At 44.2% G+C, this 72,089-nt stretch overlaps 1 protein-coding gene across 1 annotated transcript; it reads right to left on the reverse strand.

The window, feature by feature from the left end:
* Positions 1 to 17,207: 17,207 nt before the first annotated feature.
* Nmur2 (neuromedin U receptor 2) lies at positions 17,208 to 34,180 on the reverse strand. The gene is made up of 4 exons (XM_006984886.3): positions 33,334 to 34,180; positions 26,045 to 26,129; positions 21,691 to 21,816; positions 17,208 to 19,480 (listed from the first exon to the last, which is right to left on the reverse strand). The coding sequence occupies exons 1-4, from the start codon at positions 34,033 to 34,035 to the stop codon at positions 19,206 to 19,208; spliced, it is 1,188 nt and encodes a 395-aa protein (XP_006984948.1). The 5' UTR covers positions 34,036 to 34,180; the 3' UTR covers positions 17,208 to 19,205.
* Between the last annotated feature and the right edge of the window lie 37,909 nt (positions 34,181 to 72,089).

The following is a 72,089-nucleotide window of genomic DNA, read 5'->3' on the forward strand; positions in this document are numbered from 1 at the left end:
GGTCCTCCAGCTTGTGCAGCAAACACTTTTCCCACTGAGCCCTTTCCCCTGCCCATCTCCCCAATCTCCCTCTGTTTGTTTTCTTATTGTGTAACTCCTTCTGTAGAAGGGAAACTTTTTGAAAGTGCAATTTGTGGTCTTCTCTGTCTTATTCATTCCTGTCTTATTCATAGCATTTAGAATAATACCTAGCAGGCTTATAATAGAAAATCAATGAATATTCATTAAATAAATGGTTGAGCGTGGTTTTTTTTTTTTTTTTTAACTCTGCAGCATTTCTCATGCTGCCTATTCTTTTTTCTGACAAAACACCACGCAATGTCTGAAGTCATCTTTCCACAAACCCTTCCCCTTGTAGAAGGTAGTTTCAGTCCAGCTGTGCTCTCATCAAACTTCACCTGGCCATCTTTCATGCTCCTTGGTCTGCCTGCTACCTTTGTAGTTAGGTGTGTGATATGTGTCCCGTTTCCTATCCTGTGCCTCAGAGTAGACTTTAACACCACATAATATGTTTTGTGAGCAGCATCCAGCCTGTGCGGTGAGCACTGACTGGACACTTTTGTTTCAGGGGGTGTTCTGGGAAGTGGGGTTTGCTTTGGACTCGGGGGAGAGAAATCAATAAACACTCAGGTGCATCATTGAGGGGCTCTTGACACTCTCCAGTGAAGGAAAGCAGGAGAGGGCTCTGCAGAGAAAGGGTTTAGTTCTTTGAAAAGAGTCGGTTGGGAGAAGCATCACTGTGTTGTGATGCTTGTATGGGCATCTGCATGGCGTGAAGAGACTAACAGTCTAGGCTTCTCATGCCAGGTGGTCTGTGTGACAAGCACAAAGGCCATGAGGGGGCAGGGGCAACTTGTGGGAAATGGGAGGAAGCAGAGGTGAGGAAGTTGTTGGGACTCCATTTACATGGGGCTAAGCTAAGCAGTGGGTTTGGTTTGGTTTTCTAAGTGTGTTGGTGTAGGATTAGTAGATTTGGGACAGATTAGGGAGTTTTGAAGCACCAAGTCAACCTTGAATGTCTTCTGTGTGTAGAAGAGTTTGGGGGGAGGATACAAAAAAGTAAAAGCAATAAAGCCATTTAAAAAGCTCTTTGATAGGATAGAGCAAGTGTAAGCAAGACAGAGAGAGAGAGAGACAGAAAGACAGAGACAGAGAGAGAGCAGACAGAGACAGATAGAGAGACAGAGAGATACAGAGAGACAGAGGGAGACAGAGAGAGAGAGACAGGGAGACAGAGACAGACAGAGAGACAGAGAGGTGAAAAGAGAGAGAGAGAGGGAGAGAGAGAGAGAGAGAGAGAGAGAGAGAGAGAGAGAGAGAGAGAGAGAGAGAGAGAGAGAGATTGTATTGGAGCAGTCAGAGGTATTTGAGTAGCAGCCAGAAGGTGAGAATGGTATCTAGGGCCCCAATAGAGAAACTGTTTCAGTAGTAGAGGGAGTTAAATAAAGCAATAATGCTAAGAGGTTGAACAAAAAGAGGGTTGACAATTGATCCTGGAGGCTTTGGTTTACTTGAAGCAAAGGAAAGACCAACTTGATTGGTGAGTGTACAAGAAAAGGAGGGTGCAGAGACTATAGAATTAAGTGGATTTTCTTCCTTTTTTATTAAAGTAGGTTTGTGTGTGTCTGTGAGACTGTTTACCTGCATGTATGTGCACAATGTGCATGCCTAGTGCCTGGAGAGGCTAAAAGAGAGTCAGATCCTCTGGTACTGGAGTGACAGATGGTTGTGAGCCCCATTGTGGGTGCCAGGAAGCTATCTCAGGTCCTCTGCCACAGCTGAAGCTTCTGTGCCAACTTTGTCCTACACCTCTAGCCCTGCTGTCATCTTGCCCTTTGGTACTCTGTGAGCCACAGCTAAGACGATTTCTGATCCCCTCTCCCTATTCTGACACCCAGAGTCTGGGTCTGTTTCCAAATCCATCTGTCCAACATGTACACTCATTTCCCTCATGTCTCTAAGGAGCTGTTCTGGCCATTTTACTTCCTCGTTCACAGAGAGGCTGGAGAGAGCTGCTCTCCTCCAAACCATCATCTTGACCCTTTTTATAACATGTGTTTTTGATATCTGCTTTTCTGCTACAGTGGCAGTATTGAATAGTCATGATAGTGTATGGTTTTAAAAAGTCTGAAACATCTGCTCCTTGGCTCTTACAGAGCATGTTTCCTGACTTTAAATGTACACTGATGTTTTCCACAGTGGAGCCATGAGACTCAGAGGTGGAAAACTTCTCAATAAATGACATTCATCATGGTCTGTTCACTGTGAGGCTTGCCGAGACTGGAGGCTTTAATACACCAGTGTGAGTCTCTGAAAGGGTGGTTTGGTGTGCTTTCTAGATTTCAGGATGAGATCATATGAGTATAACATGGTAATTAGGTATCAGATTCCTACAGCATGCCTAGAAATGGCATTAAAATTTGCTAGCACCCCGTGAACAATCACACTGAAATCCAGTTTATAACCTAAGACTCAAAAGAGGCTCCTATGCTGCTCCAGACCAATCTTGGGACTATCTTATACTAGCTATGGATAAAGGAAGTTACAGGGGGCATTTGGAGGTCAGTATGTCACGTTAGTAGAACAGGCCTAGTCTAGTCTAGCTTGTGTTTCTAGAGGAGATAGAAAGAGGAGGGAACGGTCACAACCACATTTGCACAGAAGCAGTAGCTCTAAGTGGGCATGAGCAAGAGGGTTGGAGCTGTGTTTATGTTGTAAATGTATTATTATTGTTGTTGCTGTTATGGGGCACATGTGGCATGCATATAGAGGTCAGAGAAGAACTTTTTGGAGATATTTATACCTAGCCATTTTTATGTGTGTGTGCTGGGGATTGAATTCAGGCTTGTACTGTAAGCACCTTGACCTGCTAGGCCATAGTTTGCTTCTAGTGGACAATGATTACATGAAGTCATGATAGTCCATTTAAGACTCAAGAACTCTGAACCACCCATCTGATACTCAACTCTTCTTTCTTCACTGGTTACAGGTAGGGTTAAAAAGTAAGGATACATGTGCCCTAGCTTGGCAGCAGGGTGGCCTGTGGTGATATATTGTGTCCCCCAATATATTGTGCATCCTAATAAACTTATCTGGGGTCAGAGGACAGAACGGCCGCTAGGTAGACATAGAGGCCAGAAAATGGTGGCACACACACCTTTAATCCTAGCATTCCAGAGACAGAGATCTGTCTGGATCTCTGTGAGTTCAAAGCCATGCTGGAAACAGCCAGGTATGGTGACACACAACTTTAATCCCAAAAAGTGATGTCAGGGAGCAAAAAGGTATATAAGGTGTGAGGACTAAGAACTAGAGCTGGTTAAACTTTTAGGCTTTTGAACAGCAGTTCAGCTGAGATCCATTTGGATGAGAACTCAGAAGCTTCCAATCTGAGGAAACAGGATCAGCTGAAGAAGTGACAAGGTGAGGTGGCTGTGGCTTGTTCTGCTTCTCTGATCTTCCAGCATTTACCCCTATACCCAGCTCCAGGTTTGTTCTTATTTTATTTATTTATTTATTTATTTATTTATTTATTTATTTATTTATTAATGGTTTTTCGAGACAGGGTTTCTCTGTGTAGCTTTGCACCTTTCCTGGATCTTGCTCTGTAGACCAGGCTGGCCTCGAACTCACAAAGATCCACTTTCTTCTGCCTCCCGAGTGCTGGGATTAAAGGTGTGTGCCACCACTGCCCCAGGTTTGTTTTTATTAATAAGACCTTTTAAGATTCATGCTACAATGGCTCAGCAGATTCTTGCCCTCTGATGATTCCTGACTTATCCAACTTCAACATCTTTTTTTTTTTCCCCTCACAACTTGGCAAAATTTCGGCCTAAGCCATAGTTTCCAGTTTTCAGTGTGCATAAAGCTTGCCTGGGAACTCCCAACACTAATTCATGCTCCTGTACTCACTCAACAGATTCCATTCCAGTGCGTTCAGAGCCTGTTCTGTTGAAATTACTCTCAGCCACTCACAAAGCAGGTCCTCAGCCCCATGATCATGAACTGAGAAACAGTGATCTTGACACTGCTTGCATTTGTCAGCTTTTCCCACAGTGGCAAGACCCAGAACCAACCAGCTGAAGAGGAAAGATCTTTATTGCTCCTGATTTTGGAGGTTTTGGTCCATGCTTGATTGGCTCCACTGCTTTGGGATTGTGATGGGGCAGAGCATCCTGATGGGGAGGATGGGGCGTGTCCCAGATGTTCACGTGATAGTTGCCAGAATGCTCAAAGCAAGAGGAGGAGGTGAGGAGACCCAGTTCTTCCTTTAAGGCCATGCATCCAATAGCCCACTCCTTCAAATCTGCATCATCTTGTAAAGTTTCTACCACATCCCAACAGCACTATTAGCTGAGGACAAGAGCAAATTTGAGGCCAACTTTGGCTATATAGTAAGACTCTGCCTCCAAAATCACTAACTAAATGAATGAATAAATAAATTATTGGTGCAGAGGACATATGGGATCTCACCTCATTTGTCGACAGTGTTGAATGACAAGCCAAGACGTACCAGGACAACCTAGATGCAACTATTTGAAGAGCAGCTGACTCACTGGACTGCAGAGTGTGCTGTGGAGCGGACAGCATGGTGCTGCTTCTAAGGGCCAGAATGTAAAGCTCCCAAGTCTTTAGGCCCCTCCAGCTCTGAGATCCCCAGTCTGATACATTAGCATTGCATTCTATTCCATCTGTTTTGTTTGGATGACATTGCCACTTTTACATTTCGTGTCTGTAAAAATATAACTCGTGTGTCCACTTGGGGGTAGTAAAGCATTTTTTCAGTGTCTCTAGGGAGTCTTTAGTTTCTCTGTGAGTACATTAGAGAAAAGTAAAGCAGAACCCACTGGATGTGCAGGGTTTTTTTTTTTTTCACTGTGCAAATGACGACTCTTCTAGAGTATAAACAAACACAATAAGAACCATTCGGATTTCATTTTCTAGTTTTCTTCTGAGTGCAGGGTTCAGAGAGTGAAAATACTGGGAAGTATCTTCATCAGCAGAAAATATGGCCACACTGGTCCGGGATGAACAATATTTGAGTTCAATCAATAATGATGGTCCAGTTATAATAAACTGTATTCAATAAGAGGGCCTCGAGATGCTGCGAAAGTTTCTAGGCAATAAAGGTATGCTAATGACTGAATTATACTAGTGCTTGAATTATTCTCCTCAAACTGCTTCAAGATTAAGACATCTTTATACTAACAATAGTAAGTTAATTAATTACGCTGATGTAGAGAGGCTGTAAACACTTCAGGCTGAGGACATTGCTCAGGGGGTCACAGTGCTTACCCTGAAAGCTTGGAGGACCTGAGTCTGAGTCCCCAGCACCCATGGAGAAATATAGGTGACCTTGCACATGCCAGTAACCTTAGCACTGTGGAAATGGGGCTGAGACAGGAGGATCACTGGCATTTGTCCATCACTAGCCTAGCTCCAGATTCAGTAAGAAACCTGTGTCAAAGGAATAGTGTGGGGAATTTCAGCGCAGGACATCTGATGTTCTCCACTGACCTCTTTGGGTATGTGTGTGGCTGCAAGCCATCCCATGCTCACATGTGTGCATGCACTAAATACACACATCCCAGAATAACAGCAGCACTTCATTATTATTTCACCGTTTCTGTAGACCAAGGATTGCACATGATGTAGTAGGACACCTGGTCTGTCTCAGGGTCTCTTGTATGTGCACTGAAGATGTCCAAAGATTGAAGTCTCTGTAGGACATGGCTGGAGCAAGGATGGCAGGGATGGCAGGGATCTACTGACAAGTTCCCTGTAGCTGATTTGACAAGAACAAAATGTCTGGGAGAGGAAGAAGAAGACATAGGGCTATGTCTCTCTCTATCACACTCCTACCCTCAAAATTAGGGTCTATGCAGATTGTAAGAGTCAGGAGTGATGGACAACTCCAATCATGTGAACTCACAGAGACTGTGACAGCATGCACAAGGCCTGTGCAGGTTCAAGCCAAACAAAATCCCAACACAGAGAAGAAGTAGGCACAAAGTCCCACCCCAATCAAGAAATTATTTGCAATTGATAGATGTTGGGAGTAGGAAAATCAGTTTTGTTTTGTGCCCCCTTTCTACCCCATGCAGTGGAGTGACAGTTCATATATCAACAGCATTCCAGGACTGGCCCTGTGCTCAGGAGTAGGTGGCCAACACAAACCTGACTCTATGGTTGGGTGTATGTGTGTGTGTGTGGGTGCAAGTATGCATGGGGGTTGGTGGGCTTGTTTGTTACTTGTTTGTTTTTGTTTTTTGAGAGAAAGAAAGAGTTAGAAGTTAGGTGGGAGTGGGAAGATCTGGGGGGAGTTGGGGAAGAGGAAAGAATATAATCAAAATCTATTGTATGAAATTCTGAAAAGTAAAAGAGAGGGAGGGAGAGAGAGAGGAAAGGGAGGGAGGGATAGAGGGAGGGAGATAGAAATGGGAGGGAGGGAAGGAGAGAGGGAGGGAGGAAGGAAGGGAGGGATATGAAAGGAGGAGAGGGATGGGCAACATGCTCAGGAAAGGAGAGAACCAGTCTTTTTTAAATTCAACCATGAAGTGATCCCCCATTATTTCTGCTATATTCTGCTTGTTAGTAGCAAGCTGGTGTGTAAGCCACACTCACTGGAAAGACACCATGTGGCACTTGATTGCCAACAAGTGGAATCACTGCACCGTGTTAAATATTTCCACTAGGTAACACAGGCATACAATTTACAGAGACATGACTCTAAATGATTCCTATTTGAAAACATTGCTAAGGCAATGTTCACCAGCTCATCAGATTTCTATTTTATGGTTAAGTAACTGGCACCTTCCATTGGTCATCAGAAGTCATGCATCCCACTCTCAGAGCCTTGTATTGGTCATCAGATGTCATACATCCCACCCTCAGCACCCTGCCTTGGTCATCAGAAGTCATGCATCCCACTCTCAGCACCTTGCATTGGTCGTCAGAAGTCATGCATCCCACTCTCAGCACCTCAAATTGGTCATCAGAAGTCATGCATCCCACTCTCAGCACCTTGCATTGGCCATCAGAAGTCATGCATCCCACTCTGAGCTCTTTGTCAACCAGCTGCAGTGCCTCAGGAGTACTGTGGGGGCCCTGAGTCTTGATCTTTGTGTCAACAACACTGTAGGTCGGGTGGGTATATACTCCTTATGATCTTTTCTATCTCTATCCTTTTCTTCAAACAATAAAATTCTACTCTCATAGGTCCATCTCTCTTTACTTAAGTTGTTTGGGGTGGGATAACTCTTCACTGTTGGGAGGGGGCAATATACCTAGAGTCATTCAAAACACAATCCTGAGTGAAGGAAAGATGTTTTAGGGCATAGGGCTACCATTCAATGGTAGAGAGCTTGCCTATAGTGTTTATGGACTTGTGTTTGATCCACAACACTGCCAAAAGCAGGGTTTTTAAAAAAAGCTTTGGGGACCATGGAGCCAGGCATATTTGTATTTAATTAAACACACAAAAATGATTATTTTTCTGAGATATACTGATTTTTCTATCAAAAATCTTCATAACTTAATATGTAAGTGCTCATCACTTACATGTGTATATATGGTCTAAATTTTTCAACTTTCCACTGGTACAAACTTGGTCTGATTCTACAGAAATGAGACTTTGATTCTGATTTAATTCGAGGGAGTGATATTTGCTAAGGTCCTTCTTCAGTGGTGAACTATAGCTCTTGTCAGTAACATGACCACATGGCAAACTACCAATGGTCTGCAGTGCTCGATGTTCCTAGATTATTTTATTAGTCAGGGTTTTCTAGAGTAGTGGAGCCCAGAGAATGAATATACACCCTGAAAAGGTGTTTAGCAATCCTCAATAGCAAAAGTTGAGAACCAGGAAGTATATTAGTCAACAATGCTAGATGCCTCAGTGGTCTTTATCTGGTGCTAGAGGCCTGAGAGATTCCTGGAGAACTGTTGGTGGTCTTCAGTCCAGGTTGGAAGGCCAAAGAAACTGGGCAATGTTAGCAGCAGCAACAACAATAGGATGGATTATCACTATAGAGCAAAGGCAGGTAGGCAAACTGTTAGGTTTTGGATGAGGCAGGTAGTTCAAGAGGACACTGAGATGGATTAATTAGTTTGATTAATCAAATTGACAATCAAGATTAATCATTACAAGTATGATGCATGGCAGGTTAGATATATAAGGCATTTTCAATTTCTGATGGCTTTATTGGGATTTAATTCATTATAAACTGAGAAATTAGAATTAGGATTAATTCTAATAAGGAGTTAATTAGAAGAGTTATTGACTCCAGAGTCAGACACAGAAACAACAACATGTAGGGGGCTTTAGTGTGAGGATTTAACAAGGCAACTCTACATAGTTAAAAAGGAGGTTTATTTTGGGGTAACTTACAGCCATTAAAGGGGTTGGTTACAGGATCCAGAAGAGGTGAGGTGCAGTTCAGCGGGGTTCTCTGGAGAACTCTATCTCGGTCTTCCATCCAGCATCCAGGAGCATGAGGAACCAAGAGGCCCAGCACATCTGGATCTCGAGTCTTAAGGGCTCCCATCTCTGCCCCGCCCTAGGGGCAGGTCATAGATGAGCATGGCAGTTACCAGAAGCCTTACTGGGGGTAGTACTGCCAGGTTAAAGCTGGAACAGCTATCTACTCCAGGGCTTTGAGGAGAGCTCAGGCTCTAGTAGCAGAGACAAGTGACATGGCAGGGCCAGCAAGGAGACTCAAAGCCTGCGTGGTAGGGGAGGAAGTTTTTTTTTTTTTTTTTTTTTTTTGGTTTTTTTTTTTTTTTTTTTTACCTTTTTGCTGATGAGGATAGGGTTCACAGCAAGAGCCTGTATCCAGGCTCACTGATTCTCAGGCAAGAAGCAGGAAAGGAAGTGTGGGGCACCTCTTTGGGCTAAACTCAATTCCCAAGTGCGGTGTCAGTGGTATCAGCAAGGGAATACACAGTGTCCCAGAAGGGCAGCTGTGGGTGTCTGTGAAGGGAGGCCCTGAGAAGAAGCTGGGCCCTAACATTACATTTTTACATCAAGCAATGTGGCTTTTCCCTTGGAAATTTTTTTTAGCAAGAAATGACTGGCCCTTTGTGGGAAAGTCTTCTCCCTTCTGTCAATCCCTTCTAGAAATGTCCTCACAGATCCACAAGAGGCTTGTCTTTTAGTTGATTCTAGGTCTAATGAAATTGGCAATCAAGACTAAACATTACAAGTAGGATTTGTAACAACCTAGATACATTAAGGCTCAACTTATGATGGGTTTATTGGGACCTAACCCATTATAAGCTGAGGACCACATCTGTTTAATCTTTCCAAAGTGATTTTTGAGATAGATATTCAAGGCCTTAATGTGGGAGTGTGATTATGATTGCATGTCAGAGGTTAAGAATGGGAAAGACACATTATTCAGACCAAGAATAAATTATACTAATCCCATAGAAAAAAAACTTCTAGAAGAAAAGGAAAGGATGCCAGACATCCGGTCAATCTTCTCTTTGGGTGTATCTGAGAAGATAGGTTTCAGGTGTGTTTCAGATTAGCACTGAATCCAGAATGCAATTAACACCTTACCTTGGTTAGCTGATATGGCCTCATCTAGTCAGTAGAGAACCAGAATAGGGCACAAAGTCTGAGTTGGACGGAGGGACTCTCATACAACAGCTTGAATGAGAACATTCATTTTTCTTCTTCTTGAAACCAGAACTTAAGCCAAGAAGCTTTTAAGCTTCCAGCACCAGCTTTACTGATTCTCCAGCCTTCAGAGTCAAATTAGAGTTTTTATTCAACTTTCTGGGTTTTGAACTTGTAGATATCAAAGCTTGAGATTTCTTAGCTTCCATAGTCACATGAACCAATTCCTAAATTTCTGTCTGTGAGTCCAGTATCAATCAATCTATCTATCTATCTATCTATCTATCTATCTATCTATCTATCTATCTATCTATCTATCATCTATCTATCCACCTATCTATCTACATCTGTCATCTATCTACTTACCTATCAACACATCATCTGTCTCTCACCTATCAATCGTATTGCAATCATCTATCTATCATCTTTATCATTTGTCTATCATCTACCTACCAATCAATCATCTATCATCAATCCATGCATCCATCATCTATTTCTCTTTGACTTATCAATCATCTTTCAGTCATCTATCATCTATCTCCCTCCCTCCCTCCCTATCTATCTATCTATCTATCTATCTATCTATCTATCTATCTATCTATCTATCTACCTATCATTTCTATCACTTGTATCTTGGCAATGTACTTTGTCTGTCACACGCCCCTGCTGGGCCCTCCTCAACTCTTGGATTAGCCACAAACAAGGAGTGGCCCCTGCACCAAATTTCACTCAAGTGAATTGGAGCCTTTGTACCAGTCAGGACTCTTCTTGGCCCCTTCCACCTGCTGAGCTCAGTTACAGCAAAAAAAATTCTGCTGTGCTGTTTAGAGAGTCCCTTCTGCACTTGACCCCATTCAAACTCCTCTCCTTCAGATCTCTCAGATCTAATCAGGTCTCTCTGCTCTGAAATGCCACTATTCTTAAAACTTTCCCATCCCTTCCCTCCCCCTGATGCTGGCTATAAATTTCACCTGGCTACCACCTACTTGGGCTTCAGCTCAGTCTCTGCTTATCATAGCCTCAGCCAGTGAAGTCTTCCTTGCTGCCATTTTTAACAAGTGTCCTCAAGGTGATTTTTTTCTTTTACACAATTGGTGCTGTTATGGCTTCAGTAGGTAAGAATTGCATGGGCTACACTGAGAATAAATTCTGGGACTTCCTTTCATTTGGCATCAAATTGTAACATGAGGGTGGGTGTCTTTGAATTTCAGTGTGAACCATCTTTTACCCAGGCCTGCTTTAAGGCCGAATCTTTTTGCTATGAAGAATTGGCCCGTGTACAGGGAATACAAATAGGTCTTGAAACTACTCAAATTAGAAAGGAAACTTATTAATGAGATTCTCATTAATGAAAAGAACTATGCCAATTTTATTGTGTTTTTTTATTCCCTAATTACTAGGCTATAGGTACTCTTCCTTCACTCAAAGGCAATGAACTATGGGAGGGGCCAGCCCAAGCATCCACCTGCCACTCATTTTTTTTTTTTATTCAGCATCAGCCAATTTACCTTTTTGTGCTTTAGGTGGGCAGGGTAGTTTTGTAGCTAGAATCTGGAAGTCTTGACTTACAATCTGTTAGGTTCCAAGCTACAGGCTATTCAGGTCACATCCACCTGCAGCAGCTCTTTCTTACAGCTGTTATGAATGAAATTTAAGTCCCTACCCAGAACCTGTCTATAAATCTCATGCCCTCATAGACTTATCAGGTGCCCAGATTCCAGGATAATGGCAAGTGCCATTCACACTGTCCCAAGGAGTTTTATACACTTGATAGACCACTGGTTCTCAACCTTCCTAATGCTGGGACCCTTTACTACAGTTCCTCATGTTATGGAGGCCCCCCAACCATAAAATTCTTTTGTTGCTACTTTATAACTGTAACTTTGCTACTGTTATGGATCATAATGTAAATATCTGATATACAGGATATCTGATAAGTGAGCACTTAGGGGTCATGACCCACAGGTTGAGAAATGCTGCTCTAGAGTCTAGGTCAAGAGAGGATGTGCTATTATAATGGATATCCCTCAACTAGATGTGTCTTTCCTCCTCATTACCCCACATCCTCCTTTGTACCCCACATTCTTTCCTCAGAACCACACCACTGCCCCTGCTGCCTAGGAATCAATGACAGCTTGGTTATAGGCCAGTGCTATGGGTAGATCATCAACAGTGTAGCATGAACCACCTGCTCTGCCTTTTGGACCTGAACTCTCACTGGAGCCCCATCTGTGAGGTCTATCTGTCTATGCTGTTAGAGTCTGAACTCTGCTCACTCAGAGATGCTGCTCTCTGTCCATGGCATCAATTAGTCTTCTAATAAACTTATTATCCAAAAGGACAGCCTGCCTCAGTGTCTCCCTTTGAGCCTCAGACCTGAAACCTTTCACAATCTTCTCATATCTCATCCCTGTTCAATAGTCCTGGCTGTTGACCATGAGAAAAACCACTGAAAGTCTCTATTTCGAGATGTTTTCTACTAGAGGACAGGGTCAAAACTGTACCCATCTCTTATAGTCATTGGGAAAGTTAAGTCAGTTAATATGTTGAAAGCTTTTAGCATGGTAATTGGAAAAAGTCCAAATCAACACTTCTGATATACAAATAAGTAAATGTTCCAGTGGTGGTAGATTATACCAAAGGCACCTTAATCTTCAAATTCTTAGAACTTTTATTAAGTTATGTAAGCATTGAGAAAGGCTGCATGTCTCAGTTGAATCAGGGCCAGAATTAACAGAAAATAAAGAATGGATATGAAATCCCTTTCAATCAGTGAGAGGAATTCTATGGCATCCATAGAGTCAATACGTGAAGATGGGCTCAGGAGGTGAGATATCTCAGAGGGCAGAGTGACCCGAGGACCCGAGTTCAGATCCCCAGCACCCACATAAAAAACACAGCAGTGTGCACTAGTTGCCCCAGCCCAGGATTGGGGGGCATGCAGAGACAGAAATCTCTGAAGTTCATTGCTCAGCCGGTCTAAACAATCAATGAGCTCCATGTTTAGGGAGAGACGGAAGAGTGACATGAGGAGACTGAATTCACTGAACATCAACTTGTGCTGTGTGCATGTGTCTTCTGCATGTGAGCACACACACACACACACATGAGCATATACATGCAACACACACACACACACACACACACACACACACACACACACACACACACACACAATCACTCCTCATTTGTCTCTGACCTCAATGTCCAGGCAGGAAGGATCACATGATCATTGTCCTCATCCCCATCTTCTGACTGAGAGACAAATCAAAGGCATTTCATTTCCCAGACGGCAGAGGCTGAAGACCTTCAGAGTCAATTAATATGCATAGCTGTTCTGAGCATTCTGGGCTCCTCATTTTGTTGACTGCCCTGTCATAATATTGATTAATCTTTCATGTACCAGAGAAGCAATCTGTAACACATGCCCATGCCTTCATTATTCACGAGTCCTAGCAGTGGGCGGTAGAGTCTTAGGGAGCTTGTTTATTTGGATTGGAAGTGAATAATGATTCTTTTTTAAAGCCTGACAAATTTCCTAGGATGCTGCTGTGAACACAGGTTCCTAGAAAGACACACCCCACTGCACCTTTTGCCAGGTCCAGAAACTGATTAGAACTTCAAGGTTGTTGGAGAGGTTGGAATGTTGCAGGTCCAGAACCTCATGAAAATGTAGCCACCCTTTTCCCGAGTCTGTGTCTGATTTAATATCTTTGTTATGATCAGGTGAAACCTTTGGAAATGTATTTACTTAATGGACCCTTGTTTCCACCAATCAGAAAGCAGAGGTTGTCGTGAGAAGCACCCGAGGAGATAGCGGAGCCTCCCTGCTTTGTTTGACAACCAACTTCGTGTCTCCCTCAAAGCACTTGAGAAACATCTCCCCTTATGACTTTCCATTTTCTGTTCCTATAAAAACTTCATCAAACTGTTCCCACCTTGGAACATGGAATTTGGGGTGACCTAAGTCTGTGTTTCTGGGCCATGGTCACTCCATTTGGCTCCAGAGTAAACTCTCTTCTCCCTTTGGAGGTTAGGGCTGTGTTTTTGTGCCAACATTGCTCATTTACAGTGTGTGTTTGAATACTCCCGAAAGAGGGATTGCGTGTGAATTTTTCCTGGGGTGCTGTGAACATTCTTCCACCCCAGGGGACCCACCATAGATCAAAATAACAATCACACCAGCATCCCCGGCTTGGTAAGTCAATGAGTTGATTGAGGTTACCATTGTTTTGGTGGAAGCTCCACCTCAGCCCTTGGCACCCATCTCTCTCTCTCCAAATATTGTCCTGTATCAAGCCTGCCAAACACCGGCTCCTCCCCCAGGGATGCTCAAGACCACCCCCACAGAGTATTAAAACTGCACCCCTCTCCGCTGTGGGTGGCTGGAAAAATCACCTGAGAATATTTTACCCATTAAATACCTGAGCTTTTTCTTAATTCAGTTTGATTTGATCTGATTTGGATTGCTGTGTCAGTGGAGAGGCTTATCTGGGTGCAGAAACTTTTCAACTCTGGCAGGGTGGGTGAGGGGTTACTTACAGGAGCATGAGCAGCTCTAAGGCAGATGCTCACTGACAGCCCACTCCTGAATGGGTGAGACTCCTGGAAGCTGCAACCCTGGTGCTCTCTGTGCAGCTTGTAGGCAGCTGGGCAGGCCTGAGACGCTTTTCTCAACAGCACCCATGAGGCTGGCCAAAGCTCTCTTCCCCCAGCAGTTGCTTACTGCTTCTAAAACCCTGGTGAGGGGCCTCTTAAAACCTGAGTTTCAGCTTTTGAGAGGAGGTTTGTTTACTTCCTGAGTCCTGGGAGCCTTTGGTTTCCTTCCAGGGGGAAGTTTAATTCAGAGGAAGCAATAGCACTGTAAAATGCCATCAAAACCTGTCTTTCTGAATAATAAATTCCTATTCCTGTTTATTTATTAATTATTATTATTATTATTTCTATAGATGAGTATTACAGCATTTCTAAGGACTATCCTGAGGTAACTATCCTGGCAGGGGTGAGGCTATTCAAAGAGACACTTCTGCTCGACCTTTTTGTCTATCAGACTATTGAAACAATAGACACCAAGAAATTGGTATTTTATCAGGAATCTCACATTGGGAGAAGGAAGATGATGAAGCCTAGTGCAGCCAGAGGGGGTGCTCTTTTCCTAGGAGAAGATTTCACACTGCTCTGACAACTTCCTTCAGAGAAGCTTGCGGGAGAAACTGGAGCCCAGATGATGATGGACTAGCCTGCAATCTGATTGCACTGCTTAGTTAATTGTACCTTGTGTCCTCTATTCATACCTAAACATCCTGCTGTAATCCCCAAAGATGGAGTTGGGGGCCCATGGACTACTTAATTCCATGCCTTTGTGTGGCCACACTCCTTTCTCTGCTTTTCCGTATCGCTTCTTTCTTTAATTGGCACATGAGTATCAGTACAAAATCATAGCTCTCACCTCATAGAGGGAGCTTACTCTGGAGTCAAATGTGAGTGACCATGGCCCAGGACACAGATTCAGACTAGAGGTCAGATAACTCTGGACTTGTGGCTCTGACACAGTGGAAGGAAGCTGTTGCTGGAGGGCTTCTCTCCAGGTTCCACCAAGCCCCGCAGTCCCACAATCCACGTATAAAATGCTTATATTACTTATAAACTGTATGGCCGTGGCAGGCTTCTTGCTAACTGTTCTTATATCCTAAATTATCCCATTTCTATAAATTTATACATTGCCACATGGCTGGTGGCTTACTGGCATCTTTACATGTTCCTTGTCCTGGCGGTGGCTGCAGTGTCTCTCTCCCCTTCTTCCTGTTTCCCCAATTTTTCTCTCTCCTTGTCCCGCCTATACTTCCTGTCTGGTCACTGGCCATCACTGTTTTATTTATATAGAATGATATCCACAGCAGGAAGCCCCAGGCCTGATTCGTCTCATCTTTCTAGTTGTTAATGCAGAAGACACAGCTATCCCCCGACAGTGGATAAGAGCTCATTCTAGGGTTAAATATAAATAGAGATGATGGCCCAGGAACACAGATTTGGGTCACCCCAATTTCCATGTTCAGATGTGGTGACAGTTTGATGAAGTTTCTATAGTAACAGAAGCAGGAGAGTCATAAATCAAGGCGCTTTCCAAACACATCGGTGGAGACATGAAGTCGAGGGTTAAGGCAGCGGAGAACTTGGTGGGGTCACCCCAGAAGCTCTCTCTCTAACAGCAGCCTTAGTGTTTCGCTTAGTTAGAAGCTAGTGTTCTGTTTGTATATTCTATAGGATATACCTAATGGTCACAGGGCAGTTAGGTTGTGACCCCAAATTCAGGCTCTTGAGAGAACCAAGCAGCACTCTGAAAGTTGGGGGAAAAGCTTCAAAATCCAGCCTTCATATGGTAATAGCATGTGTGCCGATCTCGGTAGGGGTCACAGCCTCGAAGAAAGTGTACTTCCATGTTTCTGCCTTTGATAGTCCTGGTGACTTGCCTATCAAGAGAAGTGTGTACCCCTGATAACCACTGTGCCTCCAGACAGTGCAGTTCTAAAAGGGTTCAGGTTTGGGATTGAGCGGGTAGCGATTTGGGTAAGAGCTTTATTAACCTTGTTAACGCCACGGACGCACAGATGACAGCATAGAATGTGGTCTGAGAAGAGTTATGCCCCCCCCCCCCCCGGGGGAATAGTGGAGGGTCCTTCTTATAGGTCTCAGAGGAAGGAGGAAGGTTTCACAGGGAGTATCTGGAGTAAGTAGTCGCTTGTTACTGAGCCTCCAGAGGAGGAAGGAATCTGAGACTCTGAGGATGCAGGAGAGTGGGGAGTGAGGGGAAGGTGGGGGAGTAAGGGAGGGGAGGGGAGTGAAGAGGAGGTGGGGAGTGAGGGGGAGGTGGGAAAGTGATGAGGTAGGTCATGGTGTAGTGCAGAGGAGGGGCACTTCTAGCTGAGGTATATAGGGTGGGGGATTCTTCACCTACCACACTCTTTATGATGTCCTAGAGTCTATCCGGCAACCCAATGTCTATAGGAGTGATTCTCAACCTTCCTAAGTCTGTGACCCTTTAATACAGTTCCTCATGTTATGGTCACCCCCAACCATAAAATAATTTCCATTGCTACTTCATGACTGTAATTTTGCTGCTGTTATGAATCATAATGTAAATATCTGTGTTTTTCGACGGTCTTAGGTGGCTCCTGTGAAAGGATTGTGACCCACAGGCTGAGGACTGCTGCTCTGTAGATTTCCTTGGGGAGGAATGGCCCCCACCCTCTGGAATCTGGACACTTGGTGGCAGACCCTCAGTAGGGACTCACCAGTCTTTGCAGGTGCTGTAAGAAAGGCTGCTGCAGGTGACAAGGTCAGATGGGAAAGCTCAGACCTCAGACCCCAGCCTGGGAGCCACCTCAGCACCCTGCAGGTGTTTGAGTGAGATGTGAGGACTGTTGTAGCCTGGGATACTTTGAGATTGCTTGTATAATTTCCCCAGGCGTAAGTGAGGATAAGCTCTTTGCTGTCAACTGGAGGCAGGGGTGCACAGGAATACTTTATTTCTCGGTAAGGTGGGAGAAACAGCGAGTGAAGAGAACACATGAACGTCCGTCCACAGGACAGTGTTTATTCCATTTTATTACTGAAGAATTGGTTGTCAGAGCTAGGACCTAAAATTTTCAGTGTTTATAAAACAAAACGAAGTGTTGATAAAAGATAGTCTGTCTGTTGTGAAAAATATTCAAATAAGTGTGTCCTATCAAACTTTTTAAGGTCTATCTTCAAAATGACTATTTACTAACAAACATTCTTATCTATGCCTCTATGTGATTTCGTGGTATACGGACATTGTATGTGCTTGAAAGGGTAAATGCTTTTTTTAAAAAAATAATTTTATTGTTGTGTGTGTGAAGGGGGTGCTGCCACACAAGTCATGGTGGATACATGGGGGGCGGAGAACAGCTTCAGGTGTCGGGTTTCTTCCTCAACCATTGGAACTCAGATCATCAGGCTGGCCCACGAGTGTCTTTGTCCACCGAGCCATCTCTCCAGCCCTTGCTTCTCTCTGTCCTATAGTCCCTGGCTTTCTTTGCCAGACTCGTCCATCATTCTAACTCTCTAAGTTAACAGTCTGTTTTGCACAGTGGTGAAATCAGTATATTGTAGGTATAGCCTACAATATCTATCCCATTCATAAATCAGTCAAAACTTCTAAAAATGCCCTTGCCTTGAAAATGCTTCCATCATGTTCCACAGGTAGGGGTCAGAAGTGGAGTCCACGTGGCATTCAGTCATCTACTGTGGATGGAAAAGGATAGGAAGGGATTCAAGGCTGCTTTGTCTATGATTTTGATTTGCAGGGCTTCTAGAAGATGGTATAGTTGTTAGCTTCCACACTACGGATTTATAACATCTTCAAATTTTTTTATATGAATTTGTTTAGTGTGGTGTGTGTAGGGGTGTGTGGAGAACATATGCCATAGTGCATGTTTGGAGGTCAGAAGACAGCTTGTGAAGGAGTCAGTTCTCTCCTTCCACCGTGTGAGTTTCAGGCATTGAACTCAGGTCCTCAGCCTTGGTGATGAGAACCTTTAACCCACTTATCACTGTTCCTACTTGTTAAGAAGAAAATAAGTTTGCAGCCAAGTAGAGAATATAAAAAAATCTACCGGTTTTGACAACACACCGTGTGGACTCTGTAAATACAGATGTGTGATGGGAAATAGCACTGGATCCATTGTCGTCTCCTGCACTAATGTTAATGGATGGCATCCAAAAATAATCTTTCGACTCTAGGTTAATTGTAAAATGCTGATGCTGCTTCCATGGCTTAATTAGCAGTTTTTTTCTTATTTTTCATCTAGGAACTCTAGGTTTTAAAAAAAAAATCTAGTCCATAGCATTCTTTTCAGAGTTAACCACAACTCTAAGTAGTCCATAATTACAGCATTACCAGCATTTGTTCTAAAAACAAGTCACACAGATCGCAGCAAGCTGGCAAAATGCCAGCTTATTAATAGCTCTCCACCTGCTCATGGGCCAGCTCTCCAGGGGATAAAAATTATTTAGCCCTGATTTAGAGAGCTTGTTAATTTCTGTAGCATAAATATTTCTACTATGACTGATTTCAAGTCATCGCTCATTCGATAACAAGCTTGCAAAAGTCCTAACTATTGGAGGGGTGAGCTTTAGCGAGCGGTTCTGAGCTAGTCGCTGGCTCACCACCAGTAGTTTCTTATGAGTCCTGGCTTTGGAGGTTGGGATAACTGTGCTGTGCTGCTTAGCTTCTCTGTAATGCTTCACTCTGTTAAACTCAACTGTTATGAGAGTGTCTTTAAGTAGGACTCACGTGGCATATTGCAATCACAGTTATGAAAACTCACCATACAGAAAGATGGAATGTATAAATCACCAATGTCTGCATTGTGACCTAGAATGAAGTCTGGAGTTTTACATTAATAAAAGCATGGTGTACATGGGATCTAAGAATCTTGTTATCTTCCTAATGGCACACAGGAGGCACAGGTGACAGGAAGTCCCTCCTACGGTGCTGGAGCTACAGGGATGCCAATCCACAGAATCCAGGCCTTCTGAAGTGGCCTTCTGACCACTCCCTTCATGGTACCTGCCCAGCACAACGGTCTGTGGAGAGGTGTGAGTTGTAGATGGATGACTGACAGGGGAACTGGGGGCCTGCATCCTCTGTCAACTCCACAAGGTGGCATTCTGTCAAGAAGATGATCTTCTGGGCTGGAGGTCCTGGTGGGAGATCCTGGGAATGGCACCATTTGCAGGAAGGACAGATGACATTCTGAAAGGCTGCCCGGAAGCGTCTCGACAAGAGGTTATAGATAATGGGGTTGACAGCTGAGCTCAGATAGAAGAAGACGCCTGTGAAGGAGGGATTGAAAGAAGACATGGCAGCAAGATAGGATGAAGTATAAATATTTAGCAAAGGCCTGAGAACCTCATGATTGTCTCTCTTGGAAGCAATGGGGTGTACAGGGCACTCACTGAGAATAGGAAATGTTATGAGCAGATCCACCTGTGCACTCAGGAATCAAACATAGAGCAACAGAAGAGCCATCATGCTGGGTGATGTCACTAGTGAGAGATGCTCAAATATCAGAGGAAAGAGGTTTGTTTCTTCATTGGATTTTTAGTTAAAGCTATTATTTGAAACCACAGGGTGAGGATTGGTAAATCAGCCAACATTTGATCTCTGCTAAGATTCTTCATTCTGTTGAAAACCTCTTGGAGAGAGATCATCCCTTTCCACTCCCTGCCATGTCCCTTCCCTACCCACTCCTGCTTCCCTTGATAGCTCTTCCACTGAATAATTATATTTTTCTATTTATTTTGTCTACCAGGCAGCTTGTATATTGCCTTTTCTCTGCTTGTTATAAATGCACTCTTTTCTTTAGAGATTTATTTTTTAGTTATGTAAGTGTGTGTGTGTGTGTGTGTGTGTGTGTGTGTACCTGAATCCCAGTACCCACAGAGGCCAAAGGAAGATGTCTGGCCCTCTGGCACTGGAATTACAGGCATGTAAGAAACCTGCTATGGGGTCTGGGAACTGAAGTAGAGACCTCTATAAGAGCAGTATGAGCCCTTAGCCACAGAGCCATCTCTCCAGCTCCTGTACACCATTTTTATTTCCTGTTTTGTTTCTATAAGCCAGCAATAAAGCTTAGGGGGGTTTAGGACCCCAACCCTCCTTTGTTTTGTGCCCTTAGATAAACACTGGCATATCACCTCCTTCTGGAAAATAGGGGCAGGATATTCTGGTGGGAGCTGTGTGTTGTGAAACAGCATCCTCCAGGCAAGTCATGGTCATGGCCACCGCCCTCTCAAATTGTCAGCTGTGATCACCCATTGGAGACTACACAAGAGTGTTCCCATTAACTCTGCATTACAGGGGAAGGGCTTGCCTGCCTTTCCTCAAAGATTTAGACAGTTAACAGTTGTTTGGGGAGTGACTTATGAGGCCGGGCTCCTTCCAAGGATTTATAGATAGTTAACCATTGCTGAGAAATAGTTTTTTTTTTTTTTTGGTGATATAGCTGCCCATAAATCACTCATTCCTGTTAGTAACCCCAGTGACTCATTGGTTTAACAAACTGCACTTGGATGGAATCCCTTCTTTGTGTCTATGGTCAGTGCCCTCTCTGGGACGAGGAGACATGTCTGTTCACTCCGACATGGATCAAATGCTTACCAGGACATTTTGAGAACTTCAAAGCACATCGAAAGACAGGGGATTTAGTTTTTTTCCTCTCCAAGTACTTGGAAGAATATAGCAGAGGCAGGATCCTCGGCAAAGCTAGTAACAGGGATACACAATGACATCTCCTAGGAGGACGCATTTACCAACAGTCAGACTACAGCAGTTACTCTATTATAACAGAGACTGCTGTGGCTAGGAGGGACTCAGTGGAGGTGATGACACCAGCTATACCTTGATGTGGACAGGAGAGAGTCGATGAAGAGACAGAACTTGTATTTGGGCACAAATGTTCAGAGGCAGAAATGGTGGTGTTATACAGGAAGGTCTGCAGTACAATCTTTCTCTCCCCTCCCTCCTTCCTTCTGTCCCGAGCTGTGATATCCCTAAGTTGCATACATGCATCTAACTTGCTCTATAGTCATGTCCTTGATAGTCCACAGGCCACAGAATAAGACAGTGACAACAGAAACAGCTGGGGAGAAGTGCCCTGAACCTAACGTCAGTAGGGTTCTCTAGTTTGTTGGAAAAAAACCTTGAACTTGAAATTCAATAGCTTAGACTTGAGCCCCATTTTCACTGTTTTTACAGCTTTATGCCTTTGGGTGAGTCATTTCTTCTCATGTGTTTCTTTGCTATCAATTGCTTATGATCGCCAACTACTCTCCTGCTGTAATTATTGCATTCAAGTGTGGAGTTGGGGATTTCTGTAAAGTAACCTGGAAACATTTTTAATCCCTGAATGCAATCAGCTCCCACTTTTTCGGTGACAGAAGTACAGATCCCTGTGAGCTGCTTGCATGGTGATGAATGCCTCAGGACAGAGTGAAGGAAAAGCTACCGTACAGTTATGTCCCTGAACCCACCGAGCCTTTACCTGATACCACGTGGATGAGATTGAACACAGCAGCCAGGGACTCAGTCCACTCTTCCACGAAGCTGAAGAAGAGCCGGTCCACATGGAAGGGGGTCCAGCAGATAGCAAACACAAGGACCAGGACAACTGGAAGAGGAAGTGGGAGAAGGAGTGACAGACTAGGCCAGGGAAGGGTGTGATGCTCACTCCCAGAGGTTTCCTTCTTTTATCAGGTTTTCCCTGCCACCGTGGCTAAGTGCTGAGTGCCACAGGCAAATGAGAACCCAGAGAGAAAGACTATTCAAATAAAAGAATTAATCATGGCTCTAGGATCAGTTTTCTATACAAATTGCCTAAGTTTTCTTTTAAAATTTCATTTTTTACTTGAAGTTTCTCTTTGTTTTTGAAATTTTCATAAATGCACATCATAAAATATCATCTCTACCCCTATTTTCCCACTCCAACATGCCCCCATTACAACTTCATGTCTTTTTTGTTGAGAACCCACTAAGTCCAGTTATTACTATTTGTGTATGTGTGTGCACACCACACACATACACATGTCACAACGCACATGTTAAAATCAGAGGGCAACTTCTTGAAATCAGTTCTTTCCTTCTCCTGGGTCCTGGAGGTCAAACTCAGGTTTGGCCGCAAGTGCCTCTGCCCTCTGAGCCATCTCACTGGCCCAGGATTGATTGACACTGATTGATTTCTCTCTTTCTTTTCCTTAAAAAAATTAATTTTTACTTATGTGTAGTATGTGTGCCTTGCTTATCTCTTTGTGCTCACATATCTGCAGTACCTTCTGAGGACAGAAGAGGGCCTTATAGGAGGTTGTGAGCTGCCCAGTGTGGGTGTTGGGAACCGAATGTGGGTCCTCTGCAAGCGTATCAAAGGCTCTTAACCACTGAGACATCTCCTCAAGATTTCTTGTATGTTTCTCCTTACAATATTTAAAATAGAACTGAATATATTTCAAAGTTCCCAAACCACTTGATTGTGGGAAACAAAGCATGCTCTCAGCAGATGTTTAGAGACTCATACACTGATTAGATCAGGTTGTTTTAGGGAGTTGTGGTAGTTACAGTCACAGGTTTTCAGAGAGTTCTTAGGGTTTGGGTTCCAACAGCCACCCAACCTCATCCTCTGAGGCATGGTCCCCAGTGGATGATGCTGTCTGGGGTGGATGGGTGGAAACTTGAGGAATTTAGATGGAGGAGGCAGGCGTTTGCTGTGCCTTGAAGGGAGTGTGGGGACTCTTTACTCCTTCCCTTTCTGTTTGCAGGCTGTGAAGTGAACAGCTTTGCTCCACCACAGGCCTTATTGTGATGCTCTGCCTCACTCACCACAGGCCCAAAGCTGAAGGATCAAGTGACTGAAAGCTCCAAAAAAACATTGGTAGCAATCCACTCCTAGGTAAGCTGCCTAGCCTTTGTCACAGAGACTTGATGTCTACAGCTGATGTAAAGAGGACTGCTCCTCCCTCCCTTCCTCCCTCCTTCCCTCCCTCCCTCCCTTCTTCTCTTTCTACCTCCCCTGTTGTAGTGATATTCTGCCTCACAATAGACCCAAAGCTACTTGGCCCAAGATAAATCTTTTTCGTATTGTGTGTGTCTTACGTGTCTTTGTCTTATGTGTGTGCCGGTGCGTGCGTGCGCGCGCGTGCGTGCGTGCGTGCGTGCGTGCGTGCGTGTGTGTGTGTGTGTGTGTGTGTGTGTGTGTGTGTATTGAGAAGGGCAGAGGTCAGCTTTAAGTGTCAATCCTCAGGAGGCTTACCCACTTTGTTTTGAGACAGTCTCTAATTTTCACCCTGAACTCACAATTCAGCTAGACTGCTGGCCAGCAAAGCCCAGGGATCCACCTGTGTCCACCTGCCCAGCTCTGAGATGCTCTGGAATTACAAGCACACAACACCGCGCCCAGCTTTTTGTCACACAGGTGCTGGGGATCAAACTCAAGTTCTCAAGCCTGTTTGGCAAGCATTTTACCAGCCGACCTGTCTCCTCAGCCTTCCTTCCTTCATTTTGTCATAGCAACAAGACAAAGTTGTTAACATAGTACTCTAGAGGTATTTAGGAGTTCCTTTGATGCTTTTGATTCTGTGCTGGGCTGGAACAATGACAGAACAACTGAAAATATAGTATTGATTCTGGGAGGAACAACTGAAAATATAGTATTGATTCTGGGAGGAACTGCCTGTCCTGAGTCAGAAGCACACAGAGATCCCTCTTCTGCTCATTTCCAGCCCAGGGGCAGAGATGGGTCTGACAATAGTTTCCCCTCAGGATCCCGAAGCTCTACAAGATAAACAAGCATTTTCTCTCCTAAGAAGTTGTCACATCTTTTCCTGTGGCAGCTGCGTGAGGTTTGTACCTGAGTGATCTAACAGGGGCTGAAGGAGGAGACTCGAGGGTGCTGATGAGGTAGAGCAGCCGTGAGCCGGGAACAACGTCTGAAGCTGAGAGGTGGGTACATGGTCTTCATTTTGCAACTCTGTGCTTGTGCACATTCCAGGTTTTCATAGGAAATGGCACCTTGGTTTCTTTCTGGTGTTAACATTGAGGAAAATCTGTCTGCCTGTGCAATGAACTTTCCAAAATATCCGGTTTCTTTTGAGTTTCTCCCTCAATGAAATGGCCATCAATTGCCCACTTCCGGTCTTAATTCCTGATAATAATGAAGAAAAATGCCTTACATGTTATTATTATAGCTTTTCCTCCTTTTTCTAGGACTGGGAATTGAACCCACGGCCTCACACATGCCAGGCAAGCACTCTACCACTGAGCTACTGCTCAGTCCTCTTTTTACTTTTTATTTTGAAACAGAGTCCTGTTAAGTTGCACAGGTTGGCTTTGAACCCAGCTCAGATCTGTTGTTGGTTTTTTTTTCTTTGTGTGTGTGTGTGTGTGTGTGTGTGTGTGTGTGTGTGTGTGTGTGTGTGTGTCTGATGCTATGAATTGAATTCAGGGCCTTGTACATTCAGAGCACATGCTCTACCAGAGAGCTCCACCCCAGGCGTGTTACTGAGATGCTAACAGGAGCAAACATTGATGAGATCATGATCAGAGGGAGAAGGGGAGAAGTAATGGAGACTCCCTGCTTCCCAGTCAACACAGGCCAGGTCCCACCCGAGGCCGAACCACTTCAAAGAAAATTATTATTAGAGCCAAAAGACCGGCTTCAGTGACTTCTGGTTTCTGTTCACAGAGGGCCAGCTCCCACACTCCTGTGTACATTAGCCTGAGGAGTCTTTCCTCTCTGAATGTAGGCTGTAATTTGGAAAGTTTATGATGTTTCACATACCTCACGAGTGTCTCTCCTGGAGGTCTTGTGTTGCTTTGCTTAGTTTTTTATTTTCATTTTCCCACTTGTGTGTATACACGTATGTGCATGTGTGTGCATGCATGTTTGAGTGTATGTGCGCGTGCGCGTGTGCGCAGCTGTGTGTAGACCCAAGGTTGAGTCAGGAATTGTCCTCAGTCACTCAGCCACCTTATTCATTGAGGCAGGATCTCGCAGTCAAACCAAGAGCTCACTGGTACGGCCAGTCTCCATAGCCAACTTACTCTACCAACCCCCTGTCTCTTCCTTCCGAGAGAAGAATTATAAGAGGGTGGTGACTCCCACCAGCATTTGTGTGGTCTCTGGGGAGCTGACACCCAGTGCTCACACTTGCACAGCAAGTGTTTTAGCTGCCGATCCATCTCCCCAGCCCAAGGGCTCATTTTCTTTTCTAGCATCCTTTTAGGAGAGGTTGGTCAGAGCCTGGATTTCTTAAAATATTTTGTCTCTTACAAGTATGTGTATTTCCAAAAAAAAGGTTATTTTTGCTGTTTTGTTTTTAAACAGGATAACATTTTGATACAAGGCTACATAGTGTGCTTGGTGGGATGAGGATGATTCACTCCAGAGAATTCATGACTAGTCGTTCTTAATCTGGAATTGGAAAGATCCACAGCATCTACGTGGCCATTGGGAATTCACAATCCCCTGAAGTAAGTTATAAAATATTGTGTGTGGAAGCATTTGTGAGTGCAGGATCCACCATGACCTGTATCCCATGTCTGAAGAGTGCTGGAACGCAGACAGGTTCAGAACCCACCCCCATCCCATCTTACAGAGAGAGTGGTGCTCAGGCTCAGCGTGCCAATGTGATTTATTTCATAGCGCTGGGAAGGCATCTCAGCAACTGTAACCTAGTACAAGGGTTTGAATGCTCAAAGCCAAAGATGAAACAAAACAGGCAAGCCATGGAACCTTCTGGAAACCAAGAAAAACATCTCAGCCAGCACCATTACGTCAGTGCCCAACACAAGTCCTTCGCTCTTATAAACAAAAGTGAACAAACACTGAAACAAAGCAAGCAGCTTACACAGCATCTTGGTGACTGATTTTCTGGAGGGTCTATGAATGTTCACAGTCACTTTGTCTGCCTCAAGGGACTCATCTTTCTTCAGCTGAAAGAGAAGTGGAGATCTGGTTAGGAAGAGAAGCTTGCTCCCCCACCAGGAACTTTGGAGGTATACAAACAGCACTTGAAGAAATGTTTTTAAACTTCTAAATACTTCACAGAATTTAATCTAGGACCTCCGAATTAACTGGACAGGGTTATGGGCAAGAAATAGAAAAACCAAATTTTTAATAAGTAATTCTATGCAGTTCTAGTTCTGTAGTGTGTTAATAAATGTTACACACACACACACACATACACACACGGCCAAAATGGTTAATCCTAAAGTGAACAATACCAATAAAATGCTAGCTAGGCCCTTCTATTCACTTAGTTTCTTTCATTTTTGTTAGACCCATCATTAGAGTCAAGACCCTGTGCCACATGACGAGAGATTCCAGAAAATGAAATATGATGATCTCACGAATGTTATGATCTCTGTTGTGTGTCTTAGTTACTGTTGTATTGCTGTAAAGAGACACCATAACTAAGGCAAGGCTTATAAAAGAAAGCATTTAATTGGGGGCTTGCTTACAGTTTCAGTTCATGATCATCATGGTGGGAAATACGGCAGCAAGCAGGAAGGCACAGTGTTGGAACAGTAGCTGGGAGCTTTATATCCTGATCCAAAGGCATTAGGCAGAGAGAAAGAGAGATACTGGGCCTGGTGTGGGTATTTGAAATCTCAAAGGCCACACCTCCTAATCCTTCCAAACAGTTCATTAACTGGGAACTAGACATGCAAACATATGGACATATGGGTGGCATCCTTTTCAAACCACAACATTGTGGGACTTCCAGAGTCTTGAATATGCTCATGAGCAGTGTGGATCTCCCAGAGGTTGATGCATCCCTTCCCCCACTTTCCACATTTGTGTCTCCCATGCTCGTCTCAGTTGAAAAGGGAGTCACATTTCTTTGAATAATACATTCCCAGATCTTTTCAGCAGATTTCGCCACTGTACTGACAAGCATAATTTAGGACATGCCGGTTTTCTGATTCTGCTGATAAAGCTGCACATCCCTCAGAATTTAAACATTGACACACATTTATCCTAATTGGAATATAGTGTGATCCTTACAGTAATGTAAGTTTCGAATGTCAACGTGACGTGACATGCCATCTCTATTAGCCTGTTTAAGGCCCGCCTACCCCTGTAGATGCAGCAGCTCTAGCCCTTTGTTTCCTTCTTCCTCCAAAGTCCACAAGCACCAGATAGCTGTGTTATTCATCTGGTGGTGGAGTCTTTCTCTGTTAGATCTACTTTATGTCTGTGGGGATGATGTACCAGAAGATAGGAACTCTGATGACCTGTGACCATCACACACCCAGAAGTAGGTCCAGTGTCTGTTAATTCTCTGACATCCCCCCTTATTTTCTTACCAGCAGCACCCCAACTCTCTCTTCGGCTGTTTATTCCTTTCCTACACTTAGTAGTTCGATTGGTGTGCTAGTTACTTTTCTCATTGCTATGACAACATACCTAACAAGAAGCAACTTCCTGGAGGAAGGGTTTAGGTTGACATGTAGTTTGAGGAGAGTCCATTAGGGAGAGAGAGAGAGGAGGTCACAGAGGCAGGGGCATGAAGCAGATGGTCACATTACATCCCAGTCAGGAAACAGAAGGAGGCCAATACCGTGCTGGACTCCCTTTCTCTTACATCCCCTTTTCATTCAGTCTGGAACCCCAGCATAGGGGCTGCTGCTACCACCATTCAGGGTGGATCTCCCCCCCTCAGTTACACCACTCTGGAAATGTCCTCTGGAAAATGCCCAAAGATGTGTCTCCTACGTGATTCTAAATCCAATCAAGATGACAGGGAAGATTAAGCTGAGTTAGCCCCATCTCCAGCCCCTGGTTCCATTGCCAAATAACCTAGCAGATCTGACGGTCTCATCCCCCAGTCCCAGTAGTTGGGTAACTGGAGCCAATGGGGTTTCACATACTTGCTTCTGTACTCTTGGGAATGGAAGGGACCCTTTTTTCACTGCATCTGAGGCAGGAGCTACAGTGGTCACTTGTGTGGCACCGTGAGAAAAGCACTCATAGTGCTGCTGTGTGCAGGCTTTAAGCTCCCTTGAAAGCAAAGCAAAGAACCAGAGAAGAAGCTGGGTGTTTGGTAGTTGCGTGTTTTCCTGAAGGAGCCTTCACCGAGTGCCATGTCTACTTTGTGGATTTCAGCCTAAGCCCCCTTCATGTGCCAATAGTCAAGCTGAGATTCCTTCACTAGTGGTGACATGGGTCCTGACGTATCAACTGAGGTTATCCAGTGGGAGGAAAATTCAAATTGTTCTACACAGTCTCAAGCTCCACTGAGTTATAAGGAGACATTTTCAAGTTCAAGGTAAATGAGAAATGGGTGTAATTGTGTGTGATGATGAACAGACTAAGGAACAGTGAACTTTCTGGGATGCAAGCTATCCTGAGGGAATACTTGAGAACTTGAGAGAAAGTCTTTAAAGTTGGATAACTTGGAAGATTGGCCCATTAAAGTTCACCTTGAAAGCTCCACAAATCCATATCCTATGTCTCTACAATGTACATGCTTCTTCAAATCAAGCAGTCCACAGGAACACATGGGTCTCAGTCACCGCCTGTGTGGTTACTATGTCTGCCTATCTGTTGTACTTTGTGGTGATCTCTACATAAAGCCTATGTTTTCAGAAAGTGAGAGAAGTGAGTGGTTAAAAATTACTTGAGATTTGACCTTTTAGAGTCACCTGAAACCTGAGAGGAACTGAGAGAATTCTGCACTGTTATGGAAATAAATGGGGGTTGTATGAAAGTGATAAGGTATTCCTAATATAAGCATCCCAGAGTGGAGAGGAGCATGAGGTACTCAATGAGTGGTAACTTTTTGCTATTCTGCTGGTTCTGATTATTGTTCCACATCTTCTCAAAAGACGTGATATAAATTAAAATAGCCAAGGACAGCTACTTTCATTTATGAATCTCCTTATGAGGATTATTGAGTCTCTTCTGGGAAAATGTCTGTCTTCTAACTCAGCTGTGTTGTGCTTGACAGATGTTAGCCTTTGCTTCAGCTGTCAGCTCAGCACAAACCTAGAGTCACCTGGGAAGAGGGACTAAATTCAGAGACTCACAGCCAGACATTACACAGAGAGAAAGAGAGAGACCTTGGAACACACAGCTTTAAATGGGATATCTCCATCAAATATTTTCCCCCAGAGATCAGGGAACACTGTGGAAGAGGAGAGAATGTGTAAGAGCCAGAGGGGGTGGAGGACACCAGAGACAGAAAAGGAGTGGATTAGGATGGGAGGGGAGGTGGAGAGGACCTGGTGGGGGGATAAAGGGAGGGAAAATTGTAATCAAGATATATTGAGAAATGAATCTTTTTAATAAATGGGAAAATAATAATAATAAAAATATTTTAATTCCAGTTCTAAAACTGTGACCATTGTAAGACACAGTTGTTGGTTGTCCATAATTGATTTCAGCCAATAGTTAAGAACAATAGAACTATATCGAAAGATTGGTCATTTCATGGCTGGGTTTCATAGTTCTCAGGGAAGTCTGTACTCCCATGAGGCATTTATTTAAATCAAACACCAAGCAATCATTCCATATAGATATTTTTATGAACTAGCCTCCTGGCCATTGTGGTTTGTACCAAAAGAAAACCACGTATCCATTACTGCTCACCTTGAAGTGTCTTCAGGTTATAATGGCACAACCAGCCAACTTAAGGAAGAGATGGACTAAATATGTGATATGGTAGTGTCCCATCAGGACTCACAATGGCCGACACAACAGAGTCTAAGACATCTGCTTAGTTAATATCAAATGATGCTTTAATATTAAATACTTTCATTTCACTTTAGATGCTTAGCATGGGTAGATACTCAGTCATCAGTGGGATGAACTCTGCACCCACACTCAGGGAATGACAAAAAGGGATGAGATGCTGTGGTCACTCTATAGGATGCTCCAAGGTTCAGAAGCTTAGGGCTTACTTATCTGACATCTCCAGCAGTGGAACACCAAGGTGAGGTTCATGGGACTGATCATCTTTCAGGTTATTATCTTGATGAACTGTTCATGGTGATTGTGGTGTGTGTGTGTTGTGTGTATATATATACTTGAGTATATCTGTGTGTATGTATGAATATAGGTGTAGATACGCATTGTCCTGATCTATACTTATTTGTCTGTCTTTCAACTTCTCTATCAGCTCATTTGCCCCTCCTTCCTTTCATCCATCCATCCATCCATCCATCCATCCATCCATCCATCCATCCGTCTCTCTGCCTGTCAATCTCCTCTTCTGCCTATTTGCCTGTCTAACCATCTACCCATCTATTCATTTATCTGTCTTTCAATTTGCCATTCTGCCCTTTTCTATCATCCATCCATTCATCATCTGTCTCTCTGTCCATCCATCTCTACCCATCATGTCCATCCATCCATCCATCCATCCATCCATCCATGCATCCATCCATCCACTATCTTTCTTGTTTGCAGCCTATCAGGCAGAGTTGACTTTTATGCAGTTCACACATGTCTCCTCATCAACACAAAAGTCATGTGTGAGAGAGACATGGATTAGGTTAGACTTTGCCAGTGCTTCCTCCTATGTGGCTGGGAAGCTACTCTTGGGTCATGTACTTTCCATGTCTGTGATGTTCTAAGCCTCAGGAGCATCTCTATAAAAATTCATGACCTGGAATGAGATAACAACAATGGTTGTTCAGCCTTGAACACACAAAGGGCTTCTTTTGTCCTGTGCTTACATCAGCACAGTCTTGGCTGCCTTCGGAAGGTAGTGGCAACCAGACTCAGTCACACATTTAGACTTCTCAACAGACTCAATAACTTAAATACCATTAGGGCTTGGTGTCTTTAAATCTTGACTTGGAGACAATGTTTCCAAGTCTTTTGTCTTAAGTGTAGAGAAGATGAAGCTCAGTAGCGAGGGAAGTAATTTAGCTTCATCCTCTGGCTGAATGTAGTCTGGTTTGGGAGAAATAAATGAACTAAAGGGTCCACATGCCATTATAAATTTTAGCAAAGGAAGTTACTAGAAGTCATGGCATCTACAACAGAGGAGGCAGAGCAGCTCAGGGGTCGAGGAGAGCTTCCCCAGGGCGGTGCACTTGAAGCATGACTGATAGGGTGGACCAGAGTCAAAAGACAAAGCAAGTGTGATGTTGGGTGGCAGGAACCTTCCAGGGGAAGGGTCCAAAGGTTGTGGCACCTGTGTCAATGAAAAGAGCTTGCTTCTGCAGGCCACTGGTGTAGTGACACATCAGACATTTCCTTTCCTGGTACCCTCTGGTCCACTTGCTTCTACTTCATCTTTTCTGACACAGGATGTCATCAATTGCATTACTCACACAGAGTAGGGTGGCTCTTTTCTCAGCTGCCACCAGCTTGGGACACATACACTGTGGATTCACGAGAGTAGAACAAAATGAAACTCAGGCAAAGAGCTTAGAAGACTCGGTGTTTGCTGTTAAACTTAGGCATTTCCCCCAAACTCATACAAGACAAATAGTTGTTTAGCACTGAACAAGATGATATTGTTACTAAAGTCTCGGAGTGAGATGGTCTTTTGTGATGATTAATATTTGGAAACGTATGAAAATCTTTTCCTCCGGGTTAGATACACAGGACATTCTGAAACTGTGGCACTGAGCTGGTCTGCTTTGACACAGATCTTAGAGGAAAATGCCACCACTCTCTGGTCAGATTCATTCCTGTGCCCACATGTCTATGACACTCAAATTATGTTCTTCCTACTCAAGCCTGGCCTTTCATTTTAGGGCCAGTAAATGTTAAAAAAAAAAAAAAAAAGATCCTCTCTTGGTTGATAAAAACCTTTCTCAGAGATGGACTGGGGTGGGCCCCTGCATCTGGTGCCACAGTGCCGGAGGATGTGATGGGATGTGTGTGCGTGTTTAATTCTTTCATTTATAGCTCATGTCTATCCCATTCAGTCTCTTTACCTTTTAAAAAGGAACCACAGACTGTTAGAGCCGGAAGAAGCCTTAGAAATAATGTGATGTGACCTTTTCATTCTCCAAATGGGAAAGCAATTCTGGGAGAATTGTGTGCTGCTTGCCTAAAGGCATATGTCAGCCAAGGACCTGAGAATCTAAATAACGTCATAACTGTTTACTGCGTGAACCACTTCCTAAAATGAATATAAAACTATCATTGTGAGGACTCACATCTATGAATTTGGGTACAGAATACAGTAGGAAGTATACGGATTCACTCCTACACTTCTCAAAAACAGATTCTCTCATCTAATTTGGAACCAGAGAGAACGGAAAACAATGTTTATCTCTACAAGCTTAGAGAAGGAAACTCTAATTGTAAGATACAGGGAAAACTGAGTGATTTCCCCAGAAACTCACATGCGTCTTAATCATAGCTTATACTGTTCTAACTTATGAGTTCTGTTTACTTTTCCATTCCTCAATCCCTGCCTTCTATAAAACTGTTTTCAAAGTATATGTATGTATAGTAGATATAAAATAGAGTCATATATATGTACACACATACATATATGATTTAACTTGATATTTCAGTCAAAGGGTCAGTGCACCACAAGGAAATATAGACCTTCACAGCTGTATATCTGTCTCAGACGGCTAAGCAGGAGGCCCCCACAATATCCTCAGGACAAGTAAGTTCAGCAAGACATTTCAGCACAGGCAGTGAAGTGGTGCAGGGGCAGCAAGGAGACAAGAGAATGCAGAAGAATCGCCCCAGAATGTGACCCTCTAACCCTAGATCACTTCCTGTGCACACAGTGAGGCTTCTCCTCAAGCCCCTGGAGTCAGATTGTCCCACGAGTGGTGTCTACATTGATACCCCTAGGAAGTATTCTAACACTTTCTTAGTAACACAGGTGAACAAGCATAGAGAAAATGATGGACACCAGCTAAAGAAAATAATAGAGAGTTGTGGTTTCACTCTGTTTAATTGGTGGCAATTTCCCCCCCCTGCTCAAAAGGAGACCAAACTGATTTTACTTGCGAGATATATCCTGAGGACATGTGCGGAATTTGCACACTGTTTTACATACATATAGAGATTTGCTTCTTAATTTCCCACTTAAAGTCATCCTCCGCACCCCCTTCTGATCATGTCCTTCCTTCATGCTAGGGCTTTCTTTGAACTTAAAATGGGTGAAAACAGGAGGGATGCTGCCCCAAGCCAGTCACCTTGGATACTCACTCTGAGCCCCATGAGGTAGTAGAGGATGCTGATGAGGGTCATCGGGAGGATGTAGAAGAGGAATGAGGTGGCCTGGATGATGAAGTTGTACACCCACATGGGCTTGGTGACTGTGCAGGTGGCAGAGCCGGGCACGGAGGTCCCATTGGGAAAGTGCTGGAACTTGATGCCATGGATGCTGGTGTTGGGCAAAGAAAAGATCACAGAGAAGCCCCAGACCAGGCTGAGGATCTTGAGGGCCCGGCGCCGCGTGCTCTCCAGCTTGGCTCGGAACGGGTGGACGATGGCCACATAGCGCTCTATGCTAACCGTGGTGACACTGAGAATGGAGGCAAAGCACACAGTCTCGAAGAGGGCGGTCTTGAAGTAGCAGCCCACCGGCCCAAACAGGAAGGGGTAATTGTGCCACATCTCATAGACCTCCAGAGGCATCCCAAAGAGCAGCACCAGCAGGTCTGAGACAGCCAGGCTGAAGAGGTAGTAGTTGGTGGGTGTTTTCAAGGTCTGATGTCGGAGGATCACCAGGCACACCAGAAGATTGCCCATCACCCCCACCACGAAGATCAACGCATAGGCCACAGACACTGGGAGGGAGAGGTGGCTGCGCCGGGGTCCGCAGAGGTGAGCCAGGTACTCCTCCGTGCTGTTCAGGTACTTCATGAGAGGATCGTGGATCCAGGAAGTATTTTCAAGTTTTCCCATCACTGAGGTTAAAATCCAAGGCCACAGGTGTCCTCTGATCTGAGGCTCTGTCCCAAGCCGAGCCACAAAGGGGACAATCCCGAAAGCAGAGGCTCCTGAAGAAGACCGGGTGAGACTGGGATGAGAGCATCAGCCTCCAGGGCTCTCCTCTCACACTGCTAACTCCTTTTGAGGACCACCCAAGCCCCGCCCCCGGCAGGCTGCAGGCCAATGAGTGTGTTAAGCTGCACCGTGGGAGAACCAGGCAGGTTGGTGTGCTGCTTTGTGTTTGGGGAGCCTGAGAGGAGGGACCACCCTGTGACTTGGAAGAAGCCAGAGAATCAGCTCACACTGAGTGAGCTGGGCCACCTGAGGGGCAAATACTCCCAGCAGGGCCAGCCTCAGAGTTGTGGGGCTCTGGGGAGAAACACAGGAAGGGCTGAGAAACCTGACCGCTAAGCCAGGAGTCTCCATCACTCTCTGACCCCTGTATGTCGCATCAAAGAGTGAAAGATCAATCGATTTCTCAGATTATATTATTCCTTTGGGCAATCAGGGCTCTCTGGGAAAAGCATGAGACATGTGATTTGGAGGATCTCAATGGCTGAAAATCAGCTTTTAGGTCTTTTCCTCTCCGAACAATTTCTCTCAGCAGTTCAGAAAGCAAGAGGATTTCAGGACCAGACCATTAGAAATTAGAAATTAGGAAAATTGAACTTTCAGACACTTGTCTCTCTCTCCCCTCCCCTCTCTCCTGTCTGTCTGTCTCTCTCTCTCTCTGCTTCTTCCTCTGTCTGTCTGTCCCTCCCTCCCTCTCTCTCTACGTCTCTCTCTGTTTCTGTTTCTCTCTTGTGTGTCTCTGTCTTTCTCTGTCTCTCTCTCTTTGTCTCTCTCAGGTGTGTGTCTCTGTTTCTGTCTATCTGTCTGTCTCTCGTCTCTCCTCCTACATTATTCATTTTTTTCCAGCAAACCCTTTCCTGAATTTAACTCATGCCCTATGCTGTCCTGGGCTTTGTGGAAACACAGTGCATTAGTCACTTTTCTCACTGTTTTTCACAGAACAGCCAACTGAAGCAACTTAAATGAGGGACTTATGGGGCTGGGGAGAGGGCTCAGGACTCAAGAAGCTTTTCTCCAAGCCTGGGGACCTGAGTTCAATCCTTGGAACTCACGGGGTGGAAGAAGAGAGCCAGTTCTCACAAGTTATCCTCCAACCTCTGCATGTGTGCATGACACAAATTACACACACACACACACACACACACACACACACACACACACACACACACACACACACCAAACAAGCAAATAAATAAATGCAACATTTAAAATGTGAAAAAGTAAAGAGGAAGGACTTCCTTTCAGTTTAAGAAAGGTTACAACAGTCTGCCATGGGGAAGGGAGGGCAACAGGAACAGGAGGCAGCAGGTCCATTGGAGTCCCAGTCAGAAAGCAGAGAGATGCGTGCTGGCACTCAGTTAACTCATTTTCCTTTTTATTCAGTCCAGGACCTCAACCCACTGGATGGCGCCTCCCACATTCAGGGTGGGTCTTCCCTCCCCTGTTAATCCTCTCAGGAAAGGTCCTTACAGACATGGCCAGGGATGTGTCTCCTGAGTGATTCTGAACTCAAGTCGACAGTGAAGACAACTTTGTTAGGGCTTCTGAAAATATACATGCAAATAGTAAATGGTATGTTTCTAGTAAAAAGGTATAAATAATTTGTAAAGGAAGCCAAAGAAGGCTTATTTCAGCATATGTCTTTGAGTGCAACATCTGAAAAGCTAAGGGAAGGATATTCCCAGTAAAAGGAATATCAAGTGCAAAGGCCCTGAGGTAGAAACAAGCTTCAGAATGTGGAACTGACCAGTGATAAAAAGAGTGTGAGTCCTTAGATCAGTGTTCTGCAGCAGTTTCTCTGAGATTAAACCTCCCATCTTAGATGGAAGCTCCCTAGGACATAGGATATTCTAAGGGGAAGTGAAACATCCCATGCTTCAAGGAAGCTCATTAAGCTCAGGAAATAAACAACTGAAAAATTTCAGGAAGTCCCTGAAACTAACCAGATTTATGCACCTCAAGAGTGCATATGCAGTTGGGACTTCTGAGAGACACTTTTAGACAAGCTGCTGAGCTGCCCAGAAGAGGCTCAGACCAGCCTGAGCCACCAGGAAGGTACACACTCCAACCTCTTGAGCTGTCTGTAGTATGCTCCAGGTTTCCAGTTTCTGTGAGCTGCAATTGATGCTGGCATGGGTTTGGGTGATGTAGCTAGCTGTCTTTGAGTTATTTCTGCTCCTGTAAGTAACTCCAGTGAACCTTATTGGTTCACCAAGTTAACTTTGGTGGTATCCGTACTTTGCTCTGTAGTTGGTTCCCTTTCTGGTATGAGTAGAATTTTGTTCATGTCTCCTCAGGAATTGTGCCGCACTGTTACTATACTATAATTATCTGACTCTTGGGACATGTGAGCATGGAGGCTGTGATAGAGAATTTGGCTCTTACTGACACTCAATAGACTTTGGATCTGATTTCATGTGGAAAGAATCCTTAGGAGGGTTTTGTGCAGCAGAATCCAGGAGAATGAGACCAGGAGGAGACAGGAGTGGCTGACCTCATGATAACAGCAGTGGGATAAGAGTTACTTTTAGATTTAGAGGTAATTTTGCAATAGTGACACCTGACCCAGTTGGTAAGAATGAAGGAAATGGGTGCTAGGGAGCTGAGCCGATGGCTAAGGGTCCTCTCTGCCCTTCCAGAGGACCTAAGTCCAGTTTTCCGCACCAACATAGTTCAAAACGGTGAAGATTTATTCCCAATTGCCTGCCAATCAAGCATCAGTGAAGAGGGCCTTCCCTGTGCTGTGATCATTCTGAGGCCCAGACTGAAGCAGTTGTCACTACCTGGAATCTTGCTGATCAGTGTGGGGGAGGGAAGGACAGCTCCTAGCCATCACCATCACCTCAGAGCCAGAGCTGGAGCATGCTTTGAGAGCTGGGGAAGAGTTGAGCTGGTTAAGTGTTTGCCTTGCAAGTGTGAGGATATTCAGTCACTAGGACCCAAAAGCTGAACATGGGCTAGGGGGATGGCTGAATAGATAAAGCACATGCCTCACAAAGCTTGCCTGAACAGATGTAAAACTTTACACAACAGCCTGCGTATGTGACTTCAGTGTTCCTAAGGCAAGGTGGAAGGAAGGTGGAGACAGTGGACTCACCTGAAGCTAATGGACAGGATAGCCTGGTATTAGTGTGGCTTACAGTAAAGAGACCCTGCTGCAATGTGGAAGGCAAGAATTAATATCCAAGCTTGTCCTGTGACCTCCCTATGGGTGCTATGGCTCATGCTTACCTTGTACACATGTACACATACATACACATAATAATTTTTAGAGAATCCGGGCATAGTGGCCCATGCATATACTTTTAGAGATAAGGAGGCAGAGACAGCCCAGATGGAAAGTTTTAGGCCAGTGAAAGATCCTGTTTCCAAAAACAAGATGGATGGCACCTGAGAAATGACAGCTAAGTTATCCTCTAGTCCACATGCTTGCATGTGTATGTGCATTCACATATGCTAGCATGAACATGCTCATACACACATACAAATGTTAACATGCACATGTATACACACACACATATACACATGGTGGGGGGAACACACATAATTCCAAAGTGCTTTGATGTTGACATCATTATTACAAACTTTAATGCTTATTTCCAAGGAAGGAGAAGAGAAGTTTGAATTCAAGTTGAAAAATCGCACTGAAATTTAAAGATCTTTAAAATTATAAGGGCTGAAGGTGACAGATGCTACATTCAGGGTTAGGGAAATGTGGTCTCTATAGACTCATATAGGGAATGATCCCTATAGACTCATATATTTGAATACTTAGTTCCCAGTTGGTAGAACTATTTGGGGAGGACTAGGAGGTGTGGCCTTGTTGGAGAAGATGTATGGAGTGGGCTTTGAGATTTCAAAAGCCCATGACATTCCTGGTTTGCTCTCTCTGCCTCATGGTTGTTGTCTCAACACGTGAAGTCTGAGCTACTGTTTCAGCACAATGCCTGCCTGCCTGCTGTCATGCTCCCACCATGTTGACCATGGACTCATCTTCTGAAATAGTAAGACCCAAATGAACTCTTCCTTCTACAAGTTGCCTTGGTTGTGGTGTTTCATCACAGCAGTAGAAAAGTAACTGAGATAGGAATGGCATTTGGTAATTCATAGAGCACCACATTAAAGATAGAAAACAATAACCTGTTATGACAGGGTAGGCCCCACCAAACAGGATGGTGCTTACTATCATCAGTGCAAGGAGATGGGACAGGCTAAAGACACAAATTCTAGACACCTAGTATAGGTGTGAGCTTTGAAAACTGTGCTTGCCTTTTCCAGGCCACTGTAAACATGATTAATAAGCATTACTAGGAGTCACAGGCCCTAAGAGAGAACCTATTGATGTTTTTCTAAATGAACATGTTGTTAAACTTCCTTCTAAATGTTTATGTTTATATTCATAGATGTGTGCTGCTCTCAATCTTGGTCTGAGAAGTTTCTCATTGCAGAGAGTCATGGTTAATGCAGAGACTCGTAACTGAGCAAAGTGCGCAACAGAAGCAACTGTGAATGTTTAGCTGTACATGTCCCCTCTCTCAGAGCTCAGGGAATGTCATCAAAGAGGAGACAGAAAGAATGCAAAAAACAGAGGAGGGGAAGGAGAGCTGTGAAATGCTGTCTTCTGGACTTGGTGTGATACACTGGTGAATTCACAGCAGCTATGGTTACCTGTACAAGACCCGCAGAAGATGAAGCTAGTTAAAATTCCGACATAGAAAGAGAAGTGATGCCCCAACCCTACTGAGGGGCTGTTGGCAGCTGATGGCTGCTGAGGGGAGGGAGTCAATTTTCTTTAGCAATGTGACCACTGGTAGTCTGTCTGCAGGTCCTCTGGTGTGCATATAGGCAGCATTAATTGTGTTAAAATAAAACTAATTAGATTAAAACAAACTAATTGGGTTTTAAAAAGTAAATTAAAAAGGCATACATAAAGTTGGGATAGAGATGTGATTGGGGAGGCTGGAAGAGAGGAGAGAGTGGTGATGTGAGCAGAATACACTGCATACACTTATTGAATTTTCAATGAACGAAAGACAGAGTTGTGTTTAGTTTCCATGAGTCTCAGTCTTCCCATTTGCAAAATAAATAAAACAGCTCCAATGCCTTGCAAGATTTTCATGAAGACTCAGTAGTTCTTGGAGACAGTGTTCAATATCAATCTAGTATGTGACCCCACATTAGAGGCCTTTTCTAGTAAAGACAAAGTCCTGGGTCTTCTTGCTAGTACTACAAAACTATTCAGCATGGGTTACTTGAAGTTATGTGGAACTTTAAAGTAAAATTTAATAATAAGATATGTAATAGGATAATAAACATGAGAATTGGATAATCTGAATGTTTTTCTGTGTACTGAGGTCAAAGTGGGCTATTACATTTCAGGCCACTCTGGGTCTCATAGTGAGTTCTAGGCCTGGGCTTCACAGTGAGTTTCTTTCTCGAAAAGCAAGCAAGATAGCTACAACCTCCTTAGGCTGGGAATGTGCTTGGAGTGGTTGATGTGAAAATGAGATGTGTGTGTGCGTGCATGCGTGTGTGTGTGTGTGTGTGTGTGTGTGTGTGTGTGTGTGTGCTTATTATATACATGTGCATGCATGTCTACCTGAGTGATTGTGGGAATGCATATGCTGCAGAGTGTATGTTGAAGTCATAGAATAACCATGGATGTCAGTCCTTGACTTCTATCTTCTTTGAGACAGGGTCTCTTGCTGCTTGCTGCTCTGTGCCCCAGGCAAGCTGGATGGACAGGGAGATTCTAAGACTTCATTCTCCATCTCCACATAAGACTGCTGCAATTAGTCAAGCTGCCTTGGCCTGCAGACTTCTGAGTTTCTATAGACTTTTGTGTTAAAGCTGCTCCAAAAGTAGATGGACATCTCTCCCCAGATCCCCAGAGTCTAGACCTACATTCAGCTATGCAAGGATGATAGAATTAGGGGCCCAATGTCCTGTAAGGACTTATGGTGGTTAATCTCTATTGTCAACATGATGAGATCTAGAATCACTGGGGAGAGATGTCTGTGGCATTCCTAAGGAGATAGTTAAGGTGGGAAGTCCTGCCCACTATAGGTGGCATCATTCACTAGGATAGGATCTTGTATTATATAGAAAGGAGAAAGTGGGAGATAAGAGTGAGTGTTAGTGAGGTAAGATTGATTAGAAAAATTAAAAGGAGAAACTGAACTGAGCAATCAGCATTCATTGTTCTTTGCATATTTTTCTTTTTAAAGCTTTATTTATCATTTTTATGTGTGTGTGTCTGTGTGCTTTTCTGTGCACCATATACATGCAGGAGTCTCCTCAATCCAGAAGAGGGCATTGGATCCCTTGGAACTGGAATTATAGGTGGTTTTGAGCCACTATATCAAACCCAGGTCCTCTGAAAGAGCAGTAAGTGCTCTTTAGTGAATACTGATATAATCCAACAGCTACATCATGCTCATGCCACTGTGACTTCCCTGACAGGATGAAACTGATCTGTGAGACAAACCGTTTCTACCTTAGATTGCTTTTGTCTGGCTATATCATCTATCACAACATCAGGAAAAGAAATTGAGACAGAGTCAGCCATTTTGTATAGAGGTGGCATGCCTGAAGAAGACTCACAGAGCAGAGCGTGAAGTCACCTCCTGACCATATGCTTGGGAGGCATCCAGGACTGGAGGAGAAGCTGATGTGTGGAAAGTCTCAGGGGCAACATCAGAGAGTGGGTTCCATGAAAATTTCCTATTGCTAAACAGGGAAGCTTTGAGGATCATTCATGCTATTCTGAGAGAAGCTGAGGAGCTTCCCACACCCCCATAGTTTTAACCCCCTGTCGTGAGAGGAGTGCTGTTGCAACAGGAATCCTGTAACTTCTCTGAGTTATTCCTGGAGCATTCAGGGGAGATTAAGGAGCAGAGCAATAGGAGAGCAGTGGAGGCTGATGGTGCAGCCTGAGCAACAGCAGTAAGCCTTAGGTTGCACAGGGCTCTCTCTGCCTTCGTAGCCATGGCTGAAGGCAGAGGGAAGGGGAATGTGACAGGGGGCCTGAGTGGTGTCTACCAAACCTACAGAAATAGCAGGAGCTACATTTGTTGAGCACCTGTTCTCAGACATTATTATAAGTGTCTTGTGTGTACGGGCTTTGCGCCCTTTGCAACAACAGTGTCTGTGAGGTTATCTTCCCTCATCCCTGCCAGGACAAGGGAGGAAAAGAAAGCACAGGAACCAGTGAGACCTGGTGGACCTGTTCCTTTTCATACGGTGTGTCAGTCATTTGGGCTAGGTTGTGCTCTGAGATGATTGTTAGTCAACCTGACTACATTTGTGATTAACTAAAACCCAAGTGGCTCGGTTACACCTGTGAGGGATTTTTTCCTTAAGTCTTTTAAAGTGGGAAGACACACTGGATTTCTTTTGATTTGGGAATATCTACCTATAATCTGGGCCACATCTTCTGTGGGTAGCCCATTTGAAGGATGTAGAAGACAAGAAGTTAGCTTTGCCTGTTTGCTCCTGGCAGTCCATTCCTTCACTGGCATTAGAGCCTACTTCTTCAGAATTCCGGCATGTACTGAAGGCCAGATGAGACATCCACCCTTGTGGACTGAACAACTCCTGGGTTCCTGGACCTTCCATTGGTAGACAGCCATTGTTTGGACTAGCTGGACCACAGCCTGAAAGCCATTCTAATATATATATATATATGTGTGTGTGTGTGTGTGTGTGTGTGTGTGTGTGTGTGTGTGTGTAGATTCATTCTATCAGTTCTGTTAGAGAATCCTGACTAATAAATGCTTTCTAACAACAGCATCCAAACCTTAGGAGATTAAAATAAACATAGACTTACTGCTTGTTCATTTTGCACACCCACCAAGGATTGCCTTTTTTCCCCCTCTATTCTATATTGTTTTCACATTTGGGTGCAGGTTTCAGCCAGTATTACATGATTCCTTAGCAAAAACGCTCTGAGAGAACCATGACTCTGATATTTTCTGCTTGGAAATGACAGATGGTGATTCCATTCACACTTCCCAGGCCAGGTCAAGTTAGAAGTCATTTATAATTTTAACAAGGGTCAGAAGAATCATGCCCCAAACCACAACTTTTGCTAAACAGAACAGAAAACCATGCATCCTACTTCTGTGGGCACATGGTATTTGGTTTACTATCCTTTTGGGCAGAATGCCTTTCTCTGCACCACTAGAGACACCTTGCAATTTCTAGCCAGTCACAGCTCCAAGTTAACTATCATGACAGTCTCTATAGCAGAAAAGAGCAGAAACTCTCTTAGCAGATCTATGTGACTGTCCTCCTGTCCCATTGACCTGTACACTCCAAAGGCAAGTCACAGGCTGCCTCCGCAGAGTCCAGCCTTTCACATTGTCTCTCATTGTCAATACCAGGCTTCTAGACTCATGTCACATATCCTCTTCAGGACTCTTCCTGTGGCAATGTTCTGCTTCCATATTGAGACAGAAGTCAATAGATTGACTAGATCATGACAGATTTCTTTGTCAGTAAAGTAATCAGGATTAACAGTTCCTAACTCATTGAGATTGTTGTGAACAAACAGTATCAGATAGGGGAACAGTTTAACATAACATTTGTTGTACAGTAAGAATCTAGTAAATACTGTCCATCTGTACTGAAAGTGGAAGGAAGTTTATCCACTAATGGAATGGCTTGATTAAGGGCTAGTTCACTGGTACATGCTGGGAATTCAACAAATGATGAGCTGTAATTAATAAATGCAATATTACCTTTTGTTTCCCATGATATTTTAATTGACAGTTATTTATAGTATTTATGTCTCAAATTATTTATTGATGTCTTAGCCGGTGTTCTATTGCTATCAAGAGACCCCATGACCACAGCAAGCTCTTATAAAGGCCAGCACTTAATCAGGGCTGGCTTACAGTTTCAGAGGTTTTGTCCATTATCAGCATGGTGGGGAACACAGCAGCATGCAGACAGACATGGTGCTGGAGAAGTAGCTGAGAGTTCAACATCAGGATCCCCAGCAAGCGGGAAGAAGAGAAGCATGGGGCCTGGCTTGAGTATTTGAAACCCCAAATCCTACCCCCAGTGACATACTTCCTCCAACGATGCCACACCTACTCCAACAAGGCCACACTTCCTAATCTCTGTCAAGTATTGCCACTCCCTAATGACCAAACATTCAAACATATGAGCCTATGGCAGCTATTACTATTCAAACCACCACAACTAATGTGGTTTAATTTTGGTTTATTTTCTTAAGACTTATTTTATTTATTTGGTGTGTGTGTGTGTGTGTGTGTGTGTGTGTGTGTGTGTGTGTGTGAATGTGCACATGTGTGCAGGTGCCCCCAGAGGCCAGGAGAGAACATCAGATCTCTGGAGCTATATTTACAGGCAATTATGAGCAGCCAGATGTGGATGCTGGGAACTGAGCTTGGCTTCTCTCCAGGAACAGCAAGAGCTTTGACAGCTGAGACATTTCTCCATCACCAATTTTAGTTTCTTATTGTTTCAAGACATTGATGGTATAATCACAACCATTTAAAATTATTCAGATTCCTTCTTGGTTATGACCTCTCAACTATAATTGTGAGCATATGAAAACTTGGGAAGAAGATGTATTTTGGTTAGAAACATCTGATCTATGGTTGTTAATTTCATTGTATAGATTGCATTAGTTAATTTCCTATGATGGAAGGCATTCATACTGCCGCTGAAGCCAGCATGTGAGCAAACATGGCTTATTTAGTTATAGCATGCCAGGGCACGGAGGGGGAGGGGCACTGGGTGGAAAGCTTCAGAGAAGAGGAGCCAGGATGGCGCTGACACCCTGCCAGAGACCGCGCTCAGTGACCTTGGGTCTCTGTCCTCTGAGCTCAACACTAACTAGATTCTCTCTCTTTGGATTTCTGCTTATGAGTTAAATTTTCCCCAGAAATAATGAGATTGGGTTAGCTTTAATTTCTTGCCTCATCTCTGGCTGGCAGAGGGCCCGTTTCCTGCAAGAAGAAGGGAGAGGAGGACCAGAGAGACAACAATGATCAAGGTCCACCGGGGCCTGGAGCTTCACACCCCTGGGTGTCATCTTCATGTTCCTCTTTTACCCCAAGTGAGGGACCAAGGTTGAACAGAAAGAGTCAGTAGCAGGAGCCAGGGCCCCTCTTGTTGCCTCCCTCCTAGGAAAGCTCTCTAAAGAAGGGATATTAGAATGATGAAACTGGTCCCTAAACAGAAAATGGAGTTGAATGCTTTCCTCTGAACACCATGTGGCCATTGCTTTCTTGAGCTGTTGGCAGTTGTGATTACCCTCAGGACACCTGCACAAGGTGGGAGAAGGGGGTCACAAGACCCTACCCTCAGGATCTGTAGGTCATCATCAGTTCTGGGTGTGTCATTTTCTCCAGCGGAATAGTCATCCCTAGGTCACCCATGCTCTTAGAAGTAACTAATGGAACTCATTGGTTCACTGAGATGGGATGGAGTGGAGTCTTTTCTTTGCTCCATCGTGATCTCCCCAGGAAAAGTCCATATAACCAGGCTATGTGCAGGTTCTTGCATGGCTGGACGAGGTGGGTATAATCAGCCTGCTCTTTTCCTGCTCTGGGCCTTTGTATTTACATTTTCCTCAGCCTAATGTCCTCTACCCAGGCTGCTTCCCAAACAGTCCTTGCTCAGCTTTCTAGTCTAGGCTTAGTCATTTTTCAGAGGTGTTCCCTCAACATGCTTAGTTTCCTGCCTTCAAAGAAATCTCAAGTTGCCAATATTTTCTTTTATTCACTTGATGTATTTCCTTTCTCTGTTCTTAGGAATATGAAATTCATGAACATTGGGACTATTTTATTTATGGCTGTACCTCTGGTACTCTTCACCATGATTGGCATCTAAGCACTCAACAAAATGTGCTAAATGAAGAAACAAACAAGGCTCTGACTTATTCTTTCTTTGTACATGAAGATGTTCTACATCACTGTCTGCCCTTCTGACTCTTGGCACTTTAAATAGGAGAGCACCCTTCCTCTGGGACAGCACCCTTCCTCTGAGAGAGCATCCTTCCTCTCAGTTATCATTTCCAGATGTCCTTCCCTTCCTTCCTTCCTTCCTTCCTTCCTTCCTTCCTTCCTTCCTTCCTTCCTTCCTTCCTTCCTTCCTTCCTTCTCTCCTTTCTTTCTTTCCTTTCCTTTTTCTTTGTATTTTTCCTCTGGTTTCTTGAGTTAGTTTCAGTTTTGTATGTAGAACTTAATTAGTCAAAACTTACACAAGGGTAACAATAGATTAACCATCAGAAAGTCTGAATTCTAGTCTTCGATGTGTGTCTAGCTCACAGTGTGCTTCTGTGTTCCTTCAATGCCCAGGTTGGACTCTGTTTTCTCAATTTTTATAGAGATCGGAAAGGATGACCTTTTCCACTTAGAATATTTTCTAACCTATAGAATTTGTTTGTCTTCCATCCATCAGCTTAGACAGCTGCTGGCACTTGGCAAAGGCCATTGAGTCCATGGCTGTGTATATCCATTAATTTATATTTGCATTAGAAAATTTACCTACTCTGAGGGGAAACAAGCTTCAGCATGTCTGGCTAACAAACAAATATCCCATGTCCTTGCTGTGTGCTGGGTGCTTCTGGAGTGGCCCGGGAGTCACGGATGCCTGTAAAAGCAGAAAGAAGAGAATAATGTCTTCACAGTGTTAGCCATCTGCCAGTCTTCCTAGGTCTGCCAGAATTTCCCCAGCATGGCTCCTCTGAATTTCTCCTTTCATTCCAGATGACATATAGATCAGCCTTGGCAGGAAGGTTTGCATCTACAGCCACCTTTGGAGACAGTGGAAATATTTGAGTGTGTGTGTGTGTGTGTGTGTGTGTGTGTGTGTGTGTGAGAGAGAGAGAGAGAGAGAGAGAGAGAGAGAGAGAGAGAGAGAGAGAGAGAGATATTTGGGTGTTTTCCTCAATCACTTTCCATTTCTTTAAAGATTTATTTTATTTCATGTGTATTAGTGTTTTACCTTTGTCTACTATGTGCACCATGTATTTCTGTGGAGGTCAGGTCAGGAGAGGGTATCAGATTCCCTGTAACTGGAGTTGTGTATTGCTGTGAACCATAAAAGAGGTACTGGGAACTGAATGCAGATCCTTTGGGAGAGCAGAAAGTGTCCTTAATCACTGAGTCATCCCCATCCTCATCTCTATGGGATTATTTTTGAAGCAGAGTCTCTCACAGAACCTGAAGATCATCCATTCAGGTAAGATTGCTGGCCAGTGATCTCCAGGAAACCTGCTGTCTCGTCTCCCCAGCACTGAGATTACAGGTGTGCACTCACCACTATATGTGGTTTTTTTTTTTAGTGGGTACTGGGGATCTGAACTCGGGTCTTCATGGTGTGTCAGGAAAATGGACTGTCCCAGCCTCATAATCCAGGATTTAAATATGATGTGATTTGGATAATGATAGGACTATTGTCAGACAATTTTCTTCACCTAGAAGACCAGCATAATAAAAAATGTAACAGTGGGCTGGGTGTACAACTCATGGGTAGATTGCTTTGTCTAGCATGAGTGAGGACCTAGGTTCAACCTCCAGCAATACAAACAAACAAACCAAATCTTAGAAGTGAATCAGTCATGCAGAGCTTTGCATATCCTCATAGTCACCAGGCAGGATACACGATTTTTTCTCTATTTCATAACTTGAGTGAAAATTCTAGAATTCCAATGCATTAGCTCTACCCAGCATATCGAATTTCCATGTCTTTGTCTACAAAGTAGAAGTCTGGACTGTAGTCTTTAAGATTCCATCCCACTCTGAAAGGCCAACATGAATAGACTAAGGTAGGGCAGGCAGCATAGAAGATCAAGTCATAGGACCTTAATTTCTTTAGGCTGTGTCAACAACTGAGCACTGGTCATGAGATATCACAAAGGTAATGTAGCATGTCTCAGTACCCAGGCTCCATTGATGTTCCATATTGATGACTTCCAGTGTCCCTCGTATTTGGGAGGCCAGAGGACTATAATGTCTTTTTCCAAACAGCAATTCAGCCAGTTCTTTGCCTCACATTTCTGGTTCTGGCCTCAACCACTAGATGATGATACATCCCACTCTCAAGGGTTCCAAGCTTTTCTCTCAGACCAATAGTGAGAAGCCTTTGTTTTCCATCTCCAAGCTTCTCTTTTTGCTCCTGGAGACACGGAGGCCCTGGGAGAGGATATGACTCTTTTTGTGTCCTCACAGCTAATAAATGGCAAGGCAGTTTGTAATGACATGCAGAATATCACTCCAGGGAGTCTCATTCTTTTGGATTGCTTGCTTTTGTAGTTTTTAATGACTCTGTTAGTAAGTTTGCATTTCCCTTGGATAAGGAACATACTAAATGATAGACATAAATACTTTATTCAGGATCATTAAGAATGGTTATAAGTGAAGGGAAGACAAGACTCAGAAAGATTCCTGTGGTTTTAGAGGGAGATGGTTGGGGGAAGAAAGGGGGAAAGGCAGACAGGATTGGAGAGTCAACACTCTGTTTTGAAGCTGAGATTCGCTGGTGATGCTGTAAGCAGTGGCTCTGGTGTGGTGATGATGAGGAAGATGAACCCAGGGAGGGTTAAAAAATGAATAAGATACTGTTCTAGCATCATTTCTGTTGCTATAAGATACTTGGGCAAAATTAGCTTAGAGGAGGGAGGGTTTGTTTGGCTTATGATCTCAGGTCATCTTTGGTTATATAACAAGTTCAAAGCTGACTTGGTCTACACAAGACGGTAACTGAAAACAATAGGAACAAGAAAACCCAGAAAGCAACTCCAGATATTTGAAAGGGCAGTTCAGTTATGGTGACATCAACGTTCAGCCAATGGCCCTGGTTGAAGGCAAATGCAGGTGACAGGGTTGAACTAGCTAAGGTTGGACAAGCTGTGAAGCCATATGGAGGTAAGTATGTTGACACACTATAGAGCAAAGGAAAGAGACTAGTGACTGGGGTGAAAGTGGGTGATGGCGATGAGACCATGAGCTTGATGCTTCGGTCTTTGACAGATGAAGAGGATAATAGAAGGCTGAGGTTGGCAGCACAGGCTTCAGAAAGGATAGAGGCTGTGACATGAGAAGGAAGAAACAATGACCAAAGAACTGAGGAGTAAGGAGACACCTGTCTCCCCCCCCCCCCCGCCCCCCCCCGCCCCCCCCCCCCCGGGTTCTGTAAGAGACAGAAGACTAAACAGCCTTGGTGGGAGGCCAGGAGAGAAGTGGGATTAATACGATAAAGCCAATTTCCCAGTAACACAAACTGGAGGAGAAAATGAAAGGGAGTTTGAAGGAAAAGGAGGCTTTGCAGAAAATAAGAATAATCTTTGTACTTTTTAATATTTATTTATTTATTTATTCATTTATTTAGTGTGGTGTGTGTGTGTGTGTGTGTGTGCGCGCACACACACACACACACACACACACACACACACACACACGCGCGCGCGCATGTGTGCACCTGCATATGTGAATGTCAAAGCATAATTTGTGGGAGTCAGTTCTCTCCTTCCGTCAGGTGAGTCCTAGGGTGGGTTTGAACTCAGGTCATCAGGCTTGGCAGCAAGCACCTTTATCCTCCAAACCATCTCACTGCCTCCCCACTCCCAGAAAAACTAGACTCTTACACTGAGTCAAAAGATTTGGGAAGGGAGTGATTGGTAATAGCTACTTCCTCACAAACAGATGCACAGAGTTCATCTGGATGATAGAGGGAGATCTTGTGCAGGGCTCTCAAATTTGAATGCATGTGGGAATCTTTTTGGGATCTTGTGAATGTGCACATTGAATGGGTCCTTTACATTGTGTATTTGTGTGTGTGGGGGGTAGGGGGTGGAAAGGTTCAGATTCTGCCTGAGGTATCTACCTAAAAATTAATGTCCATGTTGCTGAGTTTTGGTGTATAGTGTAGGGAGTAGGGTTTTGTAGGCTTGGGCTGGATGGTATGGTTAAGGTCCAGGTTGGGAGCAAGGATGCCAGGGGTTACTTGGTCAAGAACATTCAGCACTCTGCAGCCTACTTCATCCCAGGACTAGTCAAGGCTGCCATAATTTTGAACATCATTTTTGTTCATCTTCGCCCCTCATCTTTGCTGTTAACAAGTGCATTATCCAAGTCTCAGGTACACACATCTTTCCAACAATATTCTTTGCTCCTTAGAGCCAGACACCATGGGGACAGTGGGGAATTGTTGGATCATGAGTTACGAGCTCTCATTTCAGTTCCCATTTCTGCCATTAAGCAGCCAGGGGAAGCAGCGGAAAAAATCATTTACCTCTCTGCTCATTTTTTATATGTGAAGTGGGGATAATCACATCTGGCTGCCGCTGTTAGGAGAGTTGAATGAGATGCTAGATAAAAAACATCCTGTAAACTGGAAAACGACAGAATAATGAGATAGTAATTATTATAAGACCAGGGGTTCTCTGGACACCTGTAAGAAGGCACAGTGAGTCAAAAGTAGAAGTTCTTGCAGGAGGCTGTGGATGAGTTCTTGTCTGCTTCTAGACACTGCTCTGGCATTCATTCTTGTTCCTCCACAGCACAACTTTTTTATTTTAGTTTTTTGAGAGTTTCATACATAAATACTGTATTTAAGTCATCTACCTTCGTCTTCTTTCCTCACTCCTCCTGTTTACTCTCCCCAAAATTCATGGTGTTTTTTTCTATAATTGTACACACACACACACACACACACACACACACACACACACACACACACGCCCTACTTGGTTTATCTAGCATTGCTTGTAGGTACATGCATTTAGGGATGGCCACTTGGGATTGGATATCACAGGGGGTTCATCCTTGGAGAGAACTGATTCTCCTTTTCTCAGCACCCATTGGTTGCCTGTAACTCTTTTACTAAGGGTGGAGCCTTGTGCAGTTCCCCTTATCTGCTTTGAGATGTCAACTGGTGTTGTCATTATGCAGATCTAGTTTAGGCAGCCATACCACTGAGATTTCATGGGTGCAGCTGCCCTGTCATACCTAGATGACACTGTCTCCAGCAAATATCCTGGTCCTTCGGCTCTTACACATCCCCCTTCTGCCAAGTTCCCTAGCTTTAGGTATAGGAGTTGTTGTAGACAAATGGATTAGGGCTGGGCACCCCAGTCACTTAACCTCTGCCTTTTGACCCCACAGAAAATTTTAAAGTGACCTCACTCTCCTTTCTTGCGTTTGTCCCATCTTAAGATGACACCTTCCACACTGCTGCGGATTGGCACTGCTGTGCATTTACTCAGCCAAAGGAGGGATGTTAGATGTGGAGCTGTGGTTAACCTCACCCTCAGCTCCATTTAAGAACCTAGTTCAGTGTGCCAACATATGTCCTGGAGACTCAGGTCAAATTCTCCAAAGCCTTCTCAGATGGGTTTCCATTTAAGGAAATGCATTTATGAACAAGGCCTGATCTCTGGCAGTGGAAAACACTTTGCTTTGACCTAGTGAGGGCTGAGTTACCCGAGGCTTTGAGATTTAAAAGTACAACTTTGAAGTGAAAGCTCCAGGTTTAGACCTTCTTATTACCTCGAATCATTTAATCATGTTGTTTTATCTCTCAAATTCTCAGGTTTCACAGCTGTAAAGTTGGGTAATTATCATGATCTTCCTCTAAGGAATGTGGTGAGATGGAGGTGTTCAAAGCAAGCAGTGCAGAGCTAGAACACAATTAGAGCTTTATGTGCAGAGATAGCACACAGTGAGAGCTTTATTAGAACTCTGTGGTTAGTGTTGGTGTTCCTGCCGCTGTAGATAATGCGCTTGTGTAAAGAAGTCAATGACCCATCTCTGCCTCCAACAGTTAAAACACAGACTTGCACGTAGTTAGGGACACACTGGCAGAGGCTCAGAGTTCTCACTGCGGAGCCTGCCAGCTTTTCTGAGTTCTAACTCAAAAGTGTCATTTTTCTATGTATCTTTTAAAGTATTTATTTTTTGGACATGGACACAAATTGTAAGCATGCTTCTGGGCTTTCTCACTGTTTGCTCTGAAGATCCCTTCCTCCTCCCACCTGGCTACAGTTGCTTCCAGACCTCCATTGCTGACCCTAATTCAAAAGGCATGACTTTCTCTCCTCCTCTTCTCCATCTCCCTCGTCCCAGCACCTGCTGGGATTTACAGCTTGCCTGTGTGGAGATTTTCCTCCCAAACTCTAATTGAATGGTCCTTGAACTGCCCCTCCCCCAAAAGGCGAAGCTAGGGTTGAGGATGTAGCTCAGCCAGTGGAGGGTTTGCTTAGCACACAAAATACATTGAGTTCCATTCCTAGCATCACATAAATCTGATGTGGTGGCCCATGCCTATAATCCCAGCATCTCCTTCAGAGGTCGAGGTGAATGGAGTTCCAGGTCACATTTAAACATGTATAGATTTTCAAGGCAGTTCTGGAATACACGAGACCCTATCTCTTTAAGAAGAGGTGAGTGGAACTGAAGTTTTAGAACAGATACTTCATGAAGTCAAGTGTGGGTAGAAAATATGCAGAGGAGAGGATGCCCAACACCCTTGCTCCTCAGGGCAACATGAATCAGAACCACAGCATCAGCCCACTTCTCATCCTTCAGAACCAACAGCCAACTCTCATCCTGTGAGGCTGAGGGGGCAGCTGGAACTCTCAGACACAGCTGGTGGGCTCTCGAAGTTGAAAACAACGAATAAAATGTCTGTCAGTTTCTTAAAAAGATGTACGCATTGGCACAACCATGCTGCTCCTGGGCTTTTGCGCACATCTACCTCTCTCTTTGTAACTCCTCCGGGCTGGAAACAGTCCAAATGGCCATGCATGTTGAATGGATAAACAAGTGGAGGTGTGTCCATAGAGTCCATATGGCGATGCAACAAAATGAAATCAATTATTGATGCACACCGACAAGGATATGTCTCAGAATAACAGTGCTGAGTGAAGGAAATCAGAGTCTAAGTATCTGTATAATTCAATATATAGATACTGAATATTACAATTCTGTATTAATAATTTAATTACTAATCTAATAATTTAATCGTTATTATCACACACACATATAATTCTAGGAGATGCAGGTGATGGTGGCAGTCAGCTGAGTACTCTGGAATAGGGTGACTAGGGAGTTTTGAGAGGCTAGAAGGGAGGATGATGGGAAACCAGGGGAAAGGATATGCTCTTTGTGTTGATTGTGTCTGAGATGGTGATAGTTTCACAACTGTACACAGATATCAGGATGCACTCGAGCTCTATGGAGCTCATTGGACATCAGTGATTTCTCAAGGAAGCTACCAAGGCCAGAGAACACTGGGTGCCGCTGTTCCACCTAGCCCATTAAGTACCAAGAGGAAGAAGAGAGACAACACTTATGGGTTCCAAAGATCTTATTAACTCACCACACAAGTGGGTTGCTGATCGATTAGGGCTGCGGGACAAGGATTTAGGAACCTTGTTTCTCCTGATGGCCCCAAGTAGGGGCAGAAGTGGGGTTTATAAGCACAAAAATCACAAACATTTGTTGCCAAGTTACAGTTACAATTTTCACCAATCAGGATTTAGAAATTAGGGGCTTCCTTGAATGTTCCATCATTGTCAATCGATACAATGCAAGCCTTTCAGTCCAACCAATCAGATTAATTTGTTCCTTCTGTTGTTGCGAACAGCCATAATGTTTCTAGAGAACTAAATGACACAAGAACTATTTCTATGGTTTAGGGAGAAGGCTGATTCTCAGCTCCCTTAGGGCTTGGGAACCTGAACTTAACATCACCCTACAGGTAAAATGTAGTCTGAGGTCAAAATGGCAGTGCTCAGGCTAAGGTGCTTTTGCCTGCTCCCTTTACCGCCCATCTCCACTGGCCTTCACTGTGCTTCTAGACCTGGGATGTTCTCTATGCTCTTAGCCTTTCTTGTTTGTTAACATTGCTGCTGTACTTCTTTAAGCAAGGTCTCTCTGTTCCCTCTCCTGTAAGGCCGGATGCTTCTCTTCTTTCTGTTATTTTCCTTCTCTCATAAATGTAGCCCCTTTAAGTCCCAAAACTTCCTTATATTTACATCCTAGAATCTCTATCCCAGACACTCCTTTTCAAAAACATTTTACATATCTTTTACATAAATATGTGTGTCCCTGAGTGTGTGTATTTTCACTACATGCATGCAAGTTCATGAAGAATCTATAAGAGGACTTTGGATCCCCTGGAATTGAAGTTACAGATGTTCTGAGCTGCCATGTGGGTGCTGGGAACAGAACCTGGTCCTTTGCAAGAGCATCCCAGTGCTCCTAACCTGTGAGCTATTTGTCCAGCCCCAACATTTCTTTATTTGTGTGTTAGTCATGTACCTATTGGGTGTTTGTTCTTAGGCTGGGGTTTGAGAATCCACTAGTGATCGAGCTGGCCCCAGGTCCTGCTCTCCTGGGGCCACAGTCTGGTGAGAGACACTGACGGGTCCATTGCTATGCACTTACACATGTGTGTCTGCTGAGAGACACAGATGGGTCCATTGCTCTGCACTTACACATGTGTGTCTGGCTAGTTTTGGTTACTCAGCCCTTTGCTGTTCATTTTCCATCAGGGGTTGTTGCCGAGCAGTGGGACTTGTTTCTTCCTAAGATACATTTTTTTCTTTCCCTTCCTGCTGATTCCCCCACCCTCAAATAGTGCCCTTCCTGCTTTCTGTCTTTTGTTTTGTTTTTTATTTTTATTGTTTTTTCTCAACTTTTATTGATTCGCTGTGGATTTCACATCATGTATTTTGATCCCACTTATCTCCCTATCCCCTCACAAAACAAAACAAAATTGAAAAGAAAAACCAAAAACTAAACAAACAAAATCAAACAAAAGGAAAAGAATTTCATCATGGAAGTTGTATTGTGGCCCAATGAGTCACACAATTTACCCTTTAGTCCATTCATTTTTACTTGTAAGTGTTCATTGCTGTGAGTCATTGGTCTGATTCGAAGCCTCAGGCTTCTGCTACACCATCAATAATGGGCTCTCTCTGGGATTCATCTCGGACATCCTGTTGTTGTCCTGTGTCTTAGAGATCCTGCAGATTTGGATCTGTAGGTTCATCTCTGTCACATACTCCAATAGCTCATAGATGAGGTGGTGTTGGGTGGGTTAACTCCTAGCCCTGGTTTTGGGCCTGGGTAGTAGCTGGGTTGATCAGCCTGCCAGCTTTTCCTCACTGCCACCACCCAGGCGAGCTCTCCAGCACTGCCCCAGCTAGCAAACCCAATGAAGCCTGCAGTGAGGGGTGGGCCATGAGGTCAGATCGTCTCCCCACTCCCGCACCCCCTTCCTGGTTAATGAGCACCAGCTAGACTTGCTCCTTAAGTACTCCTGCGTATCTGTGGAAATTTGATACAGTGGAGACGGGTGGCTGATTATGCGAGGTGACAACTGTAACAGTGGTGAGTTGGAAGCTGGTAGAAGCTCAGCAAGAACTCACCGTGGCTTTGACCGTGGGGCCCTGTGGTTCATTCCTACTTCCAGACCCATGATCTCCATTCTCTAGATGCCGTCCAAGAATCTCATCAGTTCCTTTTCTTTTCCAGTTCATTTAGCCTGGCAGCTTCCTATGAGTGCACTGACACCCCCGACTGCCTCTGCTGTGCAGGAATGCATATGACTGTCCCCAACTGTCCCTGAGGTGTAGGAATGAACAGCACTGGTCAAGGCAGAAGAATTCCCAACCTCTGTAGGAAGCTGTCCAGCTTCCCTCAGATGCTCTCATTGTTTTCTGCCTTATCACTCATTTGAACTGGGAGAATGATGTTTACATGTTTCAAAATTTGGCCCCTAAGTTTATGGTCTTTTTCACAGACTTTCAACAGGGGAGAGAGAATTTGCATCCTTGAGTGGGAACTACCCATTCTTTCCTCTACCTTCTCCCCTGCACCTCCTGGAATAAACACATTCTAGGGATTGACCAATATTACTAGATCCATCTTTCCTCACATGCTTGGATAACACTTTAGTGTCTGGTTGTAGGTCCTCCCTCCTCTTTCTCTTCCTCTTCCCCTCTTCCTCCTCTGGCCTAATAGCCAAGATAATAAAACCACAGATGCAGTAAAGATCAATTTGTTAGAACTACAAAGCCAAAGCCTCAGCTAATAACAAGAGGCATTCTCTTTTTCATTGGCTTTTCCTCATATTATTATGTGTGTGTGTGTGTGTGTGTGTGTGTGTGTGTGTGTACTTGTGTAAACCCTGTAGCTGCATGCAGTAATCCAGTATTGACTGGAATGCAGCTTTGATCTATGGAGTGACTGGACCACAAGAGAACACACCCTAGAGAGGTTTATGTTGTCACACACCAGAGACAGAAACTCAGATGATCACAGTATATAAGAGATCAGAACCTCAGATCGAGAGGTAAGCTGAAGTTCAAGTTATGAAAATTCAGCACAGGCATGGGGCCCAGCGAGCTCTGGAAGAGCTTTGTCTGAGTGTAATAGGTCTCCATTGCTGGGTCATGAATGTGAAGACAAGGAGGCTAGACTTGAGACCATCCACGTGAATACGAAAATGGCAGTTTAACCTAGCGACCAGAATAGTTTCCCACTTAGGAGAACCACATACAGCTTTGGATAAAAGCACATGCTGTAAGGACCATGTGGGTCTGAGGGAGATGCCTGCTATTGCTAAGAAAGACATGAGCACTCCAGAGGCCATAGACCAAAACTCTTCGAAAGCACATCTTGTAAATTAAAATTCACAAATTCACGATCTGACAGAAATTGGATTGATAGATGTGATTCAAATCGTGATACCCATGATCTAGAAATGTATTAAAATAGAAATAAATGAAATAAAAATAAGAGCCGAGGAGATGGCTCTGTTGGTAAGAGTGCCTGCTGTGCAAGCATGAAAACAATTCCATCCCCAGAACCCTGCTTCTCCATACTCTGTCCACACTGAATGATAACATTTAAAAGGTAGGAACTTTCAGAACTGGGAAAATGTTACAATCCATTTCAGAGCTGAGGAGGTAGGTCAGTTGGTAGTGTGTCTGCCTGGCACGCACCAAAGCATAAAACTGGGTGTGATGGTGCACTCCCGAAGTCCTGGTCATCAGGAGGTGGGGGTAGGAGGATCAGGGGTTCAAAGGTCATCATCATTACATAATTTTTCCAGTTATTTGTGCCACAAGAGCAGGAAGCAGAAAAGCATGGAGAAGGTAGCCACCAGTGTGGGAGGCACAGTCAAAAACAGTTAAGGCTGTGAAAGCCACAGCCGGACCTGTAGAGGGCAGCACTGCACACTCATGAAGCTGGGAGACATTGCACCCCTGATTCCAATTAGAAACATAGTAGCGTGGGGCTGGAAAGGAGCCGAAGAGGGCAGCCTTAGGTCCTCATCTCATATTAGCACTCTGCAGACCCCCATGACCTCCTTTCTTCCTTTCCTCAGTGTTCAATGTCTCCAACACGAAGCCCCGCCCCAAGCCTCTTTGAGCATGCCAGCTCTGTAGGATGCATTTCCAAGCAGGAACTAATAGCTCACATGCTCACAGTCTTGGTGGTCTTCATGTTACATAGCCAAGCAGTTGAGGCTGATTGGCTACACGGTCAACTGTCAAAGATGGCATTGGAGTGAATTTGGAACTGGACATTTATCCATTCTTTCATTCATTTATTCTCTCATTCATCTCAGCTCCCAGCTCCCTTCACAGCTCTACTAGTCTTAGTATTTGGGACCACAAAATTCCCCTTCCCCAAGAAAAAGGTCTGGAGTCAGAGTGTTTTGAGTTCTGTTATCTCCGAGCCACTTAATGAATATGCAAATTTCAACTAATCAGGTAAGCTCTGGGAGAAATGTCAATTCCTGTTTCTTTGATGTTTGTTCTAAAAAGAAAATTATGCTGTAATCCCAGCTACTTGGGAGGCCAAGGCAAGAGAGGGTAAATTCAAGGCCTGCTTGAACTTCAGAGAGGGTTTAAGTTCAGCCCGATCAACTCAGAAGATCCTGACCCAAAATAAAAGGGTTTTGTTTTGCTTGTTTTTTAAAGAGCTGGGGATGTAGCTTAAGCACAGAATCCTAGGTTCATCCCCCAACACTGCAAAAATATAAAATTATAAAAATAGAAGACGAAATGAGAAGCCGCGGTAGTGATAATGGCACCAGCACGCCAGCAGCAGTATCTAACCACGATATGACACTAGTTATGAACCAAGAATGCTCCTGAGGATCGTGTCAGTGTTCCCACATTCCACAGTGTCTGGGAGGTAGACACTGCTGCTGTTCTTATTTCTCAAGGGAGAAATGGGAGGGATGTAGGGGCTAAAGAGCAAGCCCTGTGTCTCCTAGCTGGCATGCCCAGCCCATGATCTCAGCTGCAGGTAGAACACTTACCAGCGATTAGGCAAAGGTCTCAGTGTCCTGCTTAATACAGGTTTGTGACTCCTGTGAACTGCCTTGTCCTGCTATCCTAACATCTCATCAGGCAGCAGAAGTGTGAAGTGATGCTCATCCATTCTCTTGATCCGATAGGCTCTAAACCTAGTTTTTACTGCCTGCTCTCAGTGGTCAGATTAACTCAGAAGGATGGCGGGTAAAGGAGGGTGGCAGGTGTGCAATCTAATGAGCAAAGTGAGCTTCTGGTGTGAAGAATGTCTGTGCGAGCAGACTTGGCTGCCGGTCTTTCCCATGAGTGTCTTGGCCTTGGCAACAGCAGATCTTCTTCATTCAGGTCTTGTCTTCATTATGCTAAATCCTCAGGCTGGGAGCTTTGAGGCTGAAGCTTCTCTTGCAGACACAGCCAACCCATCCTGTGACTGTCCTCTCCCACTTCACACCTCCACCATGTTCTCAGAACAGAGCAGTAGAGATGTTCTGTGTGTCCCAAGCTGGCTTGCTGGTCCTCTCTGTAGAGTTCATGAGTCCTTGCCCAGCATCCCCATGTCACCACCCTCCCTATACAGCCTTTGCTCCTTGACTTTCCTTCATGACTCAGCTTCAGTGCCAAGTCACATTTCTTACTCATTAATTCATTCAATCACTCATTCATTCACGTTTTTGTTGGTTCTGCCAATATTTATGGAAGTTCCTATAACATGCTTAGTATCAGAGACAGACAAAAGATAAGAAAGCACTTACGGACCCGGGCTTTCAGGTCACTTAGCATTCTAGTTTATTATTCTGTTGCTGTGGCAAACACCAAATGCAACTTAGGGGAAGAAAAGGTTTATAAGGATGATACTTCCAGATCACAGTCCATCACTGAGGGGAGTCAGGGCAGGAACTCAAAGGAAGAAACCATGGAAGATGCAGCTTGCTGGCTTGCCTTCTCGTTTGCATGCTCATGCTTAGTTTAGATTTCTAATGCAGCCAAAGGCTACCTGCTTACAAATGGTAATGCCTGCTGTGGGCCGCACCTTCCTGCATCAATTACTAATCAAGACAATTCACCATAGTCATGTCCAAACACGGGCCAATCTGACTAAGGCAATTTCTCAGGTTTGACTTTGCTCTCAGATGGAGTGTAGGTTGTGTGAAGTTGACAGTTAACTAGGATATTTGGGAACTTGCAATGTATAAAGGGAAGACTTCAGAGGGTGTGTGTGTGTGTGTGTGTGTGTGTGTGTGTGTGTGTGTGTGTGTGTGTGTTTGTGTGCAGACTGGGATCAATTTTCATTTTGAAAAAAATCAATCAGTTTGCTTGTGGCAGATAGATTGGAGCAGACAAGAGTGGGTGCTTTTCCTGGGATGAGTCAGAGAGGTGAACTGCAGACTGTCACTCAGCTTCACGGCTTTCCTTTTGGTTTGTATCAAGGGAGTAAATGTAAGGTCTCATGTATGGGAAGGGAACATTCTACACTGAACTGTGTCTCCAGCCCCGATCTTACTTTCGATTTTGAGAAAGGGTTGCTGAGTCTGGCCTTGAATTCTTTCTTGCCCAAACAGTCCTTCTGCATCAGGCTTCAAGGTAGCTGAGATGACAGGCCTGTGTCATCAGTCTGGCAATATACCTTGGCTTTTCTCTCAGAAACCCAGCCCAACTCAGAACCTTTACATATACCTGGTGCTCACTGTGGCACTGATCTTTAGAAATCATCCCCAAGGAGCCCCTTGAGGAAATCTTGTCAAATCCTTTTCTTTTCAGAGCTTAAGGAAGATGAATGGTTTTCCCAAGATCGCCCACTGTATCTCTGATAGGCGTTAGACTGTGTATAAGAATCCAGAGTCCAACTCCAGCTTGCGAATGGTTGGTTCAATACAGTATTGATGACCTTTCTCCTCTTGTCTGTAACTGTAATCCCACAGTGAAACAGGATCGAGCCAGTGGTCAAGAAGATGAAGGGAGGGGTACAGAGTCAAAACGGAAATAAGCATCTTCACCTTTTAAACATTTGGGAATATGGGGGACTCTATCTCCTGAGTAACCAGGAGAGTTGGGCATGTGAGAAGTAGAGGCTCTGGGACCCCTTTGGAAAGTTTGGGGGTAAACCACTGGGCATTGTGATAAGGAAAGCATCTTTTCTGTTCCTCTTACAAATGATTTCTCTCTGTCCTTATTTCAGATCTGTACACACACACACACACACACACACACAGAGAGAGAGACACACAGACACACACACACACACAGACACACAGACAGACACACACAGACACAGACAGGCATGCACACAGACAGACAGACACACATGCACACAGACAGACACACATACAGACAGACAGACACACAGACACACATACATCCAGACAGACAGACACACACACACACACACACACACACACACACACACACACACACACACAGTCATCTTGACTCCAGTTGTGCTTTCCTCTGTGATCATGCTTCTGTGATCCATGGTTCATCAGACATTGTAATGGGACTCCATGACTTGGGGGAAATCAAGGACTTGGTTTTCAGCCCTGGCTCTCCATGACATGTAAGATATCGGGTGGGTGCCTGAATCTCTGAAGACTAGTTGCCCATCTTGAGATCTCTGGGTAACCTGGGATGTGATAACTAGCCAAAACAGCCATTATTGGGCAAGTGTATATTTTAACTTCATTTTGTTGCTGTCATAAAATAATGTGGCAATAAGCAGCATGGGGAGGAAGGGTCCCACTCCGCACATAATTCCAGGTTCTAGTCCATCACTGAGGGGAAGCCAAGGCAAGAACTCAAGCAGTGAGTCATATCATATCTGCAGCCCAGAACAAGGAGAATAAACACATCCTTGCTTGCTGTCATGGGCCTTCTCTACTCCTCTACAGTCCAGAGCCCCAAACCAGGCACTGGTGGTATCTTCCTAGTCAATCAATTCCCCACAGATATGGCCATAGCCCAACCCGTTCTAGAAAATTCCTCAACTGAATCTCTCTTCCCGGTTGATTCTCAGCTATGTCACCAACCAGCACAGCATACCATTGAGCTTTGCACTGGATCCTTCCACAGTACATGATGTTTCCCAAGCCTTCTCTAAGCCTTCAGATTCAGAATCTTTGACAGCTGACCCTGATGGTTGATGTTTTCCCAAATGATCCTTGTGTAGTGAAGAACCACTATATGACTCAGATGTCATTACGTACACGCCATTTTCGGAAAACTGTATTGCCTTCTCCAAGTATCCTGGACTTAATTTTTCTGCACTTAAAAAGTCTCTTTTAGAAAAACGACCTCGGCAGGAGCCTTTGCCCATACTGAACTATTCAAAAAGGACACACGGATGGAGGTAAGCAGCCACCTGACCGGAAAATCTCCTCTTCATTTTAAACCTGACTCACCAGCCTTTTAAGGAAACCCTGTAATATTGAGTGTGTAATAACCGGATGGGGATTCAGGCAGGAAGCTTGGCACACCTTGCTGAACAATGGAAAAAACAAACCAGAAAAACAGAACATCTCTCTGCAGGTCACAGAAAGGAAGGAAGATGGAATTGAGCCCAGTGTTTGGCATAAATGCAAGTCTGGTACATTGGTGATTCAAATGTCTCATTTGCACAGATAGAGCCTTGAGCCTGTGCCTTTATCATCCTTTGAGTAGAGCTGGGTAATCATGCCTGACTTCTAGCTGGATGCCCTCCCATGGATCTTTGTGCTTCAAAGAAGTGGCAGAGAGCTCGGAGTAAATGGTTTTACCAGGGGACTGGGGCTGGCTCAGGTGAGGTGGGACCTGCTCTATGGCATGACAGAAAGTACAAAGGCCTTGGCTGGCTGCTGTGCTCTGGCCCAGCCCTGGTATACTCTTTTTTTTTTTTTTTGAAGATGTACTTGTATTTATGTGTGTAGTGCCCACTGAGGCCAGAATAAGGGGTTGGATTCTTCCTGGAGCTGAAATTACAGGCAATTATGAGCTTTCACAGGGGTCCTGGGAACCAAACCTGGATTCTCTGCTGGAGCATCCAGTGCTCTTTACTGCTGAGCTGTTTCTCCTGTGACCACCTTTCTTCACCCCCATGCCTTTGGGAAGCTGCCACCCCCAGAACTGGCCTGAGTTTTGTGCTGTAGGCTTTGAGTAGATGGATTCTGAAGGCCCAGAGGGGTCTCCCTGGACTGTCTGGCTGTCTATGCCTTGGAGGCCCACTTCCACACTCTGTACTGTTTTGTTTTTCCAATTTTCACAAAACAAATTAGCTTTTTCTTTGAATGCAGGAATAGAAGCAGGAGGCCTATAAAATAGCTTGGATTTATGGCCCATCTCAGAAGCGAATTTTTTTTTTTCCAGCTCACCTAGGCTGAAATTACTGCAGTCTGTTCTTTGCAGCTCCTTGGAACTCATTCTCCATTTAGACTGCGTCCTTGTAAAAATAGGATACAGGATGACAGTGCAGTTTCTGGAGAACAGTCTGGAAGCCTACGTTGTGCCTTGCTTAGGGACAAATTCAAATAGGTTTGCTACAAAGCCTGACTTTCATGAAGATCCTTGTTTTCCAACCCGTGATGTCCACCTTTAGCTCTGCTCAGCATATCCCACTCCAGGGGTTTCAGGGGACCTCACCGCCTCTTTTAAAGACACTTTCAGGGGGTTCAAAGGTGGGATGTGAAAGGACTGCGGTTATGCTGAACCCTGAATTTTAGCTCAGACTGCATTTATTTCATCAGGACTAGATTAAAGCTCTCTGGCCACAGACTTCCTCATCTGTCAGCTGGGAGGGGTGGCCTCCACGAGTGTTTTTGAAACAGCGTTGTTTAGACTACAAGTAAATCACCTAAAAGTAACCGCACACACGAGGCAGCAGTGGCAGCATTTATAATATGCTGGCCATCTGCTAACCTGATTTCGGGATCAAAGTTTTCTAGGAAGTCTGTTCAGTCCCGAATTCAGAGGAGAATGTATTGAAAAGCTTGTTGCTTGGTAGCAGGTCAAGGGCAAGGAAAGAGCAAGCTTGCATAGAATCACTGTGTCTGTGACTTTAGGGAATTCCTTGGACATGTTGTCTTCTGTGCTCTCTGGTCTGCACCCCATGCAGTCCATGTTCTGTGGTCCACACACAGAAGGATTCACACACACACACACACACACACACACACACACACACACACACACACACACACACACTCACACTCACACTCACACTCACACATTCACACAGACACTGAAAGTTGAAACAGGTCGGATGTCCTAACTGTCCTTTGCTTCTTGGTAGCACTTGGTCGACTCTCAAAATGTCATAAAAGAACAACCTTGTACAAACATGGCCATGTGGAACCATGTGACCAGGGTTGAGACCATGTGACCAGGGCTGAGTTACCTATCCTTGGCTCTGCTTCCTTTTCTTACCCTGGAATCTCTCAGCCTCTTCCTTAATCTGAAGCCCTTTCCCTGTCTCTCTTTCATGGTGCTGTTCACGGCCCATCTCACATGAAGAGGATTCTAACTTTCTCAACCTTTTTAAGTACCAGCCATAGGGATATCCCACACAGTAGGTCCTCAGCAAACATAAAGAGGGTAATCAGTAAATTATCTACAAGCTCTGCTATGGGAAACAAAGGTATGCATACAGATAAGCAGGTAGAGACAACAGATAACTGATATAAGTGGTTATATGATAGATTGACAGTGATTTTAGTTTAGAGTGTATTTCTAAAGAAAGGTAATAGAAAAGGGAACACATGGAAGGAAGGATCTACCCTGGTGCAAATGGCTGCATTTATTTAAATCCCAACTACTAATAAAGCCAGTAATCTGGAAAGGGGAAAACCACCGTCGGAGAAAACAATAAAGGAAATTCTGACACCAGAACTTTCCAGTCAGGCAACATGCCAGTTAAAGAGCAGGTTAGAGGCACTCAGAGAATTAGAATCGTGTACTTGGCCTCAGGTTAGAAAGCCAGAGTCAAGAAAGTAAAAAAAAAAAAAAAAAACAAAAAAAAAACAAAAAAAACCTTCAAGTACAAATGGGTTAGAAAACAGATTTTGCTCATTTTCTGATATTACTGAGAATCACTGCGCTGACTCAGCCAGGGCTCTGGGGAGCCGTGTGCCAAGCCCACAAGGACCAGTGGCCCATCTCCCATCCATCCAGTGAGCTTGTGTAGGCGTCCTAATCTACCCACTTGGATTTTTGTTTTCCTTGTTTTTTTTTTTGTTTTTTTTTTTGTTTTTTTTTTTTTAGGTTCTGTTGCTTGATCTAGCATACGAAGGTGAAGATGGTCTGGGGGTGGGGTGGGGAGTGATGGGCTGTTCCATGAGAGGAGCCAACACTCGGTTTGCAAACTGAATGTAAAACACCACCATGTTGCTATTGTGCTGTTGTGAGTTCCTCACTTGAGTGTGGACCAAATAGATATCTCCTGCCTTGAAAATACAGTTGAGCGCAGGAGAAAGGTGGCTGAAAAGATGACCTCATTAGGCATGAGTGGGGGGAAAGGAAATCTTGAGTTTAATAGATTTCTCTTTTAATGAATGTGAAGGTGATTTTTTTTTTTAAATGCAAAGGTTGGCACATTAGAATGGGTCATGAAGAGAGACTGGGGATGTGGCTCAGTTGGTAGAGTACATGTTTAATATAAATGATGCCCTGGGTTCAGTTCCTGGCACCATACAAACCAAGCCTGGTGTTGCATGCCTGCAATTCCAACAGTGAGGAGCACAGGCAGGAGGATCAGACATTCAAGACCATACTTGGATATAGGGCGAATTTGAAGCCAGCCTTGGCTACAGAAGGCCCTGTCTAAAAGTGGGGAGGCACACAGAAACTTCTGCCAGATCACATAGACCCTCCAACATTCTGTTTTCTCATTTAAAAATTCATATTTCACAGAAAATGCTTTTTTGATGATTTCCCTCATATAGACAATGCTCTGTGACCATAGTCATCCTCTTACACTCTTCCCCACTCCCATGGACCTCCTTATTTCCAATTAGTGCCCTCACCCCATACCTTAATGTTTTTTAATTTAATCAAAGAGGATAGTATTGCATGGATTGGAGCACTGGACAATTAACTAGTCGCCACACCACTGAAGAAAATGACCTCCAGTCTCCCGGCAACCGTAAACTACCAATAGCTCTTCAGGGAAGGGTGGGGCCTCTGAGCTCCTCCTCTGTCCATGATGGACTGCTGAGCAAGTCTGCTCCATCTTGTGCAGGTATCCATGGATGCCGTGTAAACACTCTGAAATTCTCAAGAAGAGGTTGGGAATGGAGAAGACACTGCACAAATTAATAGGTTGCTATTAAACGTAGAAAAGTCCAGGACCGTCAAGAAACAGGGGGCTGTGACAGATGCATGCCAATCCATCTGGGTGTAATGGGTGGGAGAACTTGGTCCTCGGATCATGTAGGTTCAATCCACTCTCATTTGCAATGAGGTCACACTCACTCAAGGGTCTTGGCTAGTGACATCCCAGCAGGGACACCACAGCTGGCCCTTTTCTGTGAGAGGCAGGAGTTCTGTGGGGCTGATTCTGGCTTGAGAATGCCATGTCAGCTCACCAAAGCTGTAAGTGCAAGAATCCAGGATACTGCTCACTTAGTTCGCCTGCCTTTCTGTGCTTTCACAAGGAGGGCTCTATTGTGTGAAGCTCCCCACCCCATCACAGATATTTCTTCCTGTAACTGTCTTTCTAATTCGAGGGTTTATCAACACTGCCACATGTCAGGGCTAACCAGGTAAGTGTATCTGTTAAACATGGTTACTGAACAAAAGAAGTGGGAGGGGCCTAAGAAATGAGATAACTTTTCCCCAGCAACCCCATCTAATAAGGACAGTGGCTGCTTGGGGGCACTGCCCCATCACACTGCAACAACAACAGAGCAATTAGCTTCCTTCCTCATGTTCCCATGATAACCCAGGGGTAAACTGACACACTGACCAATCACAGTAAATTGCATTATACTTACTACTCCATTTGAATGCCTTAGCTGCTGTCAGCACAGAGATTAGCAACTCTTTGGCTTATACTGGAGCCCCACTCCAATGAGAAACCTTAGCTCTCAGGTGCAAGAGAATGTTCTGCAGAAAGCTCCATCTGGGCATGTGAGGTTTCCAAGGAGACAACTCTTTTTTTTTTTTTTTGATTGAGAAAAAATTGTCATATAATACATACTGATCATGCTTTTCCCCTCTCCTATGTCCTCTGATCCTCTTCACCTCCCTATCCACACAACTACACACCACTTCCTTCTCAAGGGAGAGAAAACTTAGCCAAAGTTGGTGATGTGGGTTTAGGAGGCAGTGTACCATCTAGGGAAGATTGTGCATGGATGCTGAGCAGAGACTGACTGAGGATGACAGCTGTCAGTAAAGAAAGGACACAGAGCTTTGTGGACCTGAGCTAAGCAGCCTCAGAGGCACCACAGCCACAGTGCCAGTCAGGAGGCCAACCACACCCCGATTCTCTGCCCCATTCACGAATTCAGATGGGAGCAAGTAAGTTTCACAATGTTCCCACTGTTTTTACCACGTGACTCTGCTGACAGAGTCAGGCTGGGTAGCTGGTGTCATCAGGATCACATTTACACATCTGGCTGACCACGGTCCAGGTCTCTTACTCATGAGGGCCTCCACTCATGAGGAGACATAAGACACCATTCTTTAGCTGAAGAAACTCATGCTATGAGATGGAAATATGTATAGTGTGATGTGCGACAGAATGGTGGGTGAAGAGTGTCAACCAGTGTCCTGAAACTTTCTTCCATGGGGATCTTCTTGCTACAGAAGGTGAAGAGTCCTGAGATGCAGCTTAAGCAGGGGAGCTCTAGTGGAAGCCTTGAGATTTGCTCTTCCTGTCTGTCAAGTTTTGCTAGAACTTTGCAATTTTCAGGACTGTAATGGAAATTGGACAACAAAGAATAGAGCTGACTTATTGCAAAGGAAAAAGTTTTAGCTTCCCTGGGGATAGGATGGTGGAAATGCAGAGCATGAGTCTAAACTGAGCCTCTGTGTCTTATCTCTTGGTATCAAGATGTAGGTGGCATCTCAGTGCAGGGTATGACTGAGCAAGTGTAGGGGTGTCTGTTGACCACTGTAAGCCCTGCCCACATGTGACAATGAGGACATGAAGTGCCTGCCTTTGAATAGGTCAGATGGGCATGGACAGGGAGCATGGGCAGCCGTCAGCAGGAACCAAAGACTCATGAGAAATCCTGTCTGCTTTCCTAATAGTGTACAAGTCTCCTCCTCCCCTCCCCCACCTTAATAAACATACCAGAGAGTTACTCCAGTTTTTCCATTAATGACATTTTCTGATCAATATACAAACAACCCAGGTGCCTCATGTGAAGTGCTGCATCTCCTCAGATTCCACCTCTCAGTCCTCTCCCATTTTCATGACTGTGAACTTTGAGTAGTACTGGCTAGGTTTTTGTAAAATGCTCCTTAAAGTGGCCTTGTGTGGCTGAACCAGAGTTATCAGTATTGGGAGTTACTACAGGGATGAAGGGGCCTTACCACACATTGCACCCACTGATGATTATCTTGATGACCTGGCTCAGTTGCTATTGTTCCCTTCTCCAACTCTACCTGTAGGAATCAATTCCTTATCCCTCTGCATGGGAGAGCATTCTGCACATATCCGAAATTCTTTTGCGGGTAAGATTTGTGGTGGTGCATGCCTTTAATCCCAACACTTGGGAGGCAAAGGCCAGGGGATCTCTGTGAGTTCAAGGCCAGCCTGGTCTACAAAGCAAGTTTCAGGACAGCTAGGGCTGTTACACAGAGGAACCCTGTCTCCATAAACAAACAAACAAACAAACAAAAACCAAACAAAATTGTTTTTGTCTATTCATTTCTTTATCTAGCCATTTATTCATTTATGTTTGGGTGCTCTCTTTTGTATTTAGTTCACACTGTGTAATGCAATCACAAACACTCTGTTATGTTATTATCTACCTTTCCCCAGCCTTGGTCACAGAAAGTTCTACTGGTTTAGCTCTCACACTCCTTAGACACCCCCCCCCCATTCAGTCCTTTTTTGGGGCACTTCTTAACTTCCCCATTTTGAAACCAAGGTCTGGGCACAGGGAATGATCATTGCTTTGGGGTTCTTCCAGCAGAAAGATCAAGAGGAAGGATATGTATGTATGATAGCCCACACATTGCCAGTGGTATGCCATTGCTTCTTGGTCTGCTTATCTCTGAGGCTAAGCGTGCATGATGCCTCCAATGTGCAGCCAACTGGGGCCGTCCATGCTTTGAAGACTGCTTCTCAAACCATCTATTTACTGATCTGTCCTACCTCAGCCTCCTTACAGAGCAGCTATAAAATTGCTGACCTGTGACCTCATGATAAAAAGCTTTAACAACTGAAGTGTAGCGCTTCTGTTATTTCCTTTTCTCTCCTTTTTAAATCTCTCATCTACACACCATTTTTGATGTGTCTTGGGTCATTTCCTCCTCCCCTGTTCTCTAGAGAGAGATTATGTCAGACATTGACAGAAGTTAGATTCGTCTTCACAGCTACTATTTCAATTTGGATCCCCCAGCATTCTGATTGCCTTTTTTTAAAAAAAAATATTTTGTAGCTCATGTGTCAGTGTTTTTCTCTGTGATAGAAAATTCTACTGTTCTCAACGGATTCAAGGAATCTTTTGTCCCTCCTTCTGATACCTTATCATATGCTCCCATCATTCTGAACTTTCCTCTGAAGAAAAGTCATTTAATATCTCATTTAAATTAAGATAGAACAAATTTATGCAATCATCTTATGACAGAAATAGTATATTGGTGAATTCTATACCAACTCATTCTTTCCTTTTCCAGTCAATTGTTTGTCTCTACCTACTCTTCTACCCATCATTGCCTGGGAAGAGCTACTGTGTTCTCAATTGCTACAATTTTACCTTTTATAGAATGTCCCATTCTATAAAATCATACAGTCATAGCCAATTGGGTCTGACTTTTTTTAACTTAGCAAAATCCCTTAGTATTCAACCATACTGTTGGATGAATCAATGGACAATTTTATGGTAGCCATAAGGGATGGAGAAATGGAAACTCGTCCTTTCCCCAGCACCACGTAAATCCACCTGCTCTAGTCTCAGAACTTTAGTAAATTTGTAACTTCTGGGAGGAACTCCAAAACAAGAATGCTTTTTATTTTTATTTTTTTTCCATCTTGGCACGCAGTGTTTTAAGCCTCATTTGAACTTATCTTGATTAAAGGAATAATACAACCATTTACTATGCTAGGCTACTTAATATAGAGCAAATATATCAGATCTTCCTGGGGCAGACACACTCCACAAAGGCTCATTGCAGGTAATATCTAGTTGTTCTATTTAATAACAACAACAATAATAATGATAATACAATTATCCTATTCTAATAACTTTGATTTTTTTTTTACTACATATGAATGCCTTATCACACTATGTGTGTTTGTATATCTGTGTGAGGATACATGTGTGTATACTTATGTGTGTATGTATGTATCTGTATGTGTGTGTGTGAATGTATGTCTGTGTATATTTTTGTGTGTGTATGTATATTTATGTCTGTGTATTTGTGTTTTTGTTTATGTGAGTGTGTATATGTGTGTGAGCATGTGTGTGTGTGTGTGTGTGTGTGTGTGTGTGTGTGTGTGCAGAAACATGTATACCATGGCATGAGTGTGAAGCTGAGGACAACCTCTGCCTGCATATATACCAAGCTTGGTGGCCAGTGAGTTTCCAGAGACTCTCCTGTCTGTCTTACATTTTGCTGTAGGAATACAGTTACCACAGGAGCCTGTAGTCATGTCTGGCTGTGTATAGAGCTGGGGATCTGATCTCAGGGCTTATGCTTGACTGTGGCAAACACTCTACCCACGGAGCCCAGCCCTGGGAGCATTTTAGGTATGATGTAGGAGCTGGGGAAGGAAAATAGGTGTCTATGTTACTTAATCACATTTATATTTCAGACGACCTAGCATGTGCTTATATGGAGCGCAGAACAAAGCTGGGGGACTGGCAGGAGTTAGGAGGCTCTTGGAGGCATGGTGTCTTCCTTTATTCCTCCAGTGCCGAGTGGTGACTGAGCCATCAGAGGGGGTGGAAGAGACATAATCACAGGCATGTAGTCAAGTCGAGGCACAAATCATGGAGAACACAGGATTTCGGTCTTGTTAGCCATGTGAAATGAAAACTTACTTAAATTCTTTGGGTTTTGGTTTCTTTCTCTGAAAAATGAGCGCAATAACACTTGCCGTAGAGGGTTGTTTTCAAATTAGATGATGTCAAGAAAACATCCATCATAGAACTAGGTTTATAAATGGTGTCTCTTCCCTGACTTCTGTGTCCGCAGAGATTCGAGGTATGTTTCCATAGGCGAATTGGGTTATATGGGGAAAGCTAGATTTTTTGCTGACTTTCTCCCATCTCCTCCTATATTGTTATGTTGCATGTGAATCAGCTCAACTCTAATCCAAAGGCTTTTAGAGCAGTGAGTCAATATTAATTCTTTGACAGTTAGGAAACCCATCTCCATACAGTGAAAGATTCAGAATGTCTTATGGTGAATCCATACCCAATACCAATCAATACAAAAGCTTTTCTCTGTGGTATGTGTTTATTTCTCTCTTTGCTTCTGCCTCTCTCTGAGCTTAAAGCTCATTCACCTACAGAGAAAAGAAAGACTGGAGACTTGTTTATTTTGGAAGACCTTCCTGTTGGCCCTTATATCATGGATCTCCTGCCCTGCTGTGTCTCCCACATGAGCCTCTGAGAAGGCCCTGTCTCTTTGAAGACAGTCTCTGTCTGCCTCAGGTAGGTGGAGTCTCTTCCTCCTGCTTGCAACCCTGTGCCTGAGCAGCCACCGTCATGAGCCTGTTCTCCAGCCTTCTATGGATCATACAGGCAAGTGCACATCACTAAGGGGACAGTGTCTCCTTCTTAGCTGTGGCCCCTGTGTGGGCTGCAATTATAAAAGATTCCAGGCTTTCCCTAGAGTGTCTGAACCCTGGACCCCTCAGATCCAGCATGAGACCAGAGTTATCCCATTTATTAACCATAGGAAGCACCCTAAAGCTTGATGTAAAACAGATGTTTGAGTTCCAACCCAGCTGTTCTGATTCAGCATCTCCTGGGTGGACTCAGAGGACATAAAATACATGAAGGAAAGCACTCTGGATTTGGCTCTAAAGCATAGCCCTAGAGCTAGCTAGAAACATGGGCATCACCTGGTAGCTTAGACATCATCCAGACTCCATGAGTCAATCTGAACTTGTAACGAAAACCTCACATTTTTGCTTGCACGTGGCAGAATTTTAGAAGTGCTGGATGATCAGGAGTTCTCTGCACCAGGGAGACTTGGCTTACTTGCACTTCTTTGTCCACTTTTTCCTTGCTCTTACCATCCAAGCAGCCAGGAGACCATTGCCTTGGGGATAAAATCTTCCTTGGAATGGAGGAGCCTGGTTAATCTACTCCCGGGAGATTCTTCTCAACAGCAGGGTTTTGAAAGCCATTTTACAGTTTCCTATGATTCACCCTGGGCAACCACAGGCCTCTTCCTCCTCCTCCTCCTCCTCCTCCTCCTCCTCCTCCTCCTCCTCTTCCTCAACTGTAAATTACCAGAAAGTTCACAGCTCTCCTTCCCTCTTACAGTCAGGATGTAGAGGATACACAAACCCTGGGACTGCTACAGATAACTCAAAGCAGTTCTCTCTCCTAAGCTCTGGGTGAGCAGTAGCCATTCTGTACTGGGCTCTTCTGATACAGAGGGTTTGAAAAGCTAGCCTTTCATCTTGGGGCAAGCTGATCGGGGTGAGGGTGCAAGTGCTGGGAACAGACTGAATCTGCAGTGATATATGTTCAATGAAAGAACATGGGGACCTTTTAATAATTGCTTGTGCTCTTTAGATTTGGATAGCAAGTTAGGTCTGGCATAGGTCAAATGTGCCTAATGAGAACAGGGATGACTGAAACTTCCTTGAGATGGTAAACTAGTCAGAGATGTATTTTATTCTGAATTACCTACAATCTGAAAGCACACTCCTTTGCTCTAAGGCTGTTTGAAAAGCTGGGAGCCTTGAGATTACCTGGCCTAACGTTGTTACATATTGATGTTAATTGATTGACAACATCTTGGGAAGAGATCAGCCAGCTTGGATGATCCAAGGACTTAATGGTACCTCTAGTGGAGCCTCCTTCCCTGGAGATGGATGCCTGGAAGCTGTAAGTGTGGTACCTGAGTACTTAAGACTCAGCAGCATCTTCAGGCCATGCAGGCAGAATAGGAGATGCTGTTCTCACAGCCCACTGGCAAGACAAATACCACTGGGTCTTGTGTGGTTTCAGGATTTAGTGTCAACAGAGGGATCAAGAGAAGAGAGGATTGACCAACATGGAGAAGCATCACAGACCCATGAAGATCAGATGGCTGCCTTCCAAGTGTGAATAGAAGCTCAGTAATAGAACACACACACACACACACACACACACACACACACACACACACACACACACACACGGCTTGAGTTGCATCTAATTATGAATGCTTCCATTTCTCGTTAATGGAGGATACTTCTAATCTAATTAGATCATGAAATGAATTTATGAAATACCCATTTATTTTGACTCTGGCTGAGGAATAGAAAAGCCAAAGAGCTGGATGT

This window comes from Peromyscus maniculatus, chromosome 8, assembly GCF_049852395.1.
Source record: "Peromyscus maniculatus bairdii isolate BWxNUB_F1_BW_parent chromosome 8, HU_Pman_BW_mat_3.1, whole genome shotgun sequence".
Lineage (NCBI taxonomy): Eukaryota > Metazoa > Chordata > Mammalia > Rodentia > Cricetidae > Peromyscus > Peromyscus maniculatus.

Excerpts from the sequence above, each read along its gene's own strand:
- Nmur2 (XM_006984886.3), bottom strand. The coding sequence starts at position 34,035 with ATGGGAAAACTTGAAAATACTTCCTGGATCCACGATCCTCTCATGAAG. Across the intron at positions 26,130-33,333 it reads ACTACCTCATGGGGCTCAGA|CTGAAGAAAGATGAGTCCCT; the intron begins GTGAGTATCCAA and ends CTTCTCTTTCAG. Across the intron at positions 21,817-26,044 it reads ATCAGTCACCAAGATGCTGT|TTGTCCTGGTCCTTGTGTTT; the intron begins GTAAGCTGCTTG and ends TTCCTCTTCCAG.